Source organism: Coptis chinensis, chromosome 1 (assembly GCF_015680905.1).
Source record: "Coptis chinensis isolate HL-2020 chromosome 1, ASM1568090v1, whole genome shotgun sequence".
Classification (NCBI taxonomy): Eukaryota; Viridiplantae; Streptophyta; class Magnoliopsida; order Ranunculales; family Ranunculaceae; genus Coptis; species Coptis chinensis.
In genome coordinates this window covers 79,622,739-79,694,827 of record NC_141456.1, presented here as the reverse complement: position 1 = coordinate 79,694,827, position 72,089 = coordinate 79,622,739, and the positions used below count along the sequence as shown (strand labels likewise).

Below are 72,089 nucleotides of genomic sequence, written 5' to 3'. Positions count from 1 at the left end.
GAAATAGTTTTGAAAATAAAACTCCTTAAACACTACCCATAAACCACGATCCGAGAATCACCTAGACTCACCCTAGTCTAAGCTAACCAAATGCTCTGATACCAAACTGTCACACCCCGAATTTCGACAGAATTCGGAAAAACATTATTTGTCCCCGACTCTTCGATCTCCGAGGTGTGACGCACTCTCTACTCCCAAAAACCCATAAACAGTTTTAAAATATGCGGATAATAAAAACCAATAAAAATTTTAACTTAAACAACAGTCATCTTCATTACCAAAAACAATTTACAAATGAAAATGCAAATAACCTTATCTCAACTGAAAATCTATATCACCTCAAGGGAAAACAAAACTTATCCTGAGATGCAACGCTAACGCAACCCACAAGCAGCAACCGATCTTCTTCAACACTAAACCTGTCAAAACTTATCAACTATGTTCATTGAATGAACACACCCGATAAACAAACATGCAAATCGGCCAAAGATTATAAACAATCTTTGGTGTGAGTAGCCCTAAAACAACATATACTTATACAAATATAAACACAATCCACAAGGCGGTTAGTTCCTCCACCGAGGCCTTTAACTTTCAACGACTAATATAACATACTCAAGTACAATAATTAAAGGCGGTGTAGTTCCTCCAATCGAAATAACTTTTAACTTCTCACTAACCACACAACAAACTATACACATCATAAATAAGGCATGTAGTTCCTCCATCGAGATTTTTAGGTTCTAACTAAACAAATAACCAACCAAACATATTACCATAATTAGATTATTTGGGGCTTTCTTTGCGTGTCCCTAAAATCACGTGTCGTATCTATGTCTTACCTAGTTTCCTGGCTACCACAATCGCGAACCCAACGCAGAACATGTACATCCACATGCCTCCCTTACATAATGAGCCACTTTCGATGCGTAACCACCTCGGCGGGATGCGCGACACCGTAAATCCTCACACGGAAGCCAAATCTATGTAAGCACCGCCACTATTCGGCATAAAATATTTGCATCATCGTTCTATTTTCGCGAGCGGAATAATCAAACCATTATTAAAGGCCATTCAGATTAATCGAAACGCCGGAATGGTCAGCCCGAAGGCCATTCAGATTAACCAAACGCCGGAAGGGCCAATCACACGAGTTGTGGTAGTCGGGTTCTAGGATTTTCATTATGTAATTTATTGGTGTCATACATTAATGACTCATAAACATTTCTACTATATCACGCGTGCAGGTCAATTACCTTATTGCACTAAGCCATAATATCTAGAAACATCTCAATTATATTTCATAGTCACTTTCATTCTTTCACGTGCCAATATATTATTGCACTACGCCACAATCCCGTGGGCAAATATTCACCGATACTATATTAGCATCTCACATATAAAATAATGGAGTGTATATACATTTCTCCAAGATATTGCATTAATATAACTATCCCAAAGATATTATATCATGTCACAATGCTTCAACGTGATCGCGATACATCTTTATTATAACGTATTAGGAATATAATGTCTCCTAACACCTCAACATCGTCACGTGTCAAAAATACACAACATCAAGGTCAAATCTTTCTTAGATAATGACCACCAAATTATGCAAGCTTCCACAGCATTTTATTACTACATATGTCCATATAATATACACATAACACGTAGCACAAATAAACAGTCCACAGTCCACAATCAAAGCCCAATATGCTTTACACACTACTCACGTCAAATCTAAATTAGATAATTTACCAACCAAGTTATACAATATCCGACAGTATTTTATTACTATATATATCCATATAAACAAACATATGAAAAACTGGAAAAGTCAACATCCACAGTCAACGGTCAACAGTCAAAGTCAACGGTCAAAGGTCAACACCTCATGGTCAAGGTCAAACTCAACATGCCATGGTCAAAGTCAAACTGTCATCGCCAAAGTCAAAGGTGAAAGTCAACCGTCCATGGTCAAAGGTCAAAGTCAATCGTCCATGGTCAAATGTCAAAGTCAACCGTCAAAGTCAACGGTCGATGGTCAAAGTCAAACTGTCCTAGTCAAAGTCAAACTATCCTGGTCAAAGTCAAACTGTCCTGGTCAAAGTCAAACTGTCGTTTTCGTGTTCGACAGGTCCAGGGTCATAGCCATGGTTCATGGCTAAGGACAAAGTGCATGGCTCATGGGCTCGTGACCAAGGTCATGGTTCGGACCCAACTGGCCAAGCCCAAACCTTAGAACCTGAAAGTTTAAACATGTAAAGACCCAGAAAGATCTATTTTAAGTCCAATGGAGTGGTCCAAACAATATTAGAAGCGGCCCAAACACGTTAAGTTAAACCGGTCCACAAATACAAATGGAAAAAGGCCAACCACTTAAATTAGATTTCAGCCCACATAAAACTAAAACTCGACATTTTCGCCAACCACCATCGAAAATTGCCAAGCCACTAATAGAATTTGGGGCCCAAACCAAACACTTAAACATTTCGCCCAACAATCTAAAACAAAACAAAGGTCGGCCCAACCAAAACTAAACCGCCCAAAACAAAACTTAAGGTTTTGGCCCAAGGCCCAAACCGAAATTGAAATTACTTGTTCATCATCCCTCCACCAAAGCTGACCCCAAATCCGCCACCACCAACCTCCACACAACCACCCTTTCAACCCATCGGTTTTACTCATCAAGAAAACCCTCCAACTTTAACAAAGGCAAAACTCCAAATCATACAATCCAAAAACTATTCCTAAATCTAGATCACGGAATTTGGCCACCATTAGAGCTTGCTCCAAGCTCAAATCGTGCCCCCAACCATCCCCACTACCACCAAACATCATCCCATCAACCCACCATACAAAACACGGTTTAAACAATTTAAAATGCATCAAACCAAATCCTCCGAAGCAAGAATGGCGAACGCCATTGACGGATGTTCTGAGCTTCAAACCGCCCCCAACAGCACTCACTCACGACCCAACAACACCCCGCCCAAACCTCAACAACCAACATCCAAACCAAAACAAACAATCAAACACATAACAAACGATTTACTGGAGGACGTCTGGGCGTCCGCCATTGATGGACCTTCAAGCTTCGAACTCCCCCCAACCCGCATACAACAACAGCAATAATCTAACTAACAAGACAGATAATCAATACGATTTCTCTGTTTGGGCTTTTAGCCGCCATGAACAGCCCAGCAAGAGTTCCGACAGTTTAAGCTCAGAGTTCAACGGTTTAACACTCCAGCCGATTTACCAAATGCAACAAAACTCCAAATAAAGCGGAAATTGAATAATAATAACGGGTTGAAACCTTAGAGGCGGATAAAATGTCCGTATGCCGTAAAACCATAAATTCGTTGAAATAGCAAAATAGCTACTCAATCAGTATGAACAAACTCGTGAATCCTCCTAGCCCGATTTCGTGGCTCCAACGCTCCACAAACCGACTTCTCTCTCTGCCTCCATTTTTTAATTATTCTATTCTCCAGAACCCTATTTTCTAGAAAAAAGTGTTTATATACTTGGGTCCGAAACCCAAGCCCAACACCGACTCGGGCCCAAAAACCAGGCCCACGTATCCCGAGTCCAATCCGACGAATTTTGAAAATAAATAATTTAATTAATTAATTAAAATAGAAAAATACGTATTTAAAAAATACGGGCGTTACACCAACCATTCACATATTAAATTTCAAGTAACATATAGCAGCAAACCAGTAACAATGTAGTAATTTGAAAAAAAAAATATTATAATGATCCACAATGCATAATGAAAGCAGGAATGCATACAGTTCAACCATCTCAAGCTTATATATATATATATATATAAGCAACTTCGGAACCTAGCAATGCAAAGATCAAATTTTTACAAAAACATTATAGGTAGTGGATTGAGTACTCGTGGAGAAAAAAAAATAGTCATGAAGAAGAAAGCAAAAAAGGCAATAACATTATAGGAGGCATGAAAAGCATGACTACTTGATGAAGAAGAGCTGAGGTTTGGTTACGCAGCTTGCCAGAAAAATCAGACCACAAATAAATATACACCTCTTGAACTTTTGAGAATTTGAATTTTCCTAAGAGAGTCTGAACAAACAGAGACTTTATGTTTGAACTTTGCAGACAACCAAATTTTTGGTATAAAAATAAGTTGTTGGAAAGTTATAGACCCATAAGAATGGAGCCCTAACGAAGATGGGCACTTGTTGAACGTTGCATTGCAACGCTTCAACTAAAAGGTGCACATAGTTTTGTGCAATGAGTTGTATTGTGATAGTAGTTACTGTAGTTCATAAAGAAAAACAAACGTCTAAACCCCAACATAGTATTAAAAGAAATATCTAAAGGCAGCCCTATATATATCACTCTTCAGCTATGGTTGTTGAATTCATTGCCCTAAAAATCAATATGCAACCTTGCTCCACACTTCTCAATCTTCCCCTTGAAGTGAATTGAATCTTCCTACATCACCAAAATGCTATACACAATATGATATCGATTCTTTGTAAAACCAAAATGATATACACAATATGCTATCAATTCATATTAGTAAGGGATTCACACCATGCAACTATTAGAAACTACAAATGTACAATTATATACCTAAAGTACGTGACTTTTCTGAAAAATTTCGACAGAGTCTCCTTTGTATTTTCAACATTTCATAAATATAAAACCTGTCGTAACCTAAAAATTTAAAACAATATATTTCTCATTGATTAACCCAGCTACTTAACCGTCGCGACGAATGTCAAAACAGTTAAATAACTTGTTTAAAAAATGAGATCACTGCAACATTAGGACTTAGTACAGTAAAGAACTTGAATGTCTCGACTAATGACATATCATCCAAACACCTCGTACAAATATACTTCTTATTGATTAATCCAGCTACTTAATCATCTCAACGAATGCCTGAACAGTTAAATAACTGGTTTAAAAAATGAGATCACTATAACATTAGGACTTAGTACAACAAAGAACTTGAATGTCTTGAATAATGCCAGATCCTCCAAGCACCTCACCAAAGCCATTACCGAAAACACATATTAAATATATACTTTTGAGTCCAACGCCCCAAAACTCTAACAATTATATACCTAAAATACGTGACTTTTTTGAAAATTTTCGACAGAGTCTCCTCTGTATTTTTGACATTTCATAAATATAAAACATGTCATAACCTAAAAATTTAAAACAATATACTTCTCATTGATTAACCCAAGTACTTAACCGTCTCGACGAATGCCAAAGCAGTTAAATAACTGGTTTAAAAAATGAGATCACTACAACATTAGGACTTAGTACAATAAAGAGCTTGAATGTCTCGACTAATGCCAGATCATCCAACCACCTCGTACAAATATATTTCTCATTAATTAACCCAGCTACTTAACCGTCTCGACGAATGCCAGAGCAGTTAAATAGCTTATTTAAAAAATGAGATCACTGCAACATTAGGACTTAGTACAGCAAAAAACTTGAATGTCTCGACTAATGCTAGATCATCCAAAGACATTATCGAAAACACATTAAATATATACTTTCGAGTCTAACACCCCAAAACTCGAACAATTATATACCTAAAGTACGTGACTTTTCTGAAAAATTTGGACAGTCTCTTTTGTATTTTCGACATTTCATAAATATAAAACCTGTCATAACCTGAAAATTTAAAATAATATACTTCTCATTGATTAACCCAGCTACTTAACCGTCTCGACGAATGCCATAACAGTTAAATAACTGGTTTAAAAAATGAGATCACTACAACATTAGAACTTAGTACAGCAAAGAACTTGAATGTCTCGATTAATACCAGATCATCCAAACACCTCGTACAAAGACATTATCAAAAAGACAAATTAAATATATACTTTCGAGTCCCATAGCTATCAAAAGGTTTACATCATTAACAAATTCGAATGAAGACATACCTCTTTCGACTCAAATTTTTCCAAAAAACTTGAACCGTACCAAACTCCTAATCAAATAACCCTAGCTCCATGAGCCACAAAGTCAAAAGTTAAAAACCAACCCGACACAGCTAACAAAATATACTATGGTAAACAGTAAAATTCAAATGTACGAAAAAAAAAACGATGTTAACCTATAGTTCAGGTTAGTTCTTCGAGATTTGATAAACATGCTACTCATTGAACTCACTGTTTAGCGACAATACCATCCCTGCATATAAACAAAATCTGAATAGCTTCTTGAATCTTACAAAAACAATATCAGCATTCATCACGTACAAATCTCAGATTAATTAAAAGGCTACTCAAAAAAATATCAAGTCATGTCTATTTCGTGTAAACAACACACACTACAACAGAAAGGCTCAATTGCAACGCCATCTGGTGTCGCTACAAGTACGAAAAAGCGCTGCCAATGATCAATGGCAACGCCAATGTAAGGCGTCACAAAAAAGGCCGCAAAAAAATTGGGTCACAAAAGCTAAATGAAGACGCAACAATTGGCGTCGCAAAAGCTTGAAGGTTATTGCAACGCCTTGTCCCATTGCTATTGCTTTATTAGTGTTGCTAAAGTATTTTGCCAAACTAAAATGATTTTTAAAATATTTAAACTATTTGCAGCGATTGGCGTTGCAAAATGTTCTTTTTTTGCACCGCTAGCGTTGCAAAAGGGTTACTTTTAGTTGCACCCTCAAGGCCACAAAAGAAGCAAAGCATTAGCTACGGTCTTTGTCAAAAGGTTTAAACCATTAGTTGCCAAAGGCGTTGTTAAAAAGTATGTTTTTAGCTGCCCCTAGGTCTTTGTCAATAAAAGGTTTAAACCATTAGTCGCACTAAGGCGTTGCCAAAAGTGTGTTTTTAGCTACCCCGCTAGTGGTTTTTAGTCGCACCAAATGTATGTGTTGGTAATTATTTAAACACATATGCAAAGCACCCTAATTCTTTTTACAACGAGCTCGGCATTGCAAATGGGTTTACTCATATATATAATAGGTATTACGCATTATTTTGAATCATTTCAATTTATATAAACACCCAATACAATTTATGATTAAACTAAAAACACCAATCGGATGTATTCATTCACAATAAATTATAGCAAAATATATTTCATTAATTAAGATCATCCAAAATCATTATTTGAGCATCCATACAATTAGTCTCTTCCAATATCTTGAATTACAAAATCTTCAAAGCCATCAACTAAATAATATTAGTTCTTCAAAAATAAGATTTTGGCCAAATTCCCATAATCTGCCGATTCGAACAACATCCACCCAAGTTTTCTTTATCAATATACGCCAACCAATCGCCAATCTGATACAAACAACAAATTGGAAAAAAAAAAGTGACATTAGTAAGTATAATTATCCAAATTAAAAGAAGATTGAAGCAAAATGCAAGTAATCAATGCATGGGAAATATTTTTATGTGGTCAAACCGGAGTCCCATTGGATATAGGACATGCTCGTGAGACATACATTATCGGTTGTACTTTGTTGTTGCTTCCTTCCAAAGCAGCTGCAAAGTACTACTTTTAGATATATATACACGGAGAAACAAAAAAAAAGCAAAGATCACATAATGGAGCTACCTACTTTGTAATATCTCTTGGCGTAAACCCAAGTTGAATATAATATGGTCCACAAAGCGATTGCATTACACTTAATTAAAGAGCAATGCTTGATACCTCGTAAATTATGGTAAGTGATGATGACAAAATGCAAAGGTCGATCGGGCCGATTGGGCGCCCTCGTAATGTTTTACGTCATGTATCAAGCATTACGTGCTAGGGTTTGTTTGTCTTGAACTTAAAAATCACAATAACTTAGACATATTCTCAAAAAGAGCAAGGCATAGTAGGTAAATCCGTAAGATTTTTTCCCGTGAGTGGATAAAAGTGCATTTTCCTAGATCATTCTTCCTTAAATTGTACCGAAGACCAAAGATACATAGTATTCAACCCTTAGACACTTGAGATATTACTTTCAAAGAGAACAGCATGTTACTATTAATTTACCATATTTTATTGGATTGGACATCGATACATCAAAGAAATAATTTCCACCAAGAAAGATGGGTTGTTTAGCATGTCGGCCCGGAACTGAAATTCAACTTCCCTTAATCACTTATAAAGAACTCTCAAAGGATACTAGAGGGTTTGATGAAGGGAAACTTATCGGGTCGTAGCTTTGGGGATCATCCGAGGACGGTGTGGCTAGGAATGGGGATAGAAGGGTTTTGGCAAGAAGCTATTATCTAAAATATGCCTTGCTATTGTTCTAGATGTTGTAGACAAGGGCACGATATCGATCAACTGTTTAGTTGGGAAAGGAAAAACAACTAAGAAGGATTCTTCCACCGTCGAAGAAGTAAGATAGGACTCCCTTGCTTGGGCTCTTCCTCTATTGCTTCTTGATTGAATACTGGGAGAATCACCACTTTCCGAACGATCCACGTCGCACCAAGAAAGCACCACGGGGCAAAGCAAGCCCTCCATCTTTCTTTCCACCCGAGTAGAGTATCCTACTCCCGCCCATAATGGTCCCCAATGTCATGATCTGGCCCGGTCGACACAATCATGATAGTCCGTTTCTCCCGTGATAAGCGTATCGAGCGTAAGACCTGCTCCGGCTCTCGAGGCAAGGTCGAGGTAGATTAGCCCAAAGAGGTAAGCACGAACATGAATGTCACTCACATTCTTTCCGGTCCCCTTTTCAATAGAATTTCCGCCCCCGTCGACATACTTGACATGGACGGAATTCTACTTTGGAAGTTTTACCGAACATCATGTCCGGTGTGGTCTCCCCTACTCCTAGAAACAAACTAGCCACGGAGCTTGGATACGGGCTCCCTAGGTATTCAAGGTACATCACAAGCAAGAGCTAAGTCTAGTCCGTGTCTAGCCAAGCTCTAGACGGGATAGACATTCACGAGTACGAGAAGGAACTACCACTCATTAGTACAAGCCTAACAAGAAAAAGGGGTCGGTTGAAGGACCTGGCAGATCCGTAAACCGCCTTCAATTTGCTCCCTTTGAGGGACTCTAGAAAGTCTCTCCTGTAAAACACGAGCTTTTTGATGAAAATGCCCTCCCACCAACCCCCTGCCCCTTCTGTAAGTGATGCTCTGACCAGGCGTCGCCAAAACCCCACATGTCAGCATCTACTACATAGAATGCTACATCAGTTGTTCACATGCAAACTTGCCCCATACAGCTTCCATCAAAGCTTCTGCAGCTCTTCTTCACACCACCACCATCGTTGGCTAAAACCCTGCGATGCTTGCATGGAACCCAGGTTTGAACTAAAGCTAATTTATGGGTCTCGCATACCATGGTCAATATTTGAAAGATTTCCACAAGGGCATTTTGACGCACACCATTGCAGATCTGCTTTTAATGCATATACCTGTGAGTAGCAGTTGCAGAGAGGAAAATAAGTATTTAGAATACAATGGCATCTAACCTCAAAGCTTGGGTGATCCAACAATTCAGAACTCTTCAGATTTACAGCCTACGAAAGAACTGAACTTGGGTCACTCAAAAGTAATGCGCAATGCCAGAGCAAGAAACAATCATCGGATAAAATAAATTCTGCATTCTCCAGATGAACACACTGAAACACTAGTAAAATAGATAGATAGAGTAAAACCAACCTCAAGAGCTTTACAGACTTTATCAACCTCAGGACCGAAGTTTGTCTTCTGCGACATCATTATAAGCTCAACAACACCAAGACATGACTTTTTTTATGGTTCAAAGACTGGTAATGCCAATGACCCACGGACATTATAATGCAAGGCATAATTAAGTCGTGGATACTCCTTGCAATTGTAATATTCAACATCTGCTGTCCATTCTGGCAACCTCTGTCGGAAAACACGTCCCGGAAGCCCTAGGTTCCCATCATTCTCACCTTCTACAGAAAACATATACATCAGAGACACTGTTCTATACTCAAGTAGTCCATTACTTTGTGTATCAAGAACAAAGGGTTGCCCGGAAGTTGTAATAACATGCTTTTGTACAAAAGCTGCACAAAACCACATGGCTTTCTAACTAGCTTTTTAGTGGGGAATGGGGATGGTGGGGCTAATGTTTGATCCGCCCCGTGTTGGGAAATGCTAATAAGCAGCCTATATTGATAAAAGTTTCATCGGTCGCGGATCATCGTGGGTGATCATTTTACAGAGCGTCGTGCTCTAAACATTATGTAATTGTCGACCGGTAATGATCTTTGCAAATACCTAATAGCATTTTGAGATAGCTAGGTACGAGTTTTGCTTGTCGGTGCTTTTTGAAATAACCGTTTTTTTTATCGCACATCAATATCGAGGTTTAGAGGGGCATATCTTACCCGAAGGGATTTCAAGCGCCTGAACTTAGAAACTTTAGGAATGTTGGGACTCCCCGCTCCCTTGTTAAAAGCTGCTGCCACCAAAGATGCCCCCACCGAATTGGGCTGCTGCGCAAGCTTTCTTCTTCCGCTACCACCTCCTATTGCGTCTTCTTTGGAGTGCTCAACCTCTGTTTGCACGCTTCTATTTCCCCGCTGGCTGCTACTACTTCTTTCTTCTCATGTAATGTATTGGCGTCAGCAGCTCTCTCACCCAATTTGTAATATAACGAGAATTTAGTCACAATTCTCAATACCTGTTGTTGTCTCTCTCGTCCTACATTCATAAACCCATAATAATTTCAGTCAGTTCTTTGGCATCATCAGCATTTAAGACCTATATTAATGTTATTAATGGGACCCTGGTATGGAGGAAAATGTGCTTAGGATTGCATTGCTATAATATTGGCCCGAGTGCCAATTTAACAGGAATGCACTGAAGATGTTCCCATACGTCTTTATTCAACTTTTCTTATTACTTGGCTTCAATCCAGGCGAAGGTTTGATCTGACCTTAACAAATGTGACTAGTTAATTAAGGGTAATGGGCAACATCCTTTTAAGGATATAAAAACAAAAATACGATATAAGCATTGTGGGACTGGGTTGATCTGCTGAGATCCAGCTGGCATCACTTTGTCCGCATGAGGAGACGAAGAATAATTTGGAGAAGAGGTACCTATTATTGCATCGTCAGTGTCATATTCTAGACACTTTTTCGAGCTCAGGTCTTCCTTGCCTTTGTGAAAGACTCTACATAGGACCCACTCTTCCTGTCAGTGTATACATTCATATTAGAAAGTAGAAAAGCAAGATCCCAATGTGCATTTACAAACATAGCACACTGCATGCTTAGTATCTCTTGTGTAGTGTTTGATGTATACATACAAAAACGGAAAAGAAACAACGGAAAATCATACCTTAGGAGGCATATGCAGATTCTCAAGGCGGAATTCATGCATGACCCAACCACTCTTCATCCCATTTGGAGCTCTGCCAAAGTAGAAAACTAATGTCTTGAGTGTTCAATCAAACTGCACAACTTTCTTTGGGAAAAAAGCGGAACTCAAATACCTCATTTTATTGCTTTTACTACCATAATCAAAATCGAAGCAAATGCACAACTTTGCCTCCACTTCTACAGTACAATTACTTTCATCATACAGAAATTTCTTATGTGATGACAATTCACTCTGATCTGTAAATCGATCTGCATAGAAAAGAGTGTTGTGCTCATTTTGACAGATGGAATTTTTGTTCACAGACGCGAATGCAAACAACGTTGTATGCCTTGTGGGACAAATTTATAGAAAGATTCGTTGTGAAAAATAGCCATATATTTTTTCTCTTGCTTCTTGCTAGTACTTATCATGAACAACATCATCTACACCTGCCACAAATCGTTATCATCCTTATTATGCTTCAGGTTAATATAAAGATTAGATACCCAGATATATCTCCGTCTATTTCAAAGAAATTTCGGAAGAGAAGATGGCAATGGATTAGAGTTAATCGATTCTATCTTCACCATCTCTTTTACGGTAACTATCCCAACATTTCTAAAAAACAACCGAGAATACCAAGTCCGTGATTGGGACTTTGGGGGTTATGGATTAGCTACTACTTAAAATCTGCTTCTACTTGATTCTTTATTGGGGGAAGTTAAACAAAAAAAAATAGTTTGGCAATTCGAAAATGAGGCCTACAAATCTAGCATTGATACTCACCTTGAGAAGATCTCCAAGCCTTGTCAAATCAGGAACTAGGCAAGGCTGCGTGAAATCAAAAGCCTTTGTGAACAAACATATAATTTAACAAATGCCTAAAATGGGCTAATGTACTTAAAATAATGGCTTCCATTGACGTGTTTCTGAGCCACTTTTCGAATTCATTCCATAAAAATGAACCTAGTCCCACAATTTGTCACCTAATTTTCTATAAATTCCTTTACAACATCACAACTAAAATGACTATCTCATCATGCTGTTAGAACTTTCACCCCGGCGTTTCAAGAATTTTACTGAATAATGCCTATAAATCGGTAAAAGGCAGACAAGGTAGCCAATTCAATTCTTCAACTTCTCTCTTTCATTTTCCTTTCCATTCCCAAGTCATTTCTGATCCCCAATAGAATGTGTAACTTAGCTTTAACATGTTAGTTCTTGTTTAGAAGGCCTAGTTTCGGTTTTTCACTTACAATGATATCTCATCCAACCCGATGCAAGAAGAGTTCTTACATTCGACCATATAGTTATCTCGAAATTGATTAAATCCCATGAAACAAATCTCTCTTGGAAAAACATTAATCACAAATTTTCTGTTTGACAAAGGGGCGAGTTAGCGGCGTAAGAGTAAGTAAGTAAACAGATCAGGTGTAGCGGGCAAACATAAGATGAGACTGGACGTTTCTCTATGTGAAAATATAAGAAACAAAGGAACTGTTAAAACATAAGATAAGCATGAACTATTTGAATAACACTACATTTGTAATATACACTAACACGGACACATATTGTAGATTGATCATGCTCAGTACTTGTACAAAATGTATATCCCTCCTTAGGTGGGAAGCTTTAGCTTCAAATGTTTGCTAATAAAACACGGAAAAAAACAAATATCTTCAAAGTACAAAGGAAATTATTGGTCCCAAAAAAAAAGTAGGAAGGAAAATGCATGGACGTAAAAAATCTCTCCACAAAGTTTGAAAGGGAGTCTAAAAAGCACTTTAACATTAACAAAAAAATTATGTAACTTTAACCCCTTAGCAGCAACCTCAACCTTACCACAAAGATTTCACATAACATAAGAATTGCAAATGTGCCCAGCTGGTCACAAAGACAAACTTCTGAAACTTGGTCCTACAAAATGAAAGCCATGTACGTTTGTTCCATTGTGCTAAGCTGTTAGCCACCAAGTACCAAGTTAAAGTTTGTGTGTCAGGTTTAAATTGTCTAGAGAACCAATAAAAAATGTTGTATTGAGATGCCCAAGTGGCAAAGTATATGTAACTATTTCATAAAAGATGCATTCCTATTTACAATTCCAATCAATTACAGATCGAGCTACCTAGCTTAATCAAAGAGATTCTCAAAATGAAGTTTGGTCACTTCGTAAACTATAGTCACAAGCTAACATGCGTGCAAACTCACAAACACATAGAATCCAAAAGACGAAAAAGAAGAGCATAAATTTGAATAGACCTAACCAAGTGAAACGGTAGCTTTAAGGCTTTCAAACAATTCTTTATTCTGCCAAGGAAATCATAAACGAATTAACAAACTATCAACTGACACTTGCAAGACTAGAATCATAAACTCTACATTGCATCATGATACAAGATTTCTATGACAAAGGGGATGCATAAGAGAAAACCACCACCTCAGCTGTCAGTAAACGTAATGGGATTGATTGAACTTTTCACACCCCCTTACATATATATCTAGCACATCCCATTACACAAGTTCCAGATAAGAAAATAAAAGATTAAAATTTTCAATATGCAATAGAATTCAAAATTAATATACAGTAATTACAAAATAAACAAATAAACAGGAATAATAATTAAATCACTTGTCGAGGTCGATGTAGCCAAAATCCAACAACAAGACCTAAACAGACACACACATATATATAAGAATTAGATTCCAAACAGTCGATTAATTATATTAATCCCTTAAGAAAACTAACCAACATGAGGGGGAGATTAACCAAAAGTTGAAGCTTTGACTAACCCAACACCTAAACCAAACTTTATTTCATTTTCTCGAAACCAAATTACAGATGAAACAATTCAAACAAACTAAAGAAAACCAACCTGAAATCTAAATGAGTACTAAAGGGAAAAAAAAAAACAAAAACACCCAACCTTAAAATTTAAAGATTCATTTTTTCTTTGTCTAGTAGTTCCAGCTTTAAATCAACCGAGAAAATTAATTGAGAGAATTAGCTTGTAGAGTAAACACACAGAGAACAAAAGAAAACTAATTAAGCAGGAGAACCAACCTTGAAAATCAAAGCTCGGTCGGATGTGGAGGAGTAACCAAAAGTTAAAGCTTATTGCCGATGGTTGCATTGTTGTGAGAGAGAGAGTGGTTAGATACGTTGCCGGTGGGAGATGGGAAGTTGGCGGTGGTTCAAGGGAAAGTTAAAGAAAGAGAAAGTCTTTTAGGGCTTTCACATTTTAGATTTTAGTTCGAGCGCTAACGTAAAAAATAGGCCCGCCCATCAGTTCTAATTCCAAAAATAATAAGACCCGCCTAAAGAAGCCCATTAGCAACACCAATCTCATCGCAACAAAGGCTATACTAAATCATATAAATCATTCGTAAAACATTTGTTACAATGCAAGTGACATCGCAAAAGGTCAAATTCACTTTACCCGCGCCAATAGCATTGTAAATGATAAAGCCTCTCCCGAAAAATTACATTTTCTATTTTTTCAAAAATATATTTACATCCATTTGCCACAAAAGAGGTGCCGCAATAGATAAATTCATGCACAACCTATACAATAGCACACCAAAATTTTAGCAGCCCCGTACGGCGTTGCAATTGGTGACCTTTTAGCAACAATTTTTTGGTGTTGCAAAAGGGTGCGTTGCTGAAAACCCCTTCTGTTGTAGTGACATAAGTGGTTTTTCCAACGTAGTTCGTATACACTTCAATAAGTTTTAAAAAAAAAACCCTTTTGAATGGGTGTTGAAAGCCTAGAAAGACTTCTCTATCAAGAACCTAACTTCTTAGAATTCATCACATGGTTTCCGTTCAGTAATGACAGAATGTGTGATTTCATTTAGAAAAGTTGTGCGACTCCCCAAAGGTTAGCTTGGGGATCCTTTTAAAAGGAACTTCAGTTGAGCCTTTTATTCACTATGGTATATCTAGAAGGGTGGGTCATTAATAGAACTAAAAGTCTTAATGCTGCAAATTTGATTAGTTCCATGTAGAACAATGTTAGGATGTGGGTCTTGCACTCTAGATATGAGACTCAGTGTGTTAATGATGACCCAATCTGGCGTTTGTGTGTTTCAATTTTCAGACTCGGGTCTTGATTTATCTCAAACCCTAATTTCTTATGCCTTGCCCAATTAGACAACATAAAGCAAGAGTACTCCGGGCATAAGAATTTGTGAACAACTAAAAGAACCTTGGGATTAAGAATTCTATAAACCTCAACAGCGTAATCCAAGTAATTATTTCACATGCCTAGACAGTCCCAAAAAAACGTCCCACCAACAATTCACATATGCTCACGAAAAATGAAATACTCGCACGAAAGTAATCCAATGTAACTTTTATCATGGACCAAGTTTGTTTTATCAATACTTTATCTAATCATATAATTGTAATGTTATTCAATTTCAATCCACCAGTTATTTCCACAACCACAGGGGGTCCACTTTCATGAACTTAGATTCTTAAAGCCTGAAAAAAAAAATGAATAAAAATAAAAATTAAAAAACAACGTAGCATGCATGTTGGTATGTAGAAAAAAGAAGTTGGGAAACAAAAAAGCAGCTTCCTCTCTTCAGTAGTTTTAATGCACATATTTAAGTTGGAAAAAAACTCCAAATAGGTCATGTTTAGACATTTGCTAAAAAGCAATAGTTGAAATGGCAGTTAGTTATGGCATGAGAATTCATGATAAAACTTTAACTCAATATGAAACAATAACTGCATTACCTGAAGCTTTTCACTAGTGAAGTCAGCTTCCTTCAAAGGTTGATTTGCATCTGTGCATTAGGTACTTACATGTTGCTGTGCAAATAAAGCAGCCCTAAAAGTCCAAGTATTCCATCAGTTTGTTTCTATCAATTTGATCCTTTTCACTGAGCATCAACAGTAGTAGTCTAGTGGAGGTGAACATACCCATTAAAGCATCTTTGTGGTAGCAAGGACTTCTATTTGCTGGGGGAAAACACCATAATGCCTCGAACTTAATTTATTGGAAGTCTATTGGTTAGAACCCAATATCTCAGAGTTGTAATGGGTTGAACACAATGCCCAAGTTTATTGTGTTTGGAGTGAATACTTAACAAATATAAGTTTAATTAATCGATATAAATTTAGAATTTAGTCGTTTATTTCCATAGTTTCATTAATATTGATCAATTCTTCTAACTAAGTGACTTATCAAACCAAAAGGAAAAAAAAAACAATGAAAATCAAAAAGAAAAAGGAAAAGAAGTAATACAACACCTATAGAGAAGATAAAACTACATCGTTCATTACCATGAGATATCAAGGGAGACATAAAACTACAACATAAAATTGATAATTAAAACAAAAAATATGATAGATTAGAAAGAAAACCAAAATTTTATTTAATGAAGTACCTGAAAATTGAAGATATCAATAGATGTTTGCTTCAAAAGCCTCTGTTAGTCGTCCTCTGCTTCAATTTTATGGATGATGAGCTTCCACTTAAAAGAACCGGTCCTATGAGAAAATTCTTAAATCTTTTATTCACAATTGAACAAAAAAACTTACCAATGCAAACTTGATGTATCTAGAGTAGAATCAGGCCAATTACTCTAGAACAACAAAGCATCTCTCATCTTTGGCTTAACAGAAAGGCCACATCAGATAATTCGTTCCACAAAGGAACAAAACTGAAGTATAATGCAGTATATACAAATGTGATCACACCAATACTAGGACCTACACAACCAGTGTGATTTAATCATCTACCACACTTGACAATAAATGAAGCAAAGAGCTCCCATTTGTTTCTTATATAAAAATCAGTTATAGATTAGAAAAACAGTTAATGTCGAAAAGATGACCTTCAAAGCAGACCTTCATCCCATTCAAGGCCAGGCCTAGAAAGATCTTGTAGCACTGCATTACTAGATTCGATGATAAAGCACTGCATTTATAATGATCCATCAACAGACTATAATGACAGATTACTGGCCCTCTAAAACTTTATGATTGGTATATCCTAAAGCAAGCATACTGCTAAGTATTCACATATATTAAGCACTCTTATCTCATGTTTCAACAATTATTAGGGAGTCGATCAAACTCAACGCAATGTCTGTGGGTATCAAGATTGTGTACCTAGCAAATAACTAATGTAACAGCAAAAGAAGCAAAAGAAACATCCATTAATTAAACAACTATATATAAACCCCTCGTCAAAACTCACCTTATATAAGACAACATTTCGAAGTTTGCTTTACATTAAACTATATATACACACCAGTACTTACAATTTTCCGTTGGCCAGAAACGGTAAATGGTCACTCTTTCCGTATACAACTATAATATGAACTTAAAGTCGAATACATGCATCATATGAAAAAAATTCATGCCAAATCATGAATTTAACCTCTACCCTTTAGATCACTACACAGACAAAAAAAAATAATACAAACTCCTCCTCATTGAAAGAAACCAATTCCTAATAAAAAGAAACCAAAAGTCTAATAAATTAGCTAGAGAAGGGTAAGAAATAATGTAATAATTATTCTTAGTAGCATACTTTGGCGGATTGATGCAGAGAAACTCCTAGCCCGGTTAAGAAATTGTTCAACACTTCACATGGTGTTGTTACATTCAATATTGACAATAGATTTATTAAAAAAAAAAGAAAAAAGAAACAATAAATCAATTTTAGAAAATTGATTCAATACAATAGAATGATGAGACAGTATTGGAGAAGTAGTGGAGAACGTCAATATTGTAGAAAAACAAATTTCGGTGTAACAAATCAAATCGGACATAATAGAGGTGTAGAAATTTTACTCACAAAAGTAGAATCTCGATATTGGAAATCAGACATTGTGAGCGTATGAAAAATTAACATTTACCTAAAGCTAGATTCACTTTAGAGCTATAGGAAAGGGAAGGACTCCACGCTACGCTTCACTGCAAAGTGCAAACAAACTTACACATTGCACAAAGGTGCCAACCTAAAGACTGACATAGTACGATAATTGTGGATGTTGTTATCTATCAGACTAAGCAGTATCATTGAGTTCAGTCAAATATTAATATCACAAATAAAGAAACATGATAATAAGGGCAATAGAATAATACTACTTTCTTATTCCTTTAAGCAATAATAGTGATATATTAATGTCTAACTTAAAAGGCATCTTCATAAAACCAAATTGTGAAGGAAGTAAATATATTCACATATAAACCTTTGATCAAATAGAATGAAGATAAATAGATGGCACACCCTAATCATTTTAACATCCTGAAAAACCAAGCAGAATTTTTGTTGGTTAAAATAGAGCTCAATGTGTAGACAGACTTAGTTCACTAAAAGCATTAATCGAATAATAGCAGAGGATCTATTGACAGCCATGTGTGACCTTGGATCTTAACAGTAACAAAAAAAAGACAGTAAGCATTAGCAGCTCCTGGTAAGGACTGATTGTGGAGGAGGTAAAACACCCCAGACAAAATCACCCACAGATACAATGTCAACAAATTTCTAGAATGTTGGATTGCTCTGTGATATCTTTCAACCCATTGAGGCCCCTTGACAAACACATCCACCGAAAACAGATACAACAATGAAACTATACTAATCCAACCATATAAAGTCATCCCATTAAGTTCCAGTTTATCACACAAATAGATTAGGTGTTGGGGGATATTTTGAGTTGTAAGATCAAGGTAAACCTATAGTCCCAAAGGTTGAGGGTTAGCTTCGTGAAACATTTTTACAAAATACCATAGTGACAAAAAAGAACTTGAAAATATAGTGAGGTCAAAACAATTCTATATTGAGAGAAAAAAAAATATCATTCTAGTGACAAAGAAAATCTATGTTTATGAAGAAGCAATACCTGCTAAATACATGTATAAACATTATAATACCATATATGTGAAAATGACTGGAACTACGTAACGGAAACAACTTAATGCTTAAAGTAAAACAATTATTGACTATTTCTCCTTTAGGGTATACTTTTCCTTTTCATAATTAGCATAACAATTTCTCTGTCTTCCCATTTTCCTACCATCAGATAATGATGGTCTGATCTAAGCATAAACAAATTTTTAGGCTAAACAGTCTTGTTCACTTAATGGACAACCTTAAGGACATTTTTCCATTGAATTTCTTTTAATAGTACATACCATGTGTGCCCATCACAGAGAATGGATAAGCAATTATTTTATTAACGGAAGGCGTACAACATAAAATGAGAAGAATCTTCTGTTTTAGTTTTGAATGTAGACCACACATTTGAGGTCCAAAGCATCAAGATATGGCAAAACCATCAATTTTGCAGTGAAGTTTCTTGAGGCCTGTGAGTGCTAACTGTGCAGGAAAGCAAATAACAGCTTAACCATAATGCAGTAAAGTAAAGTTACACCAATAAGCTTCTAATTTTTATATTACCCAAAATCAAAACATAGAAACAAAAAGATTCAAAAGTTGCAGCTCATGAAAAGAGAACCAAAGATCTTGAGATATCAAAAATAAAAACACAGAAACAAAAGATTCAAAAGTTGCAGCTCATGAAAAAAGAACCAGAGATCCTGAAATAAAATTTCTACTATATTCTATGTTGCCACTCTATTCCAGCTCAATAAAGTTCAGGAAATACTCGAACACACTACCTCTTTCTCAACAACTAATGCACAAACTTTCTCCCGTGTCAAGTGTTTATATATTTTCTTGCTGTTTGGCGAAGGGCTTGGATGTTTAATGGGATAAATCAACATTATCACATTGTTATCTACACATTAATGGATCAAAACTGAAATATGACTTTAGATATAGCAGTCAAAATGACTTTAGTACAGGTTCATTATAGATCCAATACCTAACCGAGAATTACCCGTGAAATAAGCACCATAAACACCATTACCAAGTGACTATAGATACACAGTCAAAACAGCCCCAATACCCTCAGCAATCCTAACCTCAAACTGGGTGTACTGTATGAATGACTGTGATTATGTAAGATAATAATTTAATGACAACCTAAATTTGGATTGCACTGTGGTCATGAAAAAAATATAAAAATTGGCGTATGGTAGAAAGATTATTCTCTATTTACCAACCAAACTTGAACCTTGTGCTAAATAGTGCACTTAACAATTAATTAGTGCTTAGATTATGAGATTGTCAATTCTAAACATATTTCAATGAGCTGTATACCAATAGCACCAACAGTACCTGATGACCTGGAATTAGATGGCACATGAATAGGATTAGAAGATGACGAATACAACCCAACTACAGAATTGTTTGATGACAATGTAGTAAATGGTTGAGAACTATGTGGCTTTGGTCCCTGCAAATGAGAGGTTGAATTTAGGACTTTAGCTCGACTTTCTTCTGACACTCCTCTCCTGGAAGTGTTGTTTGACTTGGCATCGTGATTTTGTCCAGGGCCCAAAAGAGATGGACCATTTGCATTAATAGATGCCATCTGACCCTTTGAGTCTCTAGAACCTATATGTTTCTGATCAATTGGAGTCCTCATTGGTCTACAGAAAGAGGAAGCGGAATATATTAGTGTATTAATTAACGTTCAGATAAACCCCACAATAAGTTCAAACAGCCAAAGTGTTAACTATTAGCTATACGCTGAAATATATGAGGACAACATCATGTTTGGTTAAGGGCTTAGTTAAAGAGGGCATTTCTTGGCTTTGGGATTACAATCCGGTATGTCAAAGAAGAGAGAACAACAACTTTATATAGCAACAATAAAAGATATTGAAACCTCCCAAACAATGACTAAGATACAGTAAAAGTCTTTTGCATAATATGTAAACCATTGAGTATACTAACATCATGTGATCCCAATCAGAACCAAAATCAAGAATCGGAACATAGATATGAAAGACCCACACGATACACTTACCTTTTACCATGAACATAGAAGAAGATTGAATTGAGTCGCGCATGTTTTTTTTTTTTTTTTTCCATATGACTATTTTGATAAAAGCATAAAGAGAGACATTGTTAAGGATTAAGAAGAAGAAGATGGGGTTCATACCTTAAATCTCGATGGGATTGTTTCGGATTTTTTTTCAGTAATCTTATGCTATGCCCTGATTTTTTTCCTATCGGGAACATCTCCGCCCCATTTCACATATTCTCTTTCTTGCAATGCTTGACATGTTAGAGCGAGAATTGGATCTCCTATTATAGGATATGGTCAAGAAAGCAAAAACCGGCATGCTCGCCAAGAGATTCCGAATAGAAAATAAACTGACAAAGATGGTGTTCAGCAAGTTGAGGTAATCTGTCTCTAGAAATTATTTTGGGACTTCTCTGCTCATGTTCAGTCTTATTTGAAGGAATTAACTTGCCAAATCTATCTAAAAAGCAAACTAAATCTCAGGGCCAATTATGCAAAGTTTATTTCCTGACATATATATAAAATCAAAGCTCAAAGCAATCTTGTAGTCCGTCATTATACATAATCTAGAGGCTTCGTAGTGCCAATACTACTTGGTAGAGTAGGCAGACAAATAAAGGAACATCAAATATAACGTAAAATTCTGATAAGATTAGAAAACAAATAAACAGTAAAGAAATTATGAGCTCAAAAAACATGGAGAACATACCAATTCTTTTCCAGTTATTAACAAATTGTGCACAACGCTTGCTTCCAGATGAATTCAGTACTGGGTTTCTCTTGTTTTGTTAGAGAATGGATTTGTTTCTATTTGTTTTCTTTCTTCATCAAATTGAAGTTTGAAGAGATTGGGTTTCTGTTGACATGGAGATAAAAGGAAGAGAGAGTTTGGGAGGGTGCACGAAGTTTTTTCTTTTGGACTTTTTGTTTTTAGGTTTATTTTTCCTTCGCAGATGTACGAACAATTGAAAATGGTGTGGATTTGCCCCCTTTTTTTTTTCTGCCCAAGTTGACGTGTCCAGCTCAGGGGAAAAAGGGGGCTGACGTGTTTCACTAGGAGCATTCTCCACTACTCCAGTATTCACGGTCTTTGATTGTATGTGGGTTTGTGGATTTGTATAAGGTTTTAGGTCCACTTAAGTTATAACACCCGGCTATTTCTATTTATTATTTTTATAATATATGATTAATATTAATAATAAGAATAAATAAAATAAAATAAAAGGGATAAAAATTATAAAGAGATAGGATAAAGAGGATAAACCCCATTCCTGTTTTTTGGGGGGTTTTAAAACAAAAAGGAATTCACACGTAGAGTTTATTTTTACCCAGAGAAGAAAAAAAAAAAAAAAAAAAAAAAAAAAAAAAAAAAAAAAAAAAAAAAAAAAAAAAAAAAAAAAAAAAAAAAAAAAAAAAAAAAAAAAAAAAAAAAAAAAAAAGACGGAAAGGAGAGTAACATCAGTGAGTGGTTGCTGTTTGAGAGTAAAAAGAAAAGGTTTTGAACGAGGAAGATCGTCTTCTTCACAAGACAGTCGACTTCGGTCTTTCGAATTCTTCAGCTTTCGAAAATCTAGCTGTTCGGTTTATAAACAGTGAGTAGTCTGAGCCTTTTTGTTTTAAGATTTTAGTTGATGGATTAGCATATATTTCTTCTGGTTAGTAATCTAATTCTTTGATTTTCGTGGAATCTTGTTATATATAGTTTGACCCAAAGGCATATCGCATATTTTCAGTCACTAACCCAAAGCTTCTGAAGTAGACGATGATATGCAAATGTTCGTTACTTTGAACTGTTACTTACATAGACTTAATATTTGATTTATATATGTTCGATGGGTAAGGTATAAAGCCGAATAAAATCGACTTGTAGTATTTAGCTAGCTAGTTTTATTGTCAGCAGCTTGGGTTTCTTAGGAAAGGTTCAGTAATAGCTGTGGGGTCGGAAACTTGAGTCCATAACTGTCACACCCCGAATTTCGACAGAATTCGGAAAAACAATATTTGTTCCCGACTCTTTGATTTTCGAGGTGTGACGCACTCTCCACTTCCAAAAACCCATAAACAGTTTAAATATGCGAATAGATAAAAACCAATAAAAATTTTAACTTAAACAAAAGTCTTCTTCATTACAAAAATTAACAAATGAAAATGCAAATAACCTTATCTCAACTGAAAATCTATATCACCTCAAAGGAAAACAAAGCCTATCTTCAAATGCGACGCTAACGCAAACCACAAGCAGCAACCAATCTTCTTCAACACTAAACCTGTCAAGACTTATCAACTATGTTCATTTAATGAACACACCCGATAAGCAAACATGCAAATCGAGTCAGCATTATAAAAATGCTGGTGTGAGTAGCTCTAAAATACAACATATTCTTATACAAATATATACACAATCCATAAGGCGTTTAGTTCCTCCACCGGAGGCTTTAACTTTCAACGACTAATATAACATCCTTAAGTACAATAATTAAGGCAGGTAGTTCCTCCTCGAAGGCCTTTTAACTTCCCACTAACCACACAACAAACTATACACATAATAAATAAAGGCGGTAGTTCCTCCATCGCTTTTTAGGTTCAACTAAACAAATAACCAACCAAACGTATTATATCCGTACCGCATTTCATGCTCAATAACAGAGTGGGTCGTCTCTGCCCAAGTAATTAGTTTGCCCCACCCTTCTGCAAAACTATATACCATCATCTATCTAAGGATATATCATTAACCAACATTTTACCATAATTATATTAATTAAGGCTTTCTTTGTGTGTCCCTAAAATCACGTCGTATCTATGTCTTACCTAGTTTCCCTGGCTACCACAATCGCTTCCCAACGCCGAACATGTATATCCACATGCCTCCCCTTACATAATGAACCACTCCGCGGCGTAACTACCCTGGCGGGATGCCGCGACACCGTAACCCTCACACGAAAAGCCATTATGTAAGTAATCGCCACTATTCGCATAAAATATCGCGCCTCGTTCTATTTTACTGAACGGAATAATCAAGCCACTAATTATTCGCCGCCGAAGGGCCATTCAGATTCATCAAACGCCGGAAAGGGGCCAATCACATTACTTTACGCCCGCCAAGGCCATTCAGATTCACTGAAACGCCAGAAGGGCCAATCACATTACTTACGCCCCGAAGGCCATTCAGATTCACTGAAATGCCAGAAGGGCCAATCACATTACTTACTCCCGAAGGCCATTCAGATTCACTGAAACGCCAGAAGGGCCAAATCACATGAGTTGTGGTAGCTAGGTTCTAGGATTTTCGTTACGTAATTTATTCAACTGTCATCCATTTATGACTCATAATAATTCCACTATATCACGTGCAGGTCAAATACCTTATTGTACTATGCCATAATATTTAGAAATATCTTAATTATATCTCATAACCACTTTCATTCTTTCACGTGCCAATATATTATTGCACTAAGCCACAATCCCGTGGGAAAATATTCACCAATACTATACTACCTCATAGTAGCATCTCACATATATAATAATGGAGCGTTTATATAAAGTTCTCAAAGATATTGCATTTAATCGATATTTTATCATATGATATCCTTTAACAGAACAACAATTTCAACATACCCCATAACGTCACAATAGCTCCAAACATACCGCATAACATTTTTATAGCGTTTTAGGAATAATTATATCTCCTAAAGTTTCTATCTCATCACGTGTCAAAATATACACAATATCAATGTCAAATCTTTCCTAGATACTGACAACCAAATTATACCCTTTTCGACAATATTTTATTACTACATTTGTCCATATTCTTAAATATATGAAAAACTGGAAAAAGTCAACATTCCATGGTCAACGGTCAAAGTCAAAGTCAACACATCATTATCAAAGTCAACACATCAAGGTCGAAGTCAACACATCATGGTTGAAGTCAACACATCATGGTCGAAGTCAAATTGTCATTGTCAAAGTCAAACTGTCGTTTCCATGTTCAACAGGTTCAGTGTCATAGCCCTGGTTCATGGCTAAGGTCAAAGGTGCATGGCTTATGGGCTCATGACTAAGGAAAACGGTTCGGACCCAACTAGCCGAGCCCAAACCTTAGAACCTGAAAGTCTGAACATTTAAAGACCCAATTAGATCTATTTTAAGTTATATGGACCGGCCCCAAAACTAACTTGAAGCTGGTCCAAAGAAAAGCAATTAGTTTTAGCCCAAACAACTTAACCTAAACTGGTCCGAAACAAAAGATTAATCCGGCCCCATAACTAACTAGTGTTTAGGCCCAAAAACTTGAACTGAATTGGCCCACAACTTAACCTAAACTGGGCCCAAACTAAACCAAATAAACCGGCCCATTGAACTAAACCAAATTGGTCCAAAACTTAATTTGGTTCGGCCCAAAGACAACCAATTAGAAAAGGCCCAAACAAAATAAGGTTTTTGGCCTAACCAATCAACCCAAGCCTAAGAGAAACCGACCCAGGCCCAAGCCCAGCCGGTCATCTTCTTCCTCCAGCAGCCTCCACCACCAGCCACCACCTGGTTCTCCTCCTCCAACTTCAACACATCAGTTTGACTCAATTTGAAAAACCCAACACCTTTAATAAAACAAAAAAACTCCAATTAGTTAAATCAAACCCCTTCCTCCAAAGTAGATCTGGACCATCCGCCATTAATGGCTTCGACAGCTCCCATCTACCGCCCTCACACACACTACACGACCCGACACTTCCCAACAATAACCAAAACAATAACACTTCACCTACTCTAATCGACTGTGCGATTTCCTCTAACCGCCATTAGCACTTTTTACAGAGCTTAAGCAGAGCATGAACTGCCCCACTCCTCTCCAACTGATCTCCACACCAATTAATCTCGACGGCATTACAGCCCCTTCCCTAATCATGATTTAATCAACACCAAACCCAACAAAACAACAACAAAGATGAATTAAAGAAAACAATATGAGCTCGTGCCTCCATTAACCCCTATTCAGAGCTTCAACAGTCCAACCCCAATTTTCAATCCCCACGCCCAACCAACACACCACATACAAAACAAAATAAAAGTTCAAACAGCATACCGAGACAACTTCTCTGTCTCGCGCCGCCATTGGCGACTTCTTCAGAGTTCCAACAGTTCGGACAGTTCAAATACAATTTCCGATATTTCACTAGAGTTTTAACAACCCGATGAACATGACGCCGAATAAAACAAGATAATGAGCAGTATATATTAAAAAAATAGAAACCTATACACCAATACACGAAAACTATAAATTCGATGAAATAGCAAAAATAGCTACTCACCTGTATAAAAGCTCGACGAATTCCTCCTAGTCTGAATCGTCGCGCTCCACGCTCTAGCAAACAAGTTTCTATCCCTGCCTCCATTATTATTATTTTTTTATTCTCCAAAACCCTATTCTCTATAACAATGTGATTATATACTTGGGTTTGAAACCCAAGCCCAATACAGACTCGGGCCCAAAAATCAGGCCCGCATATCCCAAATCCAATCCAGCCGATTTTTAAATAAATAATTTAATTAATTAATAAATAATTACGTATTTTAAATACGGGCGTTACAATAACTTTTAGACTATGATTTTTGGATGGGTTGATTGTTAGCTACATTTTTGTGTTATATGTGTGGATGTGATAATAACCATTGTTGGTCTTTGGGTTGAGGTGAAGCTTTGAAAAGTCATTAATGGCTTCAAAAACGCGATTTTTGAAGTGTGAGGGAATTGAAAATTTATTGTATAGAAAGATTGGGTTTTTAGGGAGTAAAACCGTTGGGTTTATAGTGGAGTAGGGTTGGCGGTTTGTGGTGGTTAATCGGTGGTGGAGGTGCGCTGGTGAGGAAGAAGAAGAGACAACGATCCTGTTCCTTTCTCATTTTTTTGTTGGTCTTGGGCCAAAATCAGTTTATGTAGGCTTGAGTGTTTTAATTTTTTATTTTCACTTATGGGCTTAAGTTTATTTGGATTGGGCTTGGGAAAGGCTAAAGACTTTGGGCATTAGTCTTTGGGTTTTTGGTTGGATGAGTTAGGACTGGTTGACTGCTGTTGACTTGGTAGGTTGAGGTGTTGTTGACCAGTCAACCCATTGACTAGTTGACCAAGGTCGACTTTGACTGTTGACTATTGACCGTTGACTTTTTGAATGTTGATTGTTTAGACTTTTGACATATTGAAGTTTGTGAACAAATCCAATAATAGGATGTTGTTGAAATTTGTATAAACATGTTTGTTATTATCTAATATATATATATATATATATATATATATATATATATACATAATACCACGTCAAATCTTTATTAGATAATAACAAACATGTTTATACAAATTTCGACAACATCCTATTATATATTGTCACTGATGGATTTTGATTTTGACTATGTGGTTGATAAGAACTACGAAGGCTTGATTCCAATCTTGAAAGATTTGGATACGTAGACAGCTTTGATAAAAAGTGCAGCCACTACACTATACTATATTATATATTAGTTATTAGTTATTAGTTATTATGATGACTATATGTGTACAAAGTTAGTACTTAATTGTGTACGTGATTGTGGTTGTTTAAAATGTAGGCACGAGAAATTTAACTAATGCGTTATTCCTGATTGAACCTTTTGATATCTATGATTTATATAATTTATAATGAGGTGAGTTGATTAGTTATTGTCTTTGGAATATTTAGTAATAATTCTATTGTCTAAGATGATATTTGTTTTGTAATGAAAATATTATAATAAATGAGAACTCTTGAGTGTTAAAATCCAGTGTAAAAGTATCCGGTGAAAATGTAATGTGTCGTCCACATCTTTAAATCTCTCCACGCCTATGTAATGAAAAGAAAAGAAATGAAATGTTTATGACTAATGATGTCATGTGAAACGCCGCCTTAGAGAGGAACTAATGCATTCGTCTTGCGGGTTGGTTGTATTCCTTGAATGTGTGGGAATGTAGGTGTGTATTCCTTGAATGTGGCGGGAATGACCCAAGGTATTCATTGAATGTGCCATGAATGACCTGTTAGTGTTATGATGGGTATTCCTTGAATGTGGCGGGAATGACCTAAGGTATTCATTGAATGTGTCATGAATGACCTGTTAGTATTATGATGGGTATTCCTTGAATGTGGCGGGAATGACCCAAGGTATTAATTGAATATGCCATGAATGACCTGATATTTTGTTATGCCCAAAGGAAGCTTTGTGATTATGTGTATGGAAAGCCCAGAGATGGCTGTGACTCACAAGTTACGAGTTTACAAGATGAAAATATGTTTCCTGGAGGTGATATCCCCACTTGGGACATATGTCTTGTAGTGGTATTCGGTGTGAGTAAGGCACACGGATATGTGTGATTTGGCAAATGTGTGAAGTGCACATCGTGGAGTAGGAACTAAAGGTTGGGCTGTGTCTTTTAATAAATGAGTCAACAAGATAATTAATAAGCAAAATAAAATATTGATTTTACGTGTGATGGAGTTATTGCATATGAATATTTATATATTATGATGTATATGATTTCTTATGAGAAATGTTTATGTGGTTTGTATGAGTTGATGCTCACGAGGGATGAATGTACTCCCTGGTTTTGATTCTTCTCGTTCTCATAAGTAGACGAGTGGTTTTAAAGAAAAATATTGGCTTTATATATGAGCAAGTTATTCGATATGATTGGTTGTGTATTATGATATGATACATATGATTTCTTACGAAGGAATGTAAATGTTGTTAATGTGATCTAATTGATACGGTGGGGTAACATGAATGTTAATATTGGTGATATATTATGTCATATTGTACATTCTCATGGTTATTGTGAGAGAAGTAGATGTATGAATTAAATATTTAGGTTTGGAAAACCTAATTTTGTTTTGCAGAAGAGTAGGATTTAATGATATTTTGTGCAGGGACGCTGTCCTACCCTTATACAGAAGTGGATATCGGTAAAATTTAATTCAATTACTAAGTTATTAAAATGAGTTAATAGAATGAATGTTTTGCTTGGGAAGAAACTATGCCCCGGTTGAAATGACGAAACTACCTGTCTTCCAAGCTGAGAATGGTTAAGTTATGGGTACATATAAAGTGTTTGTTTGGATAATTAAAGTATGAAATTGTTTTTATGTTGTTAGTCTACTCATACCAGCAAATTCAATTTGCTGATCCATATTTGCTTTCTTTTGCAACGTGGGAGTGTTCTTGGAAACATAGATGGTAGAATGCAGTGGATAAAAACGCTTGATTTGGATTCGCTTTTGGAGTCTTACTGGTATAAGTTTTATGAAGTATAAAGTCTTGATTTGAAACAGATGTAATAGAGTTGTTTAGAAATTCTTGAATTCGTACATTAAAAGTTGTTCTTTTGGTTTTAATTTGATCTTATTTTTTCTATATCGTGTTTAGTAATGAATTATTAGGGTTTCGTTTCATCCTGGGTTTTCAGAAAATGGAATAAGTTGTAGATATTTCCTATTTTAAATTTTCTAAAAATTTGGGTGTGACATAAGTACTTCCAACACTTTCGCTCCACAAATTAATTAAGTTGAGAACAAATGGTTTTCAAACCTTCCTTAAGGTTAGAATCAGATATTTGATTGTTCCCGAACATATATCAACAACTCAACAACATAAACAAATAGGCAACAGTAAACTATACACAGGGCATAATACAATTAATTACCAACATGTTTTTCCAAACTTCTAAACCATTAGAAGAATCAAGATTTGGCATTATGCCCGCTGATAAACACCTAAATTCAATGACCATAATTGCTGTAAGAAGCGACGTGAAAAGAACAATGACCTCAAATAACTCACTCATGCTGCCTATATGGAGAAACACCAAATCAGCACAATGTTATTTTTAAAGACAGGATCTGACCTATAGACCTTTATCCTGAATAACCGAAAACAATATTAGCGGTAGTAGGCCATGTGCCTAGATGATCTGAAAGGAGAGTTATCAAAGGCGGAAGCCTTTTTAAATTGGGGAGAAGCGGCTACAAGTTTATTTTCCCGCTTGGTTTCAGAGCGGAGCCAGGACTCAACCACAGAAAGAAGATTGCTGGCATTCTTCAATTCAGGAAGCTCAACGAGCTTCTGCGACCTTCTCAATTCTCCATCCTGGATGTACGCTACATCTGTGGCCCATGTCTCCAACCCATCAAATATATGTGTTGCATAGACAATTGTTGCTCCTCTCTGAATGGGAGTTAAAACATCCAAATTAAATGGGAAAGAATTTACTCAATTTAGCAATCAGCATTTCAGTGTTGGAACTTATTACACATACCTGTTCACACTCTTCCTTAAAAAACTCAAGCAAATCCATCCTTGCAACAACATCAAGATCAACTGTAACCTCATCTAACAACAACACCTGAAATTGGGGCTTGGCAATGGTCATAATCACTGCTGAATTAAATTTGAAAGAACATTACAAAACAGCGGATGTACATAGAAGCATAGATTGCCACAATACTAAAGTTAAATCTGTTTGTAAACCACAGCCACGTTACTGGACACCTGGTCGTACAAACAATGTCCGCTAACACCAAAGAAAAAAGAGAAGCACATCCTGAAGAAAGAAGTTAGGACATGATTTTCCATCAAATTGATGATAGCGAAGTACGCACACAGCCTAGACTAACACATATGAACAGCCTCCTGTTATCAACGCATCAGATGAAGTGAAAACTACTAAGATATATTTATTTAAGCCGGGTAGACAATTACATAGAGTCACTTACCTAAATAAGGATAGACCATGACATGAGACCCCTAGCTGTTCAATGTGGGACTAGATTCCCAAACTGATTTCTATTTTCAGCCAAAACCAGATGCATGTGTTTGCTAAGCCCATAAATCATGTATACCCCAGAAAGCGCAAAGTAATATGCTCAGTCAGTTATAAAAAGCTTCTAGATTTGTGAGTGAGGTAACAAAAGGTTTAACCACCTGAAATGGATGAAGAAGACCCATGCAGATTTGGACTCTGCGTCTCTGTCCATCTGATACTTTATGCATTCGCCACTTCAGATCAATATCGAGAAGCTCAATCAGATTCTCCCTCCTAACAGGATCTATGCCTTCAACTGAGCTTTTTTAAACAAAAGAAAATTGAAAATCATGAAAGGAGACTGTGATCCTAAAACAAACAATATAATCAATATACATATATAAATCAACAAAAAACTCCTTCAATCACCATTCACACATCAAATGAACTATCTTTGCCATTGGCCTGATACAAGTAGTACAGAAAACTGTTTCCAAGAGAGCTAGACGTGTCTATATAACTTACAACTTCAAAAAGTATCACCAACTCTTTGATTAATGATAAAAATGGCATCTCTTAATTTTGGAAGATAGCAGCCTTGTTAGTGAACACATTGCAGGAGAGCCCTTAGCACTAGTGAAGTGTTTATGACATGGAAATACATTGTTATCCAACGATAAACCCTAGGAATCAACTATCACGCTGTCTAAGGTAAATTGTGGCAACAGTTACTGTATTAAAACGGCATGCAAGAGAGGCATTCTACCTCCAAATATCATGTGCGCAGCAGAGAAATCTCCTTGGAGTGGGATATCACCCTGAAAACAAGCCAACCCATGTAGATTATTTTTGGTACAGATTTACTGTAAGGACGCACAGGTAAAACGAAACAAAAGTAAGACACACTTAAGATCATTCATAGTGTTTCTTTTGTCGGGAAAAAGAGCATCATTTCAAGAAGAACAGTGAGACGTTATCAAAGTAATCTACATTTACTGTTTATCTTATCAACAGATTTTTGTTGATTAGTAATACAGAACTAACATTCAGCAAAGTACATGTTTATTTTCGCTTCATTGGGATAACTGTGTGGCGAGTAATATGAGAAACAGAGAAGAACTCACAGCTGAACCAACAGTTTTGCTCCAAGAGCCTCCCAAATAGGCTAGATCTCCACTACATACAAGTTGAGTGTCGTGAAAAGCAGAACAATCTAGTACACGTACTACATCTCTTCCTCCAACCATATGCTTGCCTGCTAGAATCTTCAACAAAGTAGTCTTTCCTGCACAAGTGTAATGTAGTAACATTCACATCAATACAAGGGGACCAAGAGACAACGATACGAACTCATCTGTAATGTAGTAACAAGTACATCTACAAAGGCTATGACAAAGCAACAGTGGTGGCGGCAGGAACAAATGATGAGATTCAGCAATATATCGATGCAAGGTACATTGGACCAACAGAAGCTGCATGGCATCTATTTCAGAATCCAATGCATAAAGAGTTTCCAAGTGTCCAACGATTGGCGCTTCATTTGGAAGGCATGCATAGGGTTGTTTTCAATAGCAAAGAACCTATGGATGCAATTCTTGCCCGAGCCAGAGACCAAACTTCAACACTGACAGCTTTCTTTAAGCGTTGTCTTTGAAGATCCGATGCACGAGCATATACCTATCAAGAATTTCCACGACACTATGTTTTCCACAAAGACTCAAGAGTGGACTCCTAGGACTCGGGGACCTTCCATTGGTAGGATGTATTTTGCAAGCCCTAATGCCGGGAGCGGTTTTATCTACGCTTTACTACTTATCGTTGTAAAAGGGCCTACCTCCTTTGCATATCTTTATAAAGTCGGTGATATCGGTAATGCATTACATACAAAGAAGCATGTATTGCCCGTATTTGTTGGAAGCCGATGATGAGTGGATACAATGCCTAGAAGAGGCGGCGATAATGAAAACCGGATATCAACTGCGGAGGTTGTTTTGTGTAATTCTTTTTAGAGTGTCATCCGTTACGACGGATCTACTTTGGAGCAAATTTGCATCGAAAGTATATGTGATGATCTTGGACACCGGCTTCGAACAAAACATGGCATCCCGTGATCCAAGTGATGAGCAAATAACAGATTACGGCTTATATTTGGTGGAACAAATCCTTTTAGAACGGGAAGACATTGGAAGATTTCCACCATGCCAAAGCAAAAGGAGGATTGGAGCAAAATTGTTGGCAATAGGCTCATTTGGGAGCAACGCCAACTTCAAAGATGAAGGCATAGGAGAAGAGGTCTTGCGAGTTGATGTGAGTCGCCTTAATGACTAACAACTTCATGCTTACACTTGTGGATCGATTCAAGATATGGTGACAAGGGCAAACTTTTCTTTTGAATGGAGCAAATTGGGTACAGAAAAACTTTTTTGTATAATACAATTGCAAAGGCCTGCCGCAGCATGGGCCTTATTGTTATCATGGTGGCATCATCAGGAATTGCATCTTTGTTATTGTCTGGTGGACGCACTGCTCATTCTACATTTAAAATTCCAATTGATGTGATGGATACCACTTTTTGCGGCTTTGCTAAACATTCCGACCTTGGTGACCTATTTAAAGAAACAAAACTAATTGTTTGGGACGAGGTGCCCATGCAACATAGATACTGTGTTGAGGCTGTAGATAGAACACTTCAAGATATTTGCGGAAACAAGAAGATATTTGGTGGTATCACTACAGTTCTTGGTGGTGATTTTCGACAAACACTACCTGTTATACCGTTAGGCCAGAGAGAGCAATTTGTTGGTGCATCACTACGACGCTCTTTCCTTTGGAGTTATTTAGAAGTTTTGCACTTGGTACAGAACATGCGGCTTGAAATGGCGGAGTCCGAGAATGTCGAATTCGCCGATTTTTTGTTGGAGGTGTGTTATTAATGCCTTCTAATTATAATGGTTTTTCTCTATTAGTTCCATATATAAACGAACTATTTTAGAAACTAATGAATTCATTTTTTGCTTTGATTCATTTAGATTGGTTCGAATCCCAAAGAATGCGTACAATTACCGAATGGAATCCGCAAGTGTACCAATATCCAAGAACTCATATTCTCTGTCTATCCCCAATTGGATGTTATGGACACACCGTCTCCAAATTTCTTAACTGATCGCACTATTCTTGCTGCCCGTAATGATGATGTGAGTGCAATTAATGAGGTTGCACTGAATTTGTTTCCTGGTGAAGCGCTTGAGTATTTGGCTGCAGATAAAATTATCGAAGATGATATTGATAATCCAAGTGGGGCTCACTATCCCACCGAGTTTCTGAACTCCCTCGACCCTTCTAGCTTACCACCTTTCAATCTCAAGTTAAAACCACGGATGCCCTATAATGTTGCTTTCGGGGAACATAGCACCTAAAGATGGCCTTTGCAATGGGACACGACTTATGGTGCTTCAATGTGCGAGTAAAGTCCTTCAAGCCAAAATTTTGACTGGAGAGAAAGCTGGAAATCCGGTACTCATCCCAAGAATATCTCTGGCTCCCTCAAATTCAGAGTTGCCTTTCAAACTATCAAGACGACAATTCCCTGTTCGACTAGCTTATGCCATGACAATTAATAAGTCGCAAGGTCGGTCGCTGAAATATGTTGGCATTGATTTGAGAGGAGTTTTCAGTCATGGGCAACTCTATGTGGCCATGTCCGGATGTACTTCTTCAAAAGAATATCCGCTTTTTCTTCCACCTAATGCAAGAAATTGTACCACAAATGTCAGATATACCGTAAGTTCTTCTCTAAGAACATCGATACCAATGAGAAAAAGGTGAGTGAGAAATTAAAGAATGTTACTTTTATTGGTTTAGAAATTAAAGAATATGTTGTATCCATATATATGCTATGTAAGTTTTATGGTAGATTTTTTTTTTATGATAGCGTGGATACTTAAAAAATAAGAATAGAGATTATTTTATTTTGAGAACCATCTCTTTTTGTAAACAATATGCTAAATGTATCAAGTCTAAAAAATCATGTGTATGTGGTTTGTTTTGCGGTACAAAGTTAAATTGCCATAATTTTTCAGCAACATGATTGTAGTCTTTGCTCTATGGCGCATTTATCCATATGGTAGCAGAATGGTGTGAAAAGTATGCATAAAGGGGAGAATGAGAGAAATGAGGAACTCGATAAGTGGGCGTGGAGTATTTATTTTATTTTATTTTTCTATTTCATTACTAGAATTAGCCCCAGGTGCAAAATTATGCAAAGTCTTCTTTAATATTTAATGAGTTGTCTTTTAGTTTTAGAAGTAATTTGTGTTATGTATAAATATGAAGTTATATATTTTGGTATGGTTGATCTATGAGAATTGTATTGTTTGATTTTCAGGTTATGATAGGATTTAGGTTTTTGAAATGTTGAAAATACAAAGGAGACTCTGCTGAATTTTTTTATTTTTAAAAAAAAAAAAATGATGATGCTCTTAATTGAAGACTCTCTCCCTTTATTTTCATCATTCTTATTCTGATATGTACTGAATTAATGAATGTATAAGGGTATGTGTAATGAGTTGGTTTGTGAGAAATGAAATACATAGAATTGCAATAATTAAACTCACTTGAGTATGCGTATGAAATGGTTATGAAGTATAAAACTGTTGGAAATGGTTATATCATCGATCCAATGCTACCATAGAGATGGTCTCTCTTTTGGGGTGTTGTTCAAAAGCAATGTGTCTAGAGTGCCGACTGGCACGGGCATTCACTAGTAAACAAATAGGCAACAGTAAACTATACACAGGGCATAATACAATTAATTACCAACATGTTTTTCCAAACTTCTAAACCATTAGAAGAATCAAGATTTGGCATTATGCCCGCTGATAAACACCTAAATTCAATGACCATAATTGCTGTAAGAAGCGACGTGAAAAGAACAATGACCTCAAATAACTCACTCATGCTGCCTATATGGAGAAACACCAAATCAGCACAATGTTATTTTTAAAGACAGGATCTGACCTATAGACCTTTATCCTGAATAACCGAAAACAATATTAGCGGTAGTAGGCCATGTGCCTAGATGATCTGAAAGGAGAGTTATCAAAGGCGGAAGCCTTTTTAAATTGGGGAGAAGCGGCTACAAGTTTATTTTCCCGCTTGGTTTCAGAGCGGAGCCAGGACTCAACCACAGAAAGAAGATTGCTGGCATTCTTCAATTCAGGAAGCTCAACGAGCTTCTGCGACCTTCTCAATTCTCCATCCTGGATGTACGCTACATCTGTGGCCCATGTCTCCAACCCATCAAATATATGTGTTGCATAGACAATTGTTGCTCCTCTCTGAATGGGAGTTAAAACATCCAAATTAAATGGGAAAGAATTTACTCAATTTAGCAATCAGCATTTCAGTGTTGGAACTTATTACACATACCTGTTCACACTCTTCCTTAAAAAACTCAAGCAAATCCATCCTTGCAACAACATCAAGATCAACTGTAACCTCATCTAACAACAACACCTGAAATTGGGGCTTGGCAATGGTCATAATCACTGCTGAATTAAATTTGAAAGAACATTACAAAACAGCGGATGTACATAGAAGCATAGATTGCCACAATACTAAAGTTAAATCTGTTTGTAAACCACAGCCACGTTACTGGACACCTGGTCGCATACAAACAATGTCCGCTAACACCAAAGAAAAAAAAGAGAAGCACATCCTGAAGAAAGAAGTTAGGACATGATTTTCCATCAAATTGATGATAGCGAAATGCGACACAGCCTAGACTAACACATATGAACAGCCTCCTGTTATCAACGCATCAGATGAAGTGAAAACTACTAAGATATATTTATTTAAGCCGGGTAGACAATTACATAGAGTCACTTACCTAAATAAGGATAGACCATGACATGAGACCCCTAGCTGTTCAATGTGGGACTAGATTCCCAAACTGATTTCTATTTTCAGCCAAAACCAGATGCATGTGTTTGCTAAGCCCATAAATCATGTATACCCCAGAAAGCGCAAAGTAATATGCTCAGTCAGTTATAAAAAGCTTCTAGATTTGTGAGTGAGGTAACAAAAGGTTTAACCACCTGAAATGGATGAAGAAGACCCATGCAGATTTGGACTCTGCGTCTCTGTCCATCTGATACTTTATGCATTCGCCACTTCAGATCAATATCGAGAAGCTCAATCAGATTCTCCCTCCTAACAGGATCTATGCCTTCAACTGAGCTTTTTTAAACAAAAGAAAATTGAAAATCATGAAAGGAGACTGTGATCCTAAAACAAACAATATAATCAATATACATATATAAATCAACAAAAAACTCCTTCAATCACCATTCACACATCAAATGAACTATCTTTGCCATTGGCCTGATACAAGTAGTACAGAAAACTGTTTCCAAGAGAGCTAGACGTGTCTATATAACTTACAACTTCAAAAAGTATCACCAACTCTTTGATTAATGATAAAAATGGCATCTCTTAATTTTGGAAGATAGCAGCCTTGTTAGTGAACACATTGCAGGAGAGCCCTTAGCACTAGTGAAGTGTTTATGACATGGAAATACATTGTTATCCAACGATAAACCCTAGGAATCAACTATCACGCTGTCTAAGGTAAATTGTGGCAACAGTTACTGTATTAAAACGGCATGCAAGAGAGGCATTCTACCTCCAAATATCATAATGCAGCAGAGAAATCTCCTTGGAGTGGGATATCACCCTGAAAACAAGCCAACCCATGTAGATTATTTTTGGTACAGATTTACTGTAAGGACGACAGGTAAAACGAAACAAAAGTAAGACACACTTAAGATCATTCATAGTGTTTCTTTTGTCGGGAAAAAGAGCATCATTTCAAGAAGAACAGTGAGACGTTATCAAAGTAATCTACATTTACTGTTTATCTTATCAACAGATTTTTGTTGATTAGTAATACAGAACTAACATTCAGCAAAGTACATGTTTATTTTCGCTTCATTGGGATAACTGTGTGGCGAGTAATATGAGAAACAGAGAAGAACTCACAGCTGAACCAACAGTTTTGCTCCAAGAGCCTCCCAAATAGGCTAGATCTCCACTACATACAAGTTGAGTGTCGTGAAAAGCAGAACAATCTAGTACACGTACTACATCTCTTCCTCCAACCATATGCTTGCCTGCTAGAATCTTCAACAAAGTAGTCTTTCCTGCACAAGTGTAATGTAGTAACATTCACATCAATACAAGGGGACCAAGAGACAACGATACGAACTCATCTGAGTAACGAAGAAGAACAGTTAAATATATCAAATAGAAAGCATTTAAAATTCCTAACTGAAAAGTGTGTGGTTACTCTTATAGTAAAATGGAAGATACATTATAGTGTTAGTCAACAGTCGCTTATATCAGACAAACACAAACCCATCGACTTGGGTCGCAATTTTTGGCAAGGGAAAAATCCATTCTATTCAATTTTTGGCAAGGGAAAAATACCACCAGCAAAGTTGGCTATGCTAGCCAATGTACATGATTCTGCTCTAGCCCATAAAATTTTTAGAAGACAATAATCTTGGCTTTGATCAAAGTATATGTAATTATCCACATAACTATGATTATGATAAACACAACTATGGTTCTGACTTCTTTCACTATGATAGTCATGCTAGTAATGCAGGGTCTTCATATGGTCCTTCAAGCTCAAATCTCTCCTATATGAACTATGGCTGTGGAAATGAAAACAGTAACAGTGGCTTTTCAGCTGGACCCTCAAGCTCAAGCTTCCAGAATTTAAGTCATGGTTATGATATATACAGTGCAGGCCTTCTGATGGCTCTTCCAGTTCACAATTTGGATATCCCAACTCACAGTTTCCCTCCATAAATTTTGCATCAAGCTCTTACTGTCCTTCAGCAAATATTGCCTCCCAAGTCTGTACTTATGACTCCGACTCCAAATTGGCATGCCGATACTGGTGCCTCACATCACATTACTCCAAACATTTCAAATATTGGATCCCATGCTCAATACAAGGGAAAAGACAAAGTTCTAGTGGGCAATGACCAAGGTCTGCACATTCTTAACACTGTTTTTTCTAATGTTTATCCTAGAAATTCCAATACATGTTTTCTATAAAAAAATAATTTACATGTACTTCAAATGATACACAACTTACTTTCTGGTCATTAATTTGTCACTGATAACAATTGTTCACTCGCATTCCATTCAACTAGTTTCTTTTTCAAGCACACTGCCACACAGAACAATTTTTCCAAGGCAAGTCTGACAAAGGTCTTTATCCTTTCCTGTTCAGCTGCCACACATCTTCATCTCCTTCAGCACTTTTGAGCAATAAAGCTTCCTTTTCCAACTGGCATCAAAGATTAGGCCATTCATCTTCTCGAATCCTACATCAAGTTCTTAGCAGGAATAAACTGGTTGTACAACATAGTACACAGTCTTCTTCATTTTGTAAAGATTGTCAATTAGGTAAAAGACACAAGTTGTCCTCTCCAGTTTCTGTCTCAAAAACTACTTGTCCTTCATATATTTTACATATTTACTTGTAGGAACCCTCCCCTGTATGTTCTATCAGTGGATTTCGATACTTTGCTACTACTGTTGATGATTTCACATGATATTGTTGGATTTACCTTCTTGTTCTCAAATCAGAGTTCTGAAATATATTTGTTCTTTTCAAAACCTATGTTGAAGACCAACTTGGTATCAATATCAAATGTATAAGAACAAATTGTGGTGGTGAGTTCACTAGTTCTAAATTTCAATCATTGCTAGTTCATTTAGGAATTGAACATCAATTTAACTGTGTGCCCACACCCCTGAAAAAAATGGTGTTGTTGAAAGAAAACAGACACCTTCTAGAAATGACTAGAACCTTACTAGCTCAATCTCATGTTCCAACACAATTTTGGTTTGAGGTTATCCAAACTGCTGCTTTCCTTATCAACAGATTGCCTACACCATCTCTACAAAATAGTTGTCCTTGGGAAAAATTATTCAAACAACCTCCAAATTACTCTTTTCTCAAAACATTTGGATGTAGCTGCTTCCCTTGGTTAAGACCTTACTCTCATAACAAACTAGAGCTGAGAAGTAAATATGAATGATGTATCAGAGAGATTTTCCTTGAATGAATCAATCATATTATAAAGTATTGATAAAACAATCATACGAAATACAAAAGCAGTGAAATATGAGTCACAATACATCAAATTCAATTAATATCTCAAATCAAGACCAAATAATTACAAGGAAAAGATTACCGGATCCATTTGCACCAACGAGAAGACAACGAGATCCAGGAGAGATATCGAGATTGAAGTCAGCGAAAATAGGAGGTTGATTATCGTAAGAGAATTGCAAACCACTTACTTGAATGCTTTGATTGTTAGCTTTCCCCATGTTTTTTGAAGAGAAGAAATGAGAGGTTTTGAATTGGTGTGGTTGGAGAGTTTATGTAGTTAACTTTGGGTATTTATTAGCCGCTCAAATATGGTTGTTGTATATAAATAATGCGAGCAAACTATAGGTTATACAAATGCCACGACTTCCCTCTCTCTCTCTCAAAGTGCAATCTTTCTTGGTGGAAAGCAATGAAGAACAAGATGCAAAAACCTATAGTTGCATCTCTTATACCTTTTTCTTCTTTCTACTAGTTTTGTTGGCTATAGTGGATGTCTTGGTCTGATCCTGTGTTTACCAGGGAGGAAAATTTCATGCCATCACTTCACAACGAGGGCCTTTCTGCCCTGACATTAAAGCATATATCTACCCTGTGGAGCTTGCTGGATTAATTTGGCGTTTATCCTATGCCGCTTATCCTACTACTAAGATTACCGTAGCTTGCCAATCTGCTAGTGTCGAACAGAAGTAACAGTAGACGAACAGTGAACAACCAAGGCGTCGATAAGACTGTTCTTAAAGAAAGATTTCGCCCCTTCTACTGGTGCAGAAAGACTATAATGGCGTCTTCTCCTCGCAGGATTCAATGGTTACAGAATGCTGGTTTTGCACTAATCAGATTTCTTTCCAGAACGGCGTAATAACTCTCTCTAGCGGCTGACCAGTAAGAAGAGAAGGAGAAGTTTGGATTTTGTTTGTACGAGATCTGTTTTTGTCAGTATGTTTGATCTGGACGCACAATCCTGATTATATAGAGAGTCACGGTCGGTTTCCAGAAACAGAATAGGAAACAGACTCGAAACAGAAATCCAAAACTTGCTCCAAAAGCAAAACAAGTTTAGGCAATAGCAAGCTACTACCCACTAACAAGATTAGTGGTAGCTAAGCAATGTGGGACTATCTTCTAAGTACAAAAGTGGAGAGAACACTCAAAGTTCTCCACCTCCACTTTGCTCACTCTTAAGTAGATTGAAATACAATAAAGAGATTCCAATAATCCCCTACTATTTCAAAATACTTATAGTTCCCTACTATTTTGGAATAGGATATTATAAAAGAAATGGTTTACGAAATGCCAAAGAGAAACAAAATTACAATGCCCAAGATACTGGTACCTTCCAGGCTTGAACCAGTCATAGGATAACATGTCTTTTCTCACGTGAAAACGGTAGATTAAAAAATCTTTGAACCAACTTCCCTTATAGTGAAATAGATGACACACACCTACATTGCTTTTTCATTATATGTCAGTTCTGCGGTGTTGCACTTTTTGGCCCTGCGCTGCCTGTGTTCCATGAATGCTCTAGAATACTTGCCCGAATACTCATAAGAACCGACCTAGTTCTACATTAACGTAGGAGAATTTCCATCAGGTGTACATTGCAGTTTAAATACACCACCTTATTAAAATATGGGCTATGGAATCCAATAAGAGTTAAAAAACTCATCCTTACTGCAATTCTAGTTATACAAAGTATATTATAGTACCATCTCGTCATAGGGTGGGACATCTCATAAAAATAAGACGATAGTACTGCAGGACGACGAAATGACTTGTTTTCCCTTTGAACCTACTTCATGGGATCTCCAATCACATAGGTAGGGTTCTCGTCAGTGTCACCCTATATATGGGCATAAGTCTCAACCCCCTCGACGTATAACCACTTGCCTCCAAATAAGTGGTGTGGTTAAACATGTGGCCAAACTAAGTCCAACCTAATATAATCTCTAGTAGCTACTTGATTAAGTTATATCTCAAATTTATATGTATTCTTTTCCCATTGCACATATTTCTTTATATCTTAGCTATTACAATGAGACAGTTGCAAAGCATATACACATCAAGAGGCTGTTTAGAGCCAATGAGAAGATTTGCCAAGAGGTTGTTAACCATTTTAGCAACATCACATGCCTTTTCTAAAGCGATTAGCTTGGATGATATCCAAGACACTCAATTTCCACCAAGGGCAAACACATAAACACTACTGGATTCAGTTTATAACATATTACGCTTCCAACAATGATGGAAATCTACTAAACATAAGTACATAATCAATAGCTCCGCTATAGTACTTGGATAATCTAACAGTATTCACATGCCTTTTCTAAAGCGATTAGCTTGGATGATATCCAAGACACTCAATTTCCACCAAGGGCAAACACATAAACACTACTGGATTCAGTTTATAACATATTATGCTTCCAACAATGATAGAAATCTACTAAACATAAGTACATAATCAATGGCTCCGCTATAGTACTTGGATAATCTAACAGTATACATTCAATGTTCCTTATAAGAACAATGGGTTATCAACTCAGTATGCCATTAATGTAGGCAATGTCATGTCTCACATATATAATCCATCAAGTACAATATGCTACCAATGATATTGACATATTTAGTATGAGAAAACACAAATAAATTATTTTTCATAAGATGGATATTTGCCATAAGAAGTGTTGACACAGTCTTACTAACGTAATACCCACACTTTTCAAAGAAAATATTTCTACTAAGTGCTAAAACAACATAATGAGACCAACATGAGTTATAATTCCTATATTCACCAATCATTCAATTATGTAGTGCCCGAAATTCCCCTATACTATTTGGCCGGTCTAGTTTAAGCCTTTAAGGTACGCTGTGGGTTTCAACCATATTCAAACGTCAACATCTTGACAACTGAATATAGCAGTTATAGAAATGAGTTTAACAACATAATGAACTATCATTTCCAATGATAGTCTATTATGTGTTTCAAATAGGAATTTCTCTATCTCATACACATTCTCAATGCTAGCACTCATGATATTAAATCATCTAAACAAAGAGAGATTAACACATATGTCTTACTTTACTCTAAAGAAAGTACACATCTTTATCAACAACGGTACTTTGACATCCATACGACACCAATATATTGTTGAATTGCTCATGCCATTTATGGGTGCTTGAATCAACTCATACAAAGATTTAACTAAATTGTATACCTTAAGCTCATCACCTGGTATTACTTGGTATTTTAGTTCCTCATAACTACTTAACTAGAGTCTTTAGAATTTTGAAGAAGAAATTTTAGTTACATGAGCAAGGTTCCAAAATAGTATAAATCTTTTCTCTAAGTGAAACCCCTTGGCTATTATTATTAGCCTTGTATTTTGCAATACAATTATCACATTTTAGTTTTCTCTTGAAGATCCAATTCAACCTATAGATCCCCAAATAGGTAGATTAACTACCTCCCCTTAATGATTTGTGTAAATCAAAAGTCCAGTTTAGAGGAGTTGTATCCTTCAAAAATGACACTTCTCATAGACAGACAACTTCCTTATAGGTTAATGAATCTTCCTCAAGAAACATATAAACATCATCACCGTGAATGGTAGATATACTCACTGATAGTCTTCCAAATTTCTTGTTTAGAAATTATGGGATTCTCTTATGTAGTTCATTATAAACATTCAACCACTCTATGCCAATTTCACAAAAAACACAACCTCAAATAAAATTAGCATATAAGACATTCAATAATAGTGTGATATCTACAAGATTGTTATCACTGATGCCAACTGAAAACAAACATCACTATTATGAGTTTCACCAATGAACATATACTAGATAGTTCTAGGTCTCAAAAATACTTATTTTAGATTCATTCACAATAGCCTTAGCAAGACACCCCTCAAATTTTGAAGCATATTTTTGGATAGACCCAAAACCTTTCCATACTTTGTAGTTTAGTGTCTTTCCAGTTATCTTGTGATAAACTATGGTAAAATAGTGTCATACATATGAGTTATAACCCCCCCACAGTTCAATGGTTACCCAACCTAATCAAACTTACATGCAAAACACATTATGCCGCTACAAACACTAAAAGAAACAACAATAATAATATGCACTCTTATGACAAGAATATACTTTACTAAAGTCTATGATTATGGATCATATTAAACATAGTTATATTATGTTTACGCTATCTATATGAAAAGAAATCCACAAATAATTCTAATGAATTTTAAAGAATAGAAGAATTAGATGAAAAAGGTTTTACCCAAGATAATATCATTATCATTCTTCTTTTCATCATTCAACATTCCAACTTATATAGTGAGACAATCCACGCACTTGTACATCACCTAGCCTATTTATTCATAGTCATAGGAGGATAATGTCTAATAAGACAATCTACAAGTGTTACATCTCCTTGTCTAAAATAGTCACTGGATGATATTGTCTAAGAAGACAATCCATAACCTTACATCTCCTTGACTAAATTAGGTTTAGGAGGATATTAATTATTTCTCATATTGTTTTCTCTCGTAGACAACGATGCTCATTACTTAATAATATATGACATGGTTAAGCTTCATGTCAATGTTAAATAATGCATTCATGCCAAACATGGTTAATATCATATTATAGGTTCAGGAAAAGTAAATTTTAACTGTACCCCTCACAACAAAAGGTATATGATAATAAGCAAATCAAGCCACTGAATATGCAAAACAACTAATGACTCCACCTCCTCTTCTTACATAAGCTCAAGTAAGATAGAATACCCTATCAACAAGATCTCAAGTACAACCACAACATCTAATGCCTCAACCCATTAATGTCTTCAATTAGAAAAAAAAGAAATACCAATAAACTATCATCAAGTTCAAAGTAAATCCACGATAATTAATATACAAAGCTAGCATGCTACAAAACCTTAACATATGTTATATTAGATATAAGCTACAAGTTACTTCATCTAATATGTATTTTCACAACATTATAATTATAACCATCGTCTAACAATACGTACACTCAATAAAGATAAGCAATTATGCATTGAATACATTATAATTACTACCAAAGATTTGAGTGTGGTTGATATTAACTGTCTTCAGGTCTCTCTTAGACCATCTATATATATCTATATATGTACAAAGAAAATTAATATCAAACTATTTCTAGTCAAACCAATTAATATCTTAGTGATAAACACGTATAATTTGTTGACTAGGTTATTAAAGAAGTTTAAGCTTAGGGATTTCCCTCCTAAGAATAAAAACTAGCATGAACCTCAAGGCAAGAATATCATCATATAATCAAACCAAAAGAATTGCAAAGAGTGAGAGAATACGATACCTAACCGATTGAAAAATCGGATTACCATATTTTCCTCTTTCTAGAAAAATAGTTCAAAAGAATTGTAATACTGAACTAGCTCAAGACGAATTGGGTATCAAGCCTTATACCACTGGAAAGCTCTTTGAATCAGATATTCAACACAAGACGCAGATTGCAAAACCGAGCTCTAAGCTGAAAGTTATAGCAGTTTCCGTAACGAGTGACACAGCTGTCAAAAAGACGAACTTTGACGTTTTTCTTGATAGAAATCTCATATTTGACTCCCACAAACATAGGAGAAAGGTCTACAACCATATAGGGTTTGATAAACCACAAAATATCAATAAAGATTTAATCTTTAATTGGTTTCCCTAACAAATACAAAATTATTAGAAAATTTCTAAAGTCATAACCTAAAAACACAAACAATAACTCAAAGTAAAAGACTTATCTTTTAATTGCCGTATTAAACCACTTGTAGTGTTCTGGAAAACTATCTAAGATCAATAAACTGATTAACTAATGAAGATTGAAGATTGAAATGATGATGAAATAAGCCTTGGTTATTGATAAAAAATGGCGGTTACAAAGTTTTTATTTTTCACTCTATTTCGCTCTCGTTTTACAGTTTTCTGTGGAATGAACCGAATGAATCTGATCGTCCTCCCTCTGGTCTTTATATAGTGTTCCAGTTGTAGTCTTGCCCAATCATTTCCTGCCATGTGTCCCTTCTTTTCATCCTCCTCTTTTTCCCGCTTTTAACCTGCAAAATATGAACTTACACGATAGATGTCGATATTTCGAGTTATTTATGATATATGGGATGGAATATCGGGTTGACGATATTTGCCCACGACATCGCTCCCTCTCGAAACTTTTAAATTTTAATATCGAAAATTTGAATGCTTCGAGAAACAACCGGGCAAAAACAAAAAAAAATCAAACTGAAAATTCAAATTATCAAGTGGTTATTGATAGGAACGAAAAATCATCTCCAAATACCGAATATAAAACTCGCTTTCACTTTCTCTCTCTTCAATTATTCTCATAAAAGCTTGAAAACCTCAAACCCCACCACCATTAACAACCTCTTAAAAGCTTCGTCTTGGAATTATTCGTTGTCTTTTTCACCAGATTTCCTTGCAATCTTGTCAGGTTAGTTAAAATAAACTTCAATATACTTTTTGCTATCATAAACACTTCTCTTTTCCTCTATTTACTTTTAATAACACATCTATTTCTCTTCTTAAATTAAGATAGTTAGGGTTAGGGTTTGAACTTAAATATTTTGTCTGTACAATCACCTATACTAACTAGATTTTAAATTATAATTTTTTATCTGTTTCAGTATAGCTAGGAGAAAAACTTGTGTTAATTTTAGGTGAACACTCTCGAAACAATCTTGGCTTCGACATCAAGATGTATGCTTTTGAGACACACATCCTCACCTCAAAATCCGACATTATCACCACGAAAACTCGATACGAGTCTAACAAATAAAATATTATACAATTATACTGAATATAACGATAGTAGTACCGATGAAGGATATAATTCTAATAAAAAATTTATTGTTTCTAGTGATACTACTATGTCGAATGATGGTATCGAGTCTGCAACTTGAATCAACTCTTCTTCCTCAGCCTCAACATCACAAAGGACTGAGACTGATGAACCAGCTTGACACCCATTGTATCTTGTTGATTGCTTAGCATGCCATCCTTTCGAGACTGTGACCTCAGAGTCAGAGCGCGAAATCATGAAAGATAACAGCATATGGAGTGGTGGTTTGAATCCTTACTTTCCAAAAAGACCCAACTTAGACATAATTAGAGCTGTATACCAGATACTAGATACTGTCACTCTCTGCCACTATGCTGGATGTAGGAAAGGGACTAGATGCCAAAGTGGCGATGCCTAGACAATCATCATCACTGTTGGGCAACTAGCTGCTGGTTTGCGACTCCCCTTAACTGACCTCGATCGAGAGGTACTGAACCACCTAACCATCTCTCCTAGCCAAGGCACTGGCAATTTTTAGAGACTGAGCCCAGTAGCTATTTTTATCCCAAGAAATGAAGCAATTGACGGGGTATCATAAGAGTGAATCGAGATAATGATTGTAGATGGCCACTCTATTCTATCATTGTTTTTGGTCAATGGGAGTTATCTGCTTCTATCATTGTTCCCTCATTGGTACACCATGTTTTTAATCTTAGAGGTATGTTATCTATGACCCCCTCTCTTAAAACAAAATTTCAACACTCCATCTCGGACCTTTTATCTGACTGACATATCCTTTTGCCCTTGTTTCAGTACTAAGACCTGCGACTTTGCAAAGTCGCGGAGAATCTTCTAAAGTAATGGATCTTCTGAGAGGCACTGACGAAGAAATAACTATTAGAAATAGTGCTGATTAATATGGGAATCCAACCTCGAATGTCAATCTTCAAGATGTCGATAATTATGTTACTCCTTTATACACTTTAAAGAGTAACGTGCTTAGATGTCAAGATCCTTCACTTCCCTAACCTGTTATACCTTCCAAAACTGTTACATGCTCATTACGGCCTTGTTCGTATGAACAAGGATTTAGAAAAACTTTTGATTCTTTAGAATTGCCTGTTAACACTCCTCGATATTATTTTGATTATATGATAAATGGTTTTAAAATGACTGAAGACCTCTTTCCCAAAATCAAACAAGAAGTTCCAGACTTCTATAAGTATCCACTTTTGCAAGATGTGGTTGATCACCACTATTTATTATACATAGATATGGCATCTCTCATTCCTCATGTTCAAGACAAATCAACCAAATCTATGCACAAGTTTCTAAACACGAAAAAATCAACAGGTGGTAGTTCCTCCCAGGCTCCTACCTCTTCCGAAGAAAAACATGCCGATATCGGCCTTCATTAGAAGAAAAGAGAAGAACCTTGTTCCACTGAAGCACCACCAACTACGAAGGTATCTAAGACTGCAAAACCTGCCACCATTGCAGCACCAGTCTTAGTGCCTTCGAAATCTTTAGTTATTCCGACCACAACTTGACCTAGTACTCCATCCACTACTTCTGGATCTTCTTCATCTGAAGTTTTTGTTGCTGATTTTGTCCTTCGTAACCAAACCAGACCAGAGTTCTGAAATCTGTTTCTCTTTTTTCTAAACCTCCGACACCTGGACTCGAAGAGGCTCTTGTTATGAACACAATTCTTCCTTGAGATCGATCAGCGATGGCTGAGATTCCCACTGCTAATTGATTTCACATTTTGTGTTCGTCCATCGAAAAAGTAAGTATATCCCTTTGGCTTTATTCTTTTATTGGTTTGCCCATTGTTTATAATGTATTCAACTGTTATACTCTTGATTGCAGGCTAAAGTTGTTGTTGTCAATCAGTTTGAGCATGATATGGTTTCTCTTCGCCTTCTCAAAGATGATATTGAAAAATTGAAACAACAAAAAGAACAACTCCAAAAAGCTCTTGAAGAAGAAAAGAAAAACCACGCTCTCACCACCACCAAACTCCATGCTTCCGAAACTTCTTGTCGATCTGCTCAAACCGACATGAAGACCTTTATTGATGAAAATCTCGAACTGACTAAGAAAATGAAGAGCTCCTATGCTGATATGGAGGCAAAACTCGAACAAGAAAGAACAAACTTTGCCAAAGAAAAAGCATAATTGGTGGCCCAAAAAGCTGGACTTGAGGCTGAAATTAAAAAAGCCGATCTTGATCTGATTGTGGCTAAGGACAATATGAAATATTGTGTTTCCACTATGAAGAGTTTCAGACCATATCTTCCTGCAGCTATTATTACTCAGTATAATCTTGAATCTAATGATGAGAGTGATAGGCTGTCCGACACTGCTGACCCTGATGTCGAGACAGTAGTTGTCGTATCTGCTACCCCTGCAACTGAGGCTAACCCCAACGTGACTGTGGCAATCCATCCTCTCAATCTTGAGTCATTCCATCTTGATCCTTCTACCTTAGAGGGCATCGAAATGCTTGATGGTGTCAACTTAGATCTCGAATCCAGATGCAACCTTCCTAGTCAAAACCAAGATTCCACCCTGAGCTAATTTTTTCTCCAACTTGTAATTTTGATACAATGATTTGTCTTATTTTGCCTTGAACTTCATTCGATATATGAAATAGATCTCTTTTGCTCCTTTTGGCTTGTTTTTATTTACACTATATCTGTTATTTACCCTATATCTGTTAATAGCCTTTCAATACCACTCCAACTAAAAACAGTATCAATGGATACTTAGTAATATTTTGAAAAGAAAATTCGACTTTTGATACCACTCCCACTAAAAGCAGTATCAATTGATACTTAGTAATATTATGAAAAGAAAATTTGACTTTCGATAATCACTCCAACTAAAAGCAGTATCAATTGATACTTACTAATATTTTGAAAAGAAAATTCGACTTTTGATACCACTCCCACTACAAATAGTATCAATTGATACTTAGTAGTATTATGAAAAGAAAATTCGACTTTCGATACCAATCCAACTAAAAACAGTATCAATTGATACTTAGTAATATTATGAAAAGAAAATTCGACTTTCGATACCACTCTAACTAAAAGCAGTATCAATTGATACTTAGTAATATTATGAAAAGAAAATTCGACTTTCGATACCACTCCAACTAAAAGCAGTATCAATTGATACTTAGTAATATTTTGAAAAGGAAATTCGACTTTCGATACCACTCTAACTAAAAGCAGTATCAATTGATATTTAATAATATTTTGAAAAGAAAATTCGACTTTCGATACCACTCCCACTAAAATCAGTATCAATTGATAATTAGTAATATTTTGAAAAAGAAAATTCGACTTTCGATACCACTCCTTCTAAAAGCAGTATCAATTGATACTTAGTAATATTATGAAAAGAAAATTCGACTTTCGATACCACTCTAACTAAAAGCAATATCAATTGATACTTAGTTTCGAGATCGATATATCTCTATAAACCCTTGTCTCTGGACCTTAAATTTTGACCTGGTATCGAGATGAAGATCTACAGATCATCAGGATTTTTTGTTTGACCTGGTACCGATACCAGGATTCGAACTCATCACCTTGCTTGAATTCAACTTTGGTAAATACCCATGTAACATTTACTCAATGTAAACATTCATATTAGTAATAAATAAATTCAACCAATTGGCTCACAAACCAATCATGCATTTAAGCTTTATTATCATTTAAACCTAAAAATTGTCCTGCGCACAAATAACCAAAAATTACTTCTTCATTAATTTTTCTAGTTTTCTGAGTAATCATCATTAAATTCCCTCATTTTCTTGCTAATGAAGATTAAATTACCTCATTTTCTTACTAATCACCATTAGATTGCCTTGTTTTTGTACTTTTTACTACTATAAAAAGACCATCATTTGGATAATTCTAAACCATCTTCTACCCTTTTTTTAACCCCCATTACAAACTTCCTAACTATTCTTGCTTTCTTTATGGTTCTCCCTGACTGGTCTCATTGGTCAGACTGTCCTACAACCGAACGTTCAGACGATGAAGAAGATCAAGAAGAAGAAAAAGAAGAAAATAGAAAAAGACAAGGAAGAAGAAGAATATGAGGATGAATAGCTTCGAGACCCTACTGTTATGAAAAAAGTAAAATGGGTATTTGACTGATGGTGACGATGAGGATGACGGTGATGATGAAAATGAAGATGAAGATGAGGATGAGGATGACGATGAAGATGAAGAATAAGGCTTTTTATATGTTTTTTAGTTTTATATCAAATATGTAACAGCCCTGTGCTGCTTATGTTGTTTCTTTTTAATAAATTATTATTGTCCTAATTTTGCTTTAATACCAAATTTTCTGTACAACTCTATGACATGGCATTTACAATTACCTAAAAAGAACAAATTTGAAATTCGATACCATTCCCCTGATATAATTGGAATAAAAAAATAAGAAAGGAAATATTTCTTATTGTTACATACCTTAGGCGTTTGCCTCCTTTTTCTTTGACCTGGCATCGATCCTATGATACCACATATTGTAAGATTTTCATTATGATCTTGACCTTATATCGGCATTTCTGCCAAACAAGGATTTTTTTACCTGAACTCGACAGTGCTGCCAAGAATGGGATTTTTTTACCCGAACTCGACATTGCTGCCAAGAACTGGATTTTTTGACCTGAACTCGGCATTACTGCCAAGAACTGGATTTTTTAACCTGAACTCGACATTGCTGCCAAGAACTGGATTTTTTTACCTGAACTCGCATTGCTGCCAAGAACTAGATTTTTTTACTGGAACTCGACATTGCTGCCAAGAACTAGATTTTTTTACCCAAACTCGACACTGCTGCCAATAACTGGATTTTTTTACCTGAACTCGATATTGCTACCAAGAACTGGATTTTTTTTATCCAAACTCAACATTGCTGCCAAGAATTAGATTTTTTGACCTGGCATCGAGATGAGGATCTACAGATCACCAGGGTTTAGGTTTGACCTGGTATTGAGATGAGGATCTACAGATCACCAGGGTTTGGGTTTGACCTGTTATAAATATATAATTCTAGAGATACCAGGATCTGTGATATTTGCATAGATATTGCTTTTGGAAATACCAGTCTCTTTATTGAATGTATCACTTTGAGAAAAAACACATGATGATACTCAAAATATTCTTTATTGATAAAATGCTTTCAAATTGCTTACATTTTGAGACTTTGGTAATATTACACCTTCAGCCGTTTTTAAGTAGTAAGCTCCATTGATTCCTACTTTGTGAATGATATCAGGCCCATCCTAGCTTGTTGCTAGTTTGCCAGCCCCTTTCTCTTTAGTTGCTTGAGTAACCACTTTCAAGACCAAATCACCTTCTTGAAAATATCTTTCTCACTTTCTTGTTGAAAGCTTTTATGAGCTACCTATGGTATGTGTCGAGCCTTAATCTTGCTTGATCTCTTGTTTCCTCGAGATTGAGGACTTCTACTGCCATTACTTCAATATTTTGGCCAGTCGTTAAGACTTTGGCTCTGGATGTCGATACCACCATTTCTGATGGGGTGACTGCTTCCATTCCATAAGCTAATGTAAAAGGAGATTCACCCGTGGCAGTTCGAGGTGTCATTCTATAAGCCCATAGAACGCTGTTTAATTCATCCACTCAGAGACCTTTCTTGTCTTCCAGCTTTTTCTTGATATTATCCATAATGGTTTTATTTGTTGCTTCTGCTTGCCCATTACCCTAAGCATAATATGGGGCAAATCTGAAGTGTTTCACCTTGCATGATTCCAAGAAAGCTTTTACCTTTCCTCCCTCGAATTGTGGCCCGTTATCCGATATAATGGCATATGGCAACCCATATCGACATATTACTCTTTCGAAAAGAAAATTTATCACATCTTGCTCCTTTATGTGTTGTAAGGCTATGGCCTCTACCCAGTTGGTAAAATAGTCTGTGACTGCGAGCATGAATCACCTTTTTCCTTTTCCAGGTGCTAGAGGCCCAACAATGTCCATGCCCCATAGTGCAAAAGGCCACGGGTTCGATACACAGTGCAACTCTTCAGCCGGAACATGTATAGCCTTCCCATGTATTTGGCATTGCATGCACTTTTTAGCATAACAAAGACAATCTCTTCGCATCTGTGGCCAAAAATATCCTTGCCTCGTGATTTTATTTGCCAATGATCTTCCAGCTGAATGGTTTCCACATTCTCCTTAATGGAGTTCTGCAATGATTAAGTGTGCATCCTCATGTGATATACACTTCAGATGTGGACCTCCTAGATTTTTTCAATATAGCTAATTATTAATCAATACATATCTTTGCACTCCAGACTTGATTTTTCTAACTTCATTTTTATCCTCAAGTACTTTAACCTCAAGTAAGTATAATATATATGCTTCCATCCATGATGCCCCCAGTGTGTCGATTTCCATAACCTCTGGTTCGTTGACATCGATGCTTGGCCTCTCTTGGATGTCGATATGTAAAGTGCGACCCTCCGTGTTTTCTAGCATCGCTACCACATAAGCTAGGGTGTCTGCATGCCTATTTTCATTTCTATTGAGGTGTTGAAGCCTTATACTAAAGTCTCTCAACTTAGTTTTTATAAAACTCAAGTACTCCACCATGTTATCACATTTTGCTGAATATTAACCATTAACCTGGCTGACAACGAGCATTGAGTCACTAAAGATTGATAATTCTTTGACTTTGAGAGACTTGGCCATCTCGAGTCCAGCGATTAGTGCTTCGTACTCAACCTCGTTGTTTGACGCATGAAACCCTAACGTTACTGCTGTTTTGAGCATTTGATTTTCGGGTGTAACCAGTACAACCCCGATGCCACATCCCTTACTCCGATCCCAGATGATCCATCCACAAATAATTTCCAACCATTTGTTCCAGCCCATGGATCATCTGAATCGATAATATCCTTAGGCTCTTGCAGCGTTGAGAACTCCTCTTCTTCCATGCCCCAACTAGGATCCTCAAATGGAAAATCGGCCAGGAAGTTGGCCAATATCTGACTTTTCTCTGATACTCGGTTTCGGTATTCAATACCAAATTCGTTTATTAGTACTGACCATTTTGACATTTTTCCTGATTTGGTTGTTTTCGCCAGAGTCTGTTTTAATGGGAGATTCATCATAACGATCACAGAATGTGATTGAAAATATGGCTTCAGCCTCTGAAATGATAATAACAGCGCCAAAGCTTATTTCTCCAGTATCGAATACCATGTCTCCGCCTCGAGCATAGTTTTGCTTTGAAAATACACTGGTCTTTCAACCCCTTTTTCTACTTTAACCAATACTAAACTTATAGCAAACTCTGACACAACCAAATAGAGAAGCAAACTTTCCCCCTCATCTGGCTTGGTAAGCGTTGGCATTTCTTGTAGGTATTTCTTTAACTCTGAAAATGCTTCTTCACATTCTTCATTCCAGCAGAATTTAGTATTCTTTTTAAGTAGCTTAAAAAGTGGCTTACAACGATCAGAGGTTCTGGAGATGAACCTGTTGAGTGTAGATATTCTTCCTATCAACCTTTATATCTGCTTTCTAGTTGTTGGTGATGACATTTGCTAAAATGCTCGTATCTGGTCAGCATTAGCATCGATGCCTCGCTTTGTAACAATGTCCCCCAAAAATTTGCCAGAGCTGACCCTGAAGGTACATTTCTCTGGGTTAAACTTCATATTAAACTCTCGCAATATTTGGAATACAGTGTCGTGGTCTTTTACATGATCTTCAGCTTTCATGGATTTTATGACCATATCGTCGATATAGACCTCGACAATTCACTTGATAAGCTTCTTAAACATCTTTTCCATTAACCTTTGATAAGTGGCTCCAACATTTTTCAATCCAAATGGCATTCTGATGAAATAGTTGATACCTCCATTAACGATGAATGCCGTTTTTAGTTAGTCTATAATAGCTATTATAATCTAAAAATATCCCGAATACCCATTGCAGAAACTGATTAATTCGAAACTAGCTGTTATATCAACCATCTCATCTATCCTTGGCATCGGATAATGATCTTTAGGACACTTCTTATTTACATCGGTAAAGTCAACACATATTCGAACTCTACCATCTTTCTTAGGTACCACCACTATGTTCGCCACCCATTGAGAATGTTCCACTTCTCTAATTATGTCATTATTTAACATCTTTTGTATCTTAGCTTGCACCGCCTCTTCGTACATTGGTCTAACCTTTCGATGCTTCTGATGGATTGGGGTTGCTTTTTCTTCCATATTCAGCTTGTGTGAACAGATAGTTGGGTCGATACCGGTGAGGTCCGACATTGACCATGCAAAAACATCTTGATTGTCTTTTAAAAAGACCATCAACTCATTTCTTATATTGGCAACCATTTATGTACCTATGAATGTATGAAGCTCACATTCTCCAGTACCAATATTAATTTTTTCCAGAACCTCTATTGTTTTTCTTTTCCAAAGGTTTTCTTCATTTTGCTTTAGCTCTTGTGTAAACTTTACCTGCTCATATATCTGCATATCGGTATCAACAGGTAAAGCTTGCTATAACTGCTAGTTATAGCCTTCCAAGATGCCCCCAGTATCTTGGCTTTTTCCCTTTATCATCCCCTTTATAGTGACGAAATTACACTTTTCCGACTCCGACTGATCCCCCCTGATTTCATGCAAGCCATACACTGTAGGAAATCTGAGTACCTTGTAGAATGTACTTTGGAACAGCACGCATATCGTGCATCCACTTTCTGCCAAGTATTGCATTGTGGTCGGAGTGATGCTTTATGACCACGAACTTTGTCATCACTATCTGAGGTCCCGCTCGAACTGGCAATTTTATTTTCCCCACTGGCTTGGTTGAGCTTCCATTAAAACCGAACAAGCTGAATTGTGATGGCTTTAGATGAGTCTCATCGAGACCCATGCCTATAAATGTTTTCCAAAATAAAATATTCACAGAACTACCACAATCCACAAGTATCTTTTGCACATCATACCCAGAAATACGCAAAGTGATTAATAATGCATTATCATGTGGTAACATCACTTTAGATAGGTCATCTGGTACGAACATAATTGCTCCTGGGATACTCGCTAATACCAGACTCTGACTTACTGGAACAAGCTCGACATTGACCTCGAGCACTTCTTTTACTATTGAAATCTTTCTTATCTTATCTCTCATGATTTTCTTCTGTGGTATTTCCCCTTTGTAGATCATATTTATTACTCCAAGGGGTTTATCGTGTATTATTGCTATTTATGTGGGTCTGCCATCAACCATAAACTCTCGCAACTTTCCATCCTTCATGAGCTTATCAATTTTTTTTAATAACTGCAAGCACCTATTAGTCTCATGGTTCTCAATCTTGTGGAATTAACAGTAAGGCCTGCCCTTCACCTCCCTAAGAGTGTACTTTGGCCAGGTTAGGAAACCTTCTTTTGCTATCCTCCTCAATATATCTTCCGGTGTGGAATTTATGGTGATGAAGTTATTATGGTCTAGCTCTTCTTTCAGTGTTCTCTCATATTTCCTTATTTGTTGTGGTTGATTATCTCAGTTTGTATATTGCTCCTGAGGTCTTTTGTTATCTGACTTCGAGGTGTCTCGACTCTCGTGTCGATCACCATTATCTTTATCTCTTTTCCCTGTCTTTGACACTTGTAAGACAGTTTGCACAATGGCTACCTTCAACCCCTTTTCCACTATAATATCTCTATCAGCCTTATCATACAACTCTTGTAGACTTTTAACTTCCTTTCGCAAGAGATATTTGTGCATAAATGATCCAGGTATCACACCTATTTGAAAAGCCATGACAGCAGTCATCTCAGACTCGTCTAGCCTTTCCACTGATTGAGTTTCGGCTTTGAACTTGGCCAAGAAATCCTTCAATGACTCATTCTTTTCTTGTTTCAATTGGAATAAGACCGACACCTATTTTGGCTTCACCCTCTGGTGACCGTAGTTGGTGAGGAATCTTTCTTCGATTTCCCGAAAACATGCTATAGGGGGGATTTCCTGTCATTGAACAGATGACATGTGTATGGGAAATAACCTAAGACTATAGATGTCTAGAATGAGACGAGGACCATCGGATTAGTTCTGTGAATAAGTGATCTCGTGCTTAGCACGAGTGTTTAGTGGACATGTGCTAGGCATATGGTTGACCGCCTCTAAGTATAACAGTTCTCCAAGTCATTAGGAACTGATATAGACAGTTCCTGAATAGAAGGAAACTGAAGATGGCGATCTCTGATGATAAGGAAGGAATCGTGATGACATATCTTAGGAGTTACCTTTTAGATATAATCTTCCCATACACGATGGGACATTAGGATCAACAAGGAAACTTACCTCTCATAAGATATGGTCTAGATTCAGACTTCTATAAGAAGAGGAATCCTAATAGGAAGGCAAAGTCCAAAGATGGAAGGGAACTCACAAGCGGTGAGGACAGCCCTAACCCTAGGACTCTTGTAGCTCTTCCTATATAAACCATAGGGATTCGCTCTTAGGAACTACGCAAAATAGGGTTTGATTCTCTGAAATAACAAAGGAGATACGTAGGCAGCCGTCAGACGGTTCAACCCTGAACTCACCATCATCTCATCCCTTCTCTATTCAGTAAAGCCTTCTAGATCACAAGGCACAGAGGAAGATTAGGGGATACTCGGAATTTCCCCTACATCTTTTGGCGCCGTCTGTGGGGACGAAAGCAGATAAATATTCATTTCAGACAATTGATTTAGTCTAAATACTCTTACTGTTGTGATGGCAGGAGCAAAGAAAATAAAGGGTGGTGCTATCACGTGCAGCGTCGCCATCAGAGAAGAAGTGCACAAGATGCCTGAAGGGGGTGAGAATGTCGGTAACCAAGATGCGAATGATCCCCCCCAAGGATCTATGACCTGCCCCAATGGACCAATTGTTCCCGGAGTAGGTCCCAGGAATAACACTCTGGAGGAATGTCAAAATGATGAGAATGTTGTCCTCACCAACCCAGAGTATGTTCAGGCGAGTCAGGCGGTGCAGGCTCTGGAACAGCAAAAAAGCAACCTTGAGTGAGAATTACAGCTGCTAAGGTACTTTTATCAGTCTGACACAAGGAAGGAGCCACGCATCGATCTCGATGATAATGACCTTCCGGAAGGTGGTCGTGCTAGGAACCCAAGGCGTGGGGATCTAGTTCGACGTGAGCCATCTGAGTCAGAATATAGCAACTCAGATGATGACTCAGGAACAGCCTCAGAACCAGAGTCCACTGGTTAGGATCGTGATGTTGACCCTCGACACCGAAAAAGAACTCAGAATAGGAAACTTTCTACCAAAGAAAGTGCATGGGAAATTGAGAAAAATGACCTGATCCTTCAGATGCATCGGATGACAGACAAGGGGAGAAAAATGCAAGACTCCCTTGTTCAATCTGCCATAATGGGGGCAGGCAAATCTCCTTTTGCATCACGGGTGATGAGAAAACCATATCCCCGTGGTTAAAGACAACCAAAGTTCAGCATCTTTAGTGGCAAGTTAGATTCGATGGATCACGTATTTAGGTATCATGCCACTATGGGACAATATGAGAGATATGGCCATGTTATGTGTCAAGAGTTCAAAGCCTCCTTATCTGGATCTACGCTCTAGTGGTACCACAGATTACCTGAGCGTCAGATCAGGTAATCAGAAGAACTATTTAGGACCTTCATAGATAGGTAATCATGCAACAAGCATCAGCCAAAATGGATCGATACACTGTTCAACATCAAGAAAAAGGATGGAGAGGCATTGAGTTCCTACATGCAATGGTTCATGGAAATTTCAATCCAAATAGAGTCTTGTGATGAACAGACTGTTATAATAGCTTTCAAACAAGGGTTGGATGAAAACAACGCCTTATTCGGATCTCTCTCTAGGAAACCACCCCGCGATTTAAAGGAACTCCTTGACATGGTTGAAACTCATGCGGGGTGGGAAGAGGATGTCCTGAACAGACGTCGGGAAGTGAAGAAGATTAGTCGGACAGTTCTTGGGGTTCCTCGAGAAGGGAATGTAAATTCTTCCCCTCAAAAATAAAGGAGAGACCGTAATCGTGGTCGCCAAAGGGCCAAATCCCCATCAAAGGGATGAATGCCTAGAGGGCAATACAAAAATGTAGCCAGTAGTGTAGATGAAAAACCATAGAAGAATCCACGTGTGGAAAGAGCTGAAGAAGCTCTTCCCTCAATGGACAGAAACTTCGCCCCTCTGAACAAAATGCTTGATGAGGTTCTGGACTCGATAAAAAATCAGAGTTACCTCAAATGGCCAGCTCCGCTAAAGCCAGGCTCCCTGGGTACCAGAGACTAAATGACCTACTGCAAGTTCCATAAGAGTAAGGGTCACAGCACCAGAGCTTGCAGGACCCTGAAGTAGTTTGTGGTATACGAACTACAGGATCTGATTGAAAAGAGGTATTTTAAGTAGTTTGTGGCACACGAATAGGCGAACGCAGTATAAACTGAGGAGATCAGCACGTCTATTCAGGATCCCCCAGGTACTGGACCGCTCAATGGCCGACTCCAAATAAATATGATTTCCAGAAAAAGCAAGTAAACAAAGTGGACAGATTACTAAAAAGGGTGCGCGATATCAAATGTGCATCGCCAAGCAGATGAGGATCATGAACAGTGAGCTGACTATAGGAGCTCAAGTTAACGCGGTACCCCACAAAGATCCGCTCATCCTCTTCACTGAGGTTGACTGTTGTAGCATCCAGAGCCCCCATGAGGATGCGCTTGTTCTCACACTTCCTTTTGGAGATTATGATTTGCATTGCATATTGGTTTATCCAGGCAGCTTAGCAGATGTGCTATACTACGATGCATTCAAGAAACTACAGATTCTTGATTCTAAAATGGTCGCCACCAACTCCAACCTATATGGATTCAGTGGGGACAAAGCTCTGACAGTTGGGGAGATCCAACTACCCGTAACTACTGGTCCGATAACTTTCATCATAAACTTTGTTGTGGTAAAAGCTAACACACCCTATCATATGATCTTGGGTAGGACCTGGCTGCACAAACTCCGAGCTGTTCCTAGCACCTATCACCAATGTATAAAGTTCCTGCATAACGGGACATTTAAGACAATCAGAGAAGATCAGGTGGATGCCAAAGCATGTTATGCGCTGGCAACGAAGTAGTCCCCACTCCCTTTTGAACCAATGGAGGTGGGGTGACCCGCCAAATAACAATTACAGTTGGATCCACCTCTCTTGGACCTGGTCCTACAAGAGAGGGAGGATCCCCCCTCACTGGAGCCGTTAGAGGAAGTAGAAATTGTAGGAGGTAGCTCGCCAAAAACCACTTTCATCGACACCTTGTTGAGTTCTGAAGAGCGTTAGGCTCTGATACAATTCCTTTGAGAGCACAAAGATATGTTTTGCTTGGTCATTTGAAGAAATGCCAGGAATTGACCCCCATGTGGCATGCCACCAGCTTAATGTCCGCAATGATGCAATAGTAGTCATGCAGAAACTGAGAAGGATAGGTGTTGACAAATCCAAAGCAGTAAAAGCTGAAGTTGAAAAACTAAAGGCAGCTAATTTTGTCAGGGAAATAGATTTCCCCACCTGGATTTCTAATATTGTCCCAGTAAGAAAGAAGGATGGGTCATGGAGAATCTGTATTGACTTCACAAATCTAAACCGTGCATGTCCGAAAGACAGCTACCCTCTGCCACGAATTGACAAGTTGGTGGATGCAACGGCTGGACATGAACTGTTATCTTTCACAGATGGGTCATCTGGCTACAACTAGATCCCAATGCATGAGGAAGACCACAAGCATGCCAGTTTCACAACCGAGGATGGCCTGTACTGCTATCAGGTCATGCCATTCAGACTGAAAAATGCAGGAGCCACATACTTGGGTTTGGTAAACAAAATGTTTGAAAGATTGATAGGCGACTTTATGGAGGTGTATGTGGACGATCTTCTGATCAAGAGTCTGAAATGGGGAGATCATCTCTCCCACTTGAAATGTACATTTGACGTTCTCCGAGAGTATCGCATGAAACTCAACACTGCAAAATGTGTTTTCATTGTATCATTAGGGAAGTTTTTAGGGTACCTAGTTACTAAAAGAGGGATTGAGGCGAACCTAGATCAGATTTGGGTGCTCATAGAAATGCCCTCACCTAAAAACATGAAAGAGGTTCAAAAAGTTATAGGCAGGTTAGCAGCTCTAAACAGGTTCATCTCCAAGAGTTTAGATAAGTGCAAATCTCTCTTTCAGTTACTGCAAAAGAATACCTCCTTCGCATGGATGGAAGAATGCCAAAAGGCGTTCGATCAACTCAAAACATAGCTGGGGGCACCGCCAATCCTTTCAAAGCCCGTTGAGGGAGAAGTCCTGGATCTTTATCTTTGTTCATCTGACTACGACATCAATTCTGTACTGATACGCATGGATGAAAAGAAGGTTGAAAAACCTGTCTATTTCTTTAGCCGGACGCTCCTACCAATAGAAACAAGGTACCCTAAACTCGAAAGGGTCACTTTAGCACTTGTTTTTGCCGCTGAGAAATTACGACCGTACTTCCAGTCCCACACTATCAGAGTGACCACATAGTACCAATTGCGATCAGTTCTGGAAAGACCGAACAGGTCGGGAAGACTAGCTAAATAGTCTGTACAAATGTCAGAATATGATATTATTTACGTCCCCAGAATCTCAGAGAAGGGTCAGGCACTAGCATAATTCTTGGGAGATTTCCCAATGACCTACATAGGGTACAACTCAACCACCCCCAGTTTAGATGATGGCATCCTGCCTGAATCTCCAAATACCCATCCAGACCCATGGGAGTTGAGCTCTGGATGGCGGCTGTTTGTGGATGGATCTTCAAATGACAGAGGCACAGGAGTTGGAGTTGTGTTAGTTACTCCTGACAATATGCGGCTGGAGAAATCCATTCGATTAGGTTGGAACACCTCTAATAATGAGGCAGAGTATAAGGCGACACTTGCTGGCCTCACAATGGCCCTCAACTTGGGCCTAACACGCCTCACAGTTTTTAGTGACTCACAGTTGGTTGTGTTCCAAGTTGATGGAGGGTATGAGGCCAGGGACGAACGAATGGTCAAATACCTAGAACTGGTGAGGGGTCTTCAAGGAAAGCTTGAGAACATTCAGTTCTATCAGCTGCTTCGATCCAAAAATCAACACGCAACTGCTTTGGCATATGTTGCCTTGATGTTGGGCAACAGTGAGTCACATTCCATCCCTATAGAGTTCTAGGAGAAATCTAGCATTTAGGTCCCAGTTACAAAAGTTTGTGTTGTTCCAGCCATTACTCCAAGTTAGATGGATCCATATAAGTCCTACCTCAAAGACTGGACACTTCCTGAGGATAAGAATATAGCAAGACATCTGCTTGCAAAGATATAAAGATTCACCCTCGTTGGAGATGATCTGTACAAGAAGTCCTTTCTGGGACCTCATCTCAGATGTCTCTCCCCAGACCTCGCTGAACAGATTATGCGAGAAGTTCATGAAGGAATTTGTGGCAACCATGTTGGGGGCAGAACACTAGCTCTCAAGATCCTAAGGCAAGGGTACTTTTGGCCTTATATGCAAAAGGATGCATAGATTTTTGCCCGCAAATATGAAAAATGTCAACGATATGCTCCACTAATCCATGCTCCAGCAACAAAACTGCACCCATCGGCCAGCCCATGGCCATTTTCACAGTGGGGAACTAACATCGTAGGACCTCTACCACCTACTCCTGGCAATGTCAAATTCTTATTGGTTGCGACGGATTACTTCACCAAGTGGATAGAAGCAGTTCCCCTTGTCTTCATTCGAGAACATGACGTCAGAAAGTTCATTTGGAACAACATTGTTTGTAGGTTTGGCATACCCAAAGTTATCATCTCAGATAATGAGCAACGGTTTGCTGGAGGATTATTGGTCGCTGAACTCTATGAGGAGTTTCACATTACCCATATGTTCTCAACTCCAAGGTATCCACAAGGTAATGGCCAGGCTGAAGCCTCTAATAGGGTCATCTTGGATAATATGAAATGTAAATTCGACTACACAAAAGGTTTATGGGTCAAGGAACTACCTAAGGTCCTATGGGCATATCGAACTACACCCAGACGGTCAACTGGTGAGTCCCCATTTTCACTGACCTATGGAACTAAAGCTGTCATACCTCCAGAACTTGTAGCTCCCACTCAGAAGTTAGATGTTGTGCACACTTTAGACAATGAGGAGTTACTATGTAGAGAAATAGATCTCCTAGATGAAAAGTGAGAAGGTTCCACACTTCGCTTAGCTGCTAAACAACAGATTCTGAAGAGATCATACGACAAGAGAGTCCGGATTCGATCTTTCAAATCTGGAGATTTGGTTTTGCGTGAGATCCCAGAGCCCAACGACAAGCTTGGGCCCAACTGGGAAGGACCATACATCATCGATAAGGTTGGTCAAAGTGGTTTTTATTATCTACGCACTGTTGAAGGGGATGATCTTGTTAAACCATGGAACGCGCATCACCTCACAAATACTATTAGTAAATTGTTATACTATACTTTTTTACGCATTGTTTACTTCTCTCCAAGTCATAAATAAAGTTCTCCACATTTCCATCAAATTTATTCCTTGCATTAGTTCTTTATTTATAATCCACAATGGACTAAGCCTTTAGGGAATTATCTTCTCACTATCTGTTCAAGAATATTGTATGCCAATTTGCTTTAGAACCAGTGATACTGAGTATAGGAAAGTTGAACTGTATGCCAGATCCTTTCTCATTTTCATGCAGCTGGAATTGTACGCCAGTTCTTTCAAACTGTGATTATCCTCGATGGGTTAAGCCTTTAGGGAATCGGACCACACTAACTGTTCAGTCAACTGTATGCCAGTTTGACTTGGAGCAAGAGATAGTGTTCTTGAGAGCCTGAACTATATGCCAATTCCTGGCACTCTCGAAACATCAACATAGGAGTTGCTGGGAAGATCTGGATTGGATCCAAATCCTAGCACGCAAATCATGGGCCTGAAACTGTATAGGCATGATGGCGCTGAGGAAGCTCTCCCACTGCTGTTCTTGTAATACCTTATTTATTTTTTAAATAAATAGAACCTATCGTTATTAAACATAATGTCGTGCTCATGGCACCAAGTTACTTTCACAAAGACATATGACTATATTGCTATCGAACTCCTAATTACAGTTAACTTGAATGGCTTCCATGATATCCTGATCAGATTCTGGTCATGCCTCATTTTAATCTGTTTTGCCTACTAGGGTCACCTAATGTTGTTCCAAATGAACTTTGGGGGCATCAGGGGCAGAGTATGCATAGTAACATATGTCATATAACATAAAATGTTTCTAATGTATACATAAACTAGAAGAGCTACAGAGCTCAGTAAGTGAATAGTATGCATTCATAAAATAGAAGAGTTGCAGAGCTCAGTAAGTAAATAGTATGCATGCATAAAATAGAAGAGATGCAGAGCTCAGTAAGTAAATTGTATGTGAGCTACATAACTCAATATTACAGACCCATAGAATAATTGTTTAAAAATAATTGTTTATGTAAATCATCAACTGAAAAGCTTATGAAGCAGGGGTAGAATCAAATTTTGGTTCACCATCAGTGCTTGCTGCTGCACCATCGTCAAGAACTCTTGTTTCACTCTCAAGAACATACGGCTGAAAAGGTTGAAGGCTGAACAAAACACTCACCTGAAGCTGGAACTGGCAGAAAAGGAAGTTGAACTGGAGGCATGTCATCATCGGTGTCTTCTTCAGAAGATGAGGAGGCATCAGGCATAAGTTCAGTTTGAATAGCAGAGATACTGGTGTCCAGATCAGGAAACAAGACAAAAGGGTTGGTTACCCGCCCTTGATCATCCAACTTAGAAATGTACCCAGTAGCCTCAATAGCTTCCTCGAACTTAACTTGTTTGGCCACATTGAAGGACTCTTCAGAAACATCTAGTACTCTCATAGCAAAACAAATGGCATTTTTAGCTGATCTCTTCTTCACCTCCTGCACTACCTTGGAATAGAACTCGGAGGTCTCAGCCAGGAGGTCATCAACCTTCTTATTAGAATGAAGACGTTACTCTTTCAGAGCTCTCTCATAGCCTGACATGACCTCATTTGTATGGGCAATGGCTTGACCAAGGGTTCTCATCTAGGTGTTCCTACGGTGAAGTTCCCCTTGGACCTGGTCATGCTTTGCTTACAGGGTGGTGAAATGGGAACGCAGTTCCAAGAACTTCACCTTCCAAGTAGCAGCATCAGCAGCTCCTTTTTGGGCTTTCTAAAGAGAGCCCTGAAGGTTGGAGATCATATCTCTCATGTTTTTTAAACCAGTATCAGATTTCCTCTCTCTGGCCAAGAGCTGTTCAACCTGGAGCTGTAGCTCCTCAGCTCTTTTCTCAACAGCTTCTTTCACCCAGATCAGCTCACCAGTAGCCATGTCATCCGTGGCTGTACCGGCAAAGATAGGCTCTTTATAGCTAAAAAGTCATTCACTAACTGGAAAATGATACAGAGTGCGTAAGTGACACAATAAGAGAAACAGAACATTAAACAGAGAGGGAAAGTTTTACCTTAGCAAGATGAAGAGCAGATCGATGAAAGGATAGGTCCAGGCTCCCAGCCTTCTTAACAGAAAGTCGCGCAGCTTCCAGAACTCCAAACGCGATGTCAACATCATTAACAGAATGCTTGTTGGTAATAGGTAGTTCATCAGTTTGTCCCCAACGCCTTATCTCCTTTTATTATCTCCCTTTCAGGGGAATCTGGAGATCTTGGCGAGAAGGGGATGTCGTCACTCACCCCCCTCCTATCACTGAATCAAGGAGGAAGGAGAGTGACAGTTACATTAGTTGTTTCAACAATGTCCCTTCCCATTGTGATTGTCAGGGAGGGAAGGGTCAACAATTAGAGGGACATTGTCACCAGTTTGTTCAGAACCTGTGGGAGGATCTGGAACTGATAGGGGTACAACTACTTTCTTAAAACCAGAATGAGGAATAGTCACAGGAACCTTAAAAAGTGTTTTTTCACTAACAGAGAGATGACAAAACTTCATTTTCTTACCAGATGGGGAAACATCAGAAGCAGAAGCAGGATCAGTTCTCTTCAGTTTATGACAGTTGGACGCACACACTTCCCTTTTAAAAATACTAGCCACTAGCAATTCATGAGGCAGTTCAGGGCCTCTCCCGCCAGTGATCACACAATCATCAGCGGCAATGAGGCTCTCTGGCGGGGCCCGATGTCGCAGCATCGCTAGAGGCGGCCACAAAACTCTTCTCCTTACGATTTCCTCTCCTTCTAGTAATCAAGGAGGATTCGTCCTGAAATGGAGGAGGAAGAAGTCCCGCATCCTGATCCATAGGAGGGGGAAGTACGGTGTGCCCAGAATTCACAGTATTTATCCTAAAAGGGGAAAAACCAAGGGCAAGTTGCAGCAATTCTTCAGTAGACATGTTGAAATATTCAAAAAGACGGGTGGGATCAGGAACTACAACCCAAGGCATCCTCTGTTCCTTGGGGATCTTTTTGATGAAGTCCACCGTAGCAGCATCAGTTGCAGTTAGTTGATTCCAGGGGGAAGAGCCATCTGAGGAATAATAGCAAAGAAATTCAGGCGAAAGACTCTTATATCAAATTATAAAGTTTATGAGTAAGAAGACTTGCTGGTTGGAGCACGGGTGTGTTTTTTGGGAACAGGAATTCCCATTGGCTCACCATCAACATCAAAAGGACGAACGTCCCACGCATCACCCAACAGATGAAGGTGGTGATCAGCCCAGCCTTCATCACTCTGCTTCCCCTCAGAAAAGACGATCGAAGAGTTCTTGTCTCTAGTCATCAGATAATAGTATGATTGGTCTCGAATACGCCAGACCTCATAAAAGTAACCAAACACCCAACGGTTCAGAGCGAATCCATGTCTCTTGGCAAGAAGGGCAGAATACATGTGAATCAGACACTCTCTCAGCAATGGGTTAAGAGGAAGAGTGAGTCCGGCCCTAAGCTGACCAATGGTGATGAGTGCCACTTCCTTATAGGCCAACTCATCTGATAACCTCCCCCACTCTAGGCCGATATTCTCAGGGATGTGAAATTTCTCTCTGATCAGTTCCAGGGAGGAAAGATCTCCGAAGTTTACAAGTGACCAGTTGGGATTCATGATTGGAAAAGAGAGAAAGTTTCAAGTTTTGGTTAAACCCGAACAGGAGATCAAAAAGTTCTGTATGCAGAAAAAAAATAGCATAAGAGATAATGAGAGTTCTCTCACTTGATCTTTTTATATACAGATAAGATGGACGGTTACGATTAGCCCAAGCATCGCGTCTTTTCGGGATGGAACTGCCATCATTATCTTTTTTGGGAAATGACATGTCTGTTCGAGCCGTCTTTTCAGAGCCTTAATTAGTTGGATATGTCAGCAGTTCCAATAACAGTTTTGGAAAAAGATTCTTGTGCCAAAAGCAGGGTCGCTTCAAGCGCCCACGTGCTAGATGGCATAAAAGGGGACATCTGTAGGGGGATTTCCCGTCATTGAACATATGACACGTGTATGGGAAATAACCTTAGACTATAGATGTCCAGAATGAGACAAAGACCATCGGATCAGTTCCGTGAATAAGTGATCTCATGCTTAGCACGAGTGTTTAGTGGACATGTGCTAGGCAAATGGCTGACCGCCTCTAAGTATAACAGTTCTCCAAGTAATTAGGAACTAATATAGACAGTTCCTGAACATAAGGAAACTCAAGATGGCGATCTCTAATGATAAAGAAGGAGTCGTGATGACATATCTTAGGAGTTATGTTTTAGATATAATATTCCCATACACGATGGGACATTATGATCAACAAGGAAACTTACCTCTCATAATATATGGTCTAGATTCAGACTTCCATAAGAAGAGGAATCCTAATAGGAAGGCAGAGTCCAAAGATGGAAGGGAACTCACAAGCGGTGAGGACAGCCGTAACCCTAGGACTCTCGTAGCTCTTCCTATATAAACCATAGGGATTTGCTTTTAGGAACTACGCAAAATAGGGTTTGATTCTCCGAAATAACAAAGGAGATATGTAGGCAGCCGTCAGGCAGTTCAACCCTGAACTCACCATCATCTCATCCCTTCTCTATTCAGTAAAGGCTTCTAGATCACAAGGCACAGAGGAAGATCATGGGATACTCGGAATTTCCCTAACACACGCACTGGTCCCCTCAGGATTTGTACAGAATCACTTCAGTGCTTTACCTTTAAGGCTTGAAGAAAATGATCAACATAGGACAGAATCCTAATACTCGGTGCCGTGATATACCGAGAACTGGTGTTGATAGCTAAAAAGATGGTCCATAGGATCAGTAGTCCCGTCATACTGTATGAACTTTGGGTTCTTGAACTTCAGAGGTAACGGCACCCTCTCCAATTCCTTTTTCAACGGGTTTCTACCTACTTCGTCATCCATTTTCCAAATTGAGGCTAATTCCTTTTCCAGGAGCTGGTCCCCAACTACCTCTGCATCATCTCCTGCACCATTTCCTTCGTGATTGGTGTTTTTTCCTCTTCCTCATGTACTATTTTTAGCGTCGATTTCGCTACCGACTGCACCTCTTCATGGTGGCTTTTTCTCACTTCCTCGAAATGACTCTTCCTCACCATTAGAGTGCCTAAACTCGACGCCTCTCCATCTTTCTTATACATAGCATCTTCTGCACGCTTCTCATTCTCTTCTCTCACAGCTTTATTTTCAACCACTAAAATTTTGTTCTGCTTCTCCAAATCTTCCAACCTTCTCAACAAAGCTTTTAACGACACCTCTTCTTCATGTATCTCCTCTACTTCTTCTATCAGTCTACTTGCTGATCACCTTATTCTTCGTTCCTCATTCTTAGACGCTGCTTGAGAAGTACTTTCTTCACTAACCATCACCGCTTTACTTGTTGTAGTACGCTTCGGAGGCATCTTGACAAGAAAAAATGAACACCTTCTTCAATACTTCACTGAACTTACCGAAGTTTCGTGAACACCACCAGTTACTCTTTATCTCAAAACGTATTTCTAATAAATGGACTCAATCTTCAAAGAAAAAAGAAAAGAAAAATAACAATCTTTTCTTCTCTTTGAACCACAGACGGCGCCAATGTAGTGTTTTGGAAAACTATCTAAGATCAATGAACTGATTAACTAATGAAGATTGAAGATTGAAATGATGATGAAATAAGCTTTGGTTATTGATCAACATTGGCGGTTACAAAGTTTCTATTTTTCAATCTATTTCGCTCTCGTTTTACAGTTTTCTGTGGAATGAACCGAATGAATCTGATCATCCTCCCTCTGGTCTTTATATAGTGTTCCAATTGTAGTCTTGCCCAATCATTTCCTGCCATGTGTCCCTTCTCTTCTTCCTCCTCCTTTTCCAGCTTTTAACATGCAAAATATGAACTTACGCGCTAGATATCGACATTTATGTCGATATTTTGAGTTATTTATGATATATGGGATGGAATATCGGGTTGACAATATTTGCCCACGACAGCACTCTCCCTTGTTCTACTACAAAATTCTTTCCTTAAGATTGTTAGATTAGTTGTATGAAAACAACAACTAGAGTTAAACATAACGAACAGTAGACGAACAGTGAATAACCAAGGCATCGATAAGACTGTCCTTAAGGAAAGATTTCACCCCTTCTACTGGTGCAGAAAGACTACAATGGCGTATTCTCCTCACAGGATTCAATGGTTACAGAAGGCTAGTTTTGTACTAATCAGACTTCTCTCTAGAATAGCGTAATAACTCTCTCTGGCGGCTGGCAGTAAGAAGAGAAGGAAAAGCTTGGGTTTTGTTTCTGCGAGATCTGTTTCTGTCAGTATGTTTGATCTGCACGCATAGTCCTGGTTATATAGAGAGTCACAGTCGGTTTCCTGAAACAGAATAGGAAACCTACTGAAAACAGAAATATGAAACTTGCTCCAAAAGTAAAACAAGTTTAGGCAATAGCCAAGCCACTACCCACTAATAAGGTTAGTGGTGGCTAGGCAATGTGGGACTATCTTCCAAGCACAAAAGTGGAGAGAACACTCAAAGTTCTCCACCTCCACTTTGCTCACTCTTAAGTAGATTGAAATACAACAAAGAGATTCCAACATCACCTTGGGGAGCAGAACCTAACTATTTTTGCTAGTTGCTCTGTCTTATAATTTTTTGATGTTGGATTTCAATATAGCTCCATGAAGAGCTCATGCCTAAGGTTCTTGGGAAGTTAGCAGGTGGGGAGGTGCAACAGAAGGACAGAGGATTTATAACTTTGGTTCAATTCAGGAGGTCAGTACCACACATAAAGGAAACTTCAGGGACCCCATTAATGGAGACAATAGTAAATTGCTTGATAAAGTTGACAAGGTATTTTCATGTCAGGTGATTGCTTACATTTTTTTTTAAACTTATATTTTGGTTTTTGTCTTTGTCTGGACTACTAAAGCTAACTTACTTTGATCTGTGTGTAGGCAGTATCGATACACCTGATTCAAACTATAGAGCTATGTGGAGCTTTCTCACTGTTAAAATATACTGCAAAACCAAAATATAAGTGTGCAAGGAAGTGAATTCTCTAAAGAGCGCAACTGGGTATAGGCTGCTGCAGTTGGTTTTGGGCTTCTCGTTTTGCTTGTTTTTCTTTCATCTTTCATTGCTGAAATATTAATTGGACACAAGGTCAGTTCAATAATTGCAACTATTGGGTGTTGTATGCAAAATATTTGTTGAAATTTTTGAACCAATAGCGCAATATTTGTTCTTGAATATCCCAGGTCATCAGCACGCATGTAATGAGGTAATAACTTTCGATCCTCACATCTTCCTATAAATGCATATGATCAAGCATTGGATATTGATAGTCTATGCTTTTATTTCTTTCATTATTGCTTTGGCATAGCTGAAGTGTGGCACACTTTTAATTATAGAAGACCACCTTGGATCATAGCATATGGTATTTGCGGTATTTGAACATTTGAAATAGAACTTCCCTTGAACATTCAAGGTATTGGTACTCTGTAATGTGTTGGAGTTATCCCTCACATGAGAATAAGGAAGAGGAGAGAAAATGGTACTGTTCATGTGAAGAAGTCTGAGCGCGCACACGCTCAAATTGGTCGTGACCAAGGCGTGCCCACGCCCTTGCCGTGAAAAAGAAGATAGTTTTTTTCAGCCCTCTCATGAAACATGTCTACTGGAAGTCTGAAGCTAGGAAAATAAGAGGGCGCGCCCGCGCTCATACCTGAATAAGTTGGGTTCTGATTTTTCCTACAGTAACACGAAATTTCACAGACGCGCTGAAATTTCAGATTAATATAAAAACAAAAGTTAGGTTTTGGAAAACCTAAGTCTTGAATAGAAACCCAATTTTGAAAGCAATCAAAATTGAGAGAAAACCCTTACAAAGAGAAAAGCTTGTAAGGAGAGAGGAGTGGTCTAGTAAGGTGGAGAGACTTGAAAGGAGTGATTGTAATCTTTCTTTCCATACTTATAAAAGGATTAGCTCTTGTGGAAGTAGGCATCATTGGCCGAACCACGGTACATCTTTGTGTTGTGGTATGCTTTACTTGCTTTATATTTCTATTGCTTGTTTGTGATAGTTATATCCATAGATTAAGATTGTAGTTTTTCTTCAATTCTTTGAAGGAAAAAAAGAGGCGGAATTATGTATAGAGTGTGATTGATGATCGAGGAAACTCTAGGGAAGGAAAGGAACTAGTAGCTGAAGCATTCTTGAAATACTATAAGGAATTGCTTGGGGAGTCGTCAAATGCATCTTGTGACTCTGAGTTCCTTAATAATCTCAGGGTAGCAGAAGTGAACACTGCTACAAGTCTATTTTTAGAATCTCAAATATCTGATACTGAAATAAAAGAAGCACTGTTTGGAATGGAGGATAACAAGGCACCGGGTCCCGATGGGTTTAGGT

At 37.7% G+C, this 72,089-nt stretch overlaps 3 protein-coding genes across 3 annotated transcripts; 1 reads left to right on the top strand and 2 right to left on the bottom strand.

The window, feature by feature from the left end:
• Positions 1-29,881: 29,881 nt before the first annotated feature.
• On the bottom strand, positions 29,882-32,341 carry LOC147525347 (ABC transporter I family member 19-like). Its single transcript, XM_086606641.1, has 5 exons — positions 32,148-32,341; positions 31,790-31,841; positions 31,203-31,339; positions 30,538-30,624; positions 29,882-30,446 (listed from the first exon to the last, which is right to left on the bottom strand). The coding sequence occupies exons 1-5, from the start codon at positions 32,331-32,333 to the stop codon at positions 30,162-30,164; spliced, it is 747 nt and encodes a 248-aa protein (XP_086462767.1). The 5' UTR covers positions 32,334-32,341; the 3' UTR covers positions 29,882-30,161.
• Positions 32,342-33,441: 1,100 nt separating this feature from the next.
• LOC147525346 (uncharacterized) lies at positions 33,442-34,439 on the top strand. Its single transcript, XM_086579177.1, has 2 exons — positions 33,442-33,944; positions 34,053-34,439. Exons 1-2 carry the CDS (start codon positions 33,480-33,482, stop codon positions 34,437-34,439), a joined length of 852 nt encoding a protein of 283 aa, XP_086435303.1. The 5' UTR covers positions 33,442-33,479.
• Positions 34,440-35,794: 1,355 nt separating this feature from the next.
• Positions 35,795-41,151, bottom strand: LOC147525345 (ABC transporter I family member 19-like). The gene is given in 7 exon segments (XM_086606628.1): positions 35,795-36,359; positions 36,451-36,537; positions 37,119-37,255; positions 37,706-37,720; positions 37,723-37,756; positions 38,062-38,222; positions 40,296-41,151. Coding segments are annotated over 7 exon segments (858 nt in total). The 5' UTR covers positions 40,435-41,151; the 3' UTR covers positions 35,795-36,074.
• Positions 41,152-72,089: the final 30,938 nt, after the last annotated feature.

Coding starts and splice junctions, on each gene's coding strand:
- LOC147525347 (XM_086606641.1), bottom strand. CDS start 32,333: ATGTTACTACATTACACTTGTGCAGGAAAGACTACTTTGTTGAAGATT. Junction 31,842..32,147: donor GCAAAACTGTTGGTTCAGCT/GTGAGTTCTTCT, acceptor GCTTGTTTTCAG/GGTGATATCCCACTCCAAGG. Junction 30,447..30,537: donor TTAAGGAAGAGTGTGAACAG/GTATGTGTAATA, acceptor ACTCCCATTCAG/AGAGGAGCAACAATTGTCTA.
- LOC147525346 (XM_086579177.1), top strand. CDS start 33,480: ATGGGCCTTATTGTTATCATGGTGGCATCATCAGGAATTGCATCTTTG. Junction 33,945..34,052: donor TCGCCGATTTTTTGTTGGAG/GTGTGTTATTAA, acceptor TGATTCATTTAG/ATTGGTTCGAATCCCAAAGA.